This window comes from Cupressus sempervirens, chromosome 4, assembly GCF_028749045.1.
Source record: "Cupressus sempervirens isolate cs-2001-9-10 chromosome 4, ASM2874904v1, whole genome shotgun sequence".
In the NCBI taxonomy this organism is placed as follows: Eukaryota; Viridiplantae; Streptophyta; class Pinopsida; order Cupressales; family Cupressaceae; genus Cupressus; species Cupressus sempervirens.
This window is the reverse complement of record NC_143121.1, coordinates 590,265,228-590,329,002: the sequence shown is the minus strand read 5'-3', so window position 1 is coordinate 590,329,002 and position 63,775 is coordinate 590,265,228. Positions and strand designations below refer to the sequence as shown.

The following is a 63,775-nucleotide window of genomic DNA, read 5'->3' as shown; positions in this document are numbered from 1 at the left end:
AATGTGGATTATAAAAGATTGGTTGATAAAGCGTAAAGAACACACAAAAAAATCACTTGAAATATACTTCGACCAAAATCTCGAAAGAAGAAAAAGGAGAAGGTGAATAATTAAAATGTAGACATGAATAGTTTCATAGAAGACTATAGATTAAGTTGAAGCTAACATACTACAAAAGAAGTCAATCTAATTGGAATAGTTCTTGTACGTGGTTATATTGAACTTCATTCGACTCAAGAAGAGTGCACTTGTTGTAATAATTCTACTGTTAGATGTGTTTTTGGGTTGATTTGGATGGTCTAGTATGCCAAAGAAACTCCAATTAAAATATTGCAATGCTTGAAGATTATTTATGAGATTTTGTAGGTAAATGTTTTCCTCATAAAAGTTGATAGCAATCTGCATGTTGCCAACTTGATCCATTATTTTATAAAATATGTAAGGTTAGGAGATGACAAATAGATGATCTTTTTTGTCATTGTTGTGAAAGTTGTGTTTACATTTGGATTATGACATTGACAAATGAGAATCAAAATCTTTTAATTGATGCAAGGAAATCGTTCTTGGGCTTTTCAATTACTTGTTTTTCCCTATTCAACAAGTTTATGAGTTCTTAGATAAAGTTTTTAGCTCCTCGTGCATGTGTAACGCCCCGCCAAGGGATCCAAAAGAATTAACCTAGAGTTTCACTAAGTTTGCTAAACATTTTTTTTAATTTTTAAAGTAAGAATGTATAACATACACATCAAACACATAGTAGCGGAAGCAATAACATGTAATCATCAACAAACATACATCACAAGTTACATTCCTTAAGGATCCCAAGACGTTGAGTCACATTTAAATTTAATTAATTCTAAGTCTAACAACTACCACATACATATGAAAGAATAATTAGAAATTCCAATGTCCATAATATACATTTTCTCCGAATGCCTCTTAGCAAATTAATTCGGAATGCTCAATCATCCACTGTACATGTCACAGGGTATGAAAGGCTTAAAAGAATATACATATGTAAAGATAAAGATACATCATCCTCAAATCCATGATACAAAGTACAGTAGAATAAATGAAACTAATAACATACCTGATACATCCATACATCCATAATGATAAAACATCTATCATAAAATCTAACCATCCATCCTAATAATCCAAGAACATAGTGAAGGTAAATGTCAATCATGACAACTCCAGCCACGGTGACCACGGAATGGATCTCAATGGTAAGAGTAAAAGCACTACCACCCGACCGCGTGGAACCTAAATGGTCCACTCCCACCGCGCTGAGGAGATAGTCTCAAGTCCCAAACAAGGTATCAAAACACAAAACACAAGTACTCTCTAAGTCTGGGAAATCTTAAAAGTATACTAACTCAAAGGTTCCAACATAGAACGACATCTAGACCCAGAGGCACCACAAAGACACATAGGAAACCTGCTATGCAAGCGGGAAGGTGTCATCGCAAAATTCACGTAGAAGTTACCCGAGCAATCCCTTAGGAATCCCGGGTCCCTAGTGATCCCTGCGGCCACTAGTATCCTCTCGTACTGACGAGGCATACTGCGGAATGCAAGGTCGTAACCAAGCGTTCTCTCTACCCCATCCTAGCCTGTACTAGCACTCAAGGCATGGGAGAGAACGTACAATTATCTTATTAGGTTCATTTAAGTCAGTATTTAGGTGAGATGTTTTCACTTGTTAAAACAACTTACAATGGGTTACTCCAGGCAGCCTCTTAGGGCCCCGATCCCCATTGCAAGCAACTGAAAAACATCATAAAAGATAAGCCACAAAAATTACATTAGTTCTTCATGAGCAACAGATAAGCATCAAATAATAATCATATGATCACAACAGTTCTCTATCAGCAACTGAAGGCATCAATGATAAATCACAAAATCCAATGGTTCTCCAATGAGCAACCAGAAAGTATCCCAATAATAAATCACAATACTGATCAAAGGCTCCAAAATGGTCAAGTCAACACATGAGATCATCAAGAACATAACAAACACTTCAGTCCTCTCAAGCGATCGAAAAGCAATCCAAGTATAACTGATCGATGACTCAAAAATGGTTATCAAATATAACTGATCGATGACTCAAAAATGGTTATCAAATATAACTGATCGAGACTCGAAAATGGTTAAGTCAGGTATCTCATAAACATACACATCAGCTTCACACAAGAAGACTGAAAGCAATAACAACTAGTAAATACAATCATGTCATAGAGCACTCCATCACATTACCATGGTCGGGTTAAGAAAGATCGAGACCAAATCATCATAACATCACATTCACAACCCTGAGCCTCTCGTAACAACCTAAACTGGTCAATACTAGAACAACCCCCAACACCCCCAAACATAAGCAGTACAAAGAACACATAAAAAGGACAATGTACAGTTTGGTTGAATTAGAAAACACATAGTTTGAGTTAAACAAGAGGGTTTCAGTTTCAGTGTAGAGTTCAAGTAAATAATCTCGTATTTCAAATTGGTTGATAATATACTATTGAGCCAATGTAAGGTCTCTATTCCCAGTTTCATATATATTTCAAGTAATAAGTTTTCATAGTTTACTTTACGAGTTAACTCATTCTTGTCTTAGATAAATCTTGACTAAATAATAATCATTTATTAATTATTAAAATAATAATAATTGATTATTAAATAAATAATAAAAATCTCAATTTCATTAATAATCAAATTTTTAAAATAATAACATAATTATGATATTTCTTATTAACTTAGTTAATCCCAAAACCAATTTACCTTACTAAATTAATAATAATTATTTATTTAATAATTAATAAACAATGTCTATTAACAAAATTCTCTAATAAATAATATTCATAATCATTAATTAATTCAATAATAACAACTATGATAAACATTCATTTATTAAATAATATTTAATAAATATTAATAATGCATAAATTTATATATATATATATATAATTAAACTTAATATATAAAACTTTATCATAACCTAACTAATAAATCAAAACAAAATATGAATAAGCGATATTAAATCGCTACTGGCTGTTGTCGCAGCAAGGTACTACTGCGTCAGCAGTACCTGCTGTCGCAGCAGTACTGCTGCCGCAACAGTACCTACTGCGACACACGACAGTGAAAGGACGGGTGGGGGTGTGGGTCAACGACCACCCCCCCCATATAAATATAAATTTTAATTAATTCCTTTTTATTATTATTATTATTATTATTAAATATTTTATCATAATTATTATGTTTGCAAAATAAAATTTTTAAATAAATAAATTTATTTTATAAATTTTATACATATACTACATTTTATAACCAATTCTTTTCAAATATAAATTTATTTATTTTATGAAATTAATAATAATTTATAATTTATTAAACTATATATATATATTTTAATTTGATCACCACATTACTCTAATAGAGGAACTATTGCCAACTATCCAAATTATAAATTTAGAATTTTGTTTTTTTAAAAATTCGAACCCTTCCTAATTCAATCGTGTCTTCTTTAAGTTAGAAGATGAGGGTTCCTAATTAAATTTATTTTTCTTCTAAACATAATTTAACAATACCCTATCGTAGATACAGAACCAAAGAACAAGAGATTCATGCAATGAAACCCAGAGACTTGATTTTAACACTCATGAAGAAGACAGGAATCTCAAATTGCATAATTTAACCAGTGATCAAAGCACAAGACCCTACCTGGTCCTGATGCTAATACGAAGTCCTCGAAACTGTGAGAGGATTTGCTTCTCTTCAATATCTTTCCTATAATTCTCTTTCTAAAATCCCCTTCCAAAAATTGTCTCCCAAAATTCTTGTCTCTAAAATTCTTTTCCCAAATTTCTTGTCCAAATTCGTCTCTCCCAAAAATGAACCCCCCAAAGTTGTGATAAGGAGTCTTCTCCTCAAATCGGGGCACTAATTGTGCGTTCACCCGAGAAGACTCTTTGCTCAACTGAGTTAACTCAAAATTATCTTTTATTAATCTCTGCTTTATCTTTTTAATGCATATTAAATGAATCATTAAATAACTTTATTTAATTTTTCCACTTGACTTCTATTTTTAATCTTTATTACTTTTAATCCCATGCGCACTTTATGAAATTAAAATAACATTATAATTTCCTCTTATTTTATCTTTTTAATTAATTTCTTTATTTACAACACATGCTCGCATCATGCAATCTTACAACTTTTAATAATTAATATATTTTCACTTTTTAATTTATTTTAGAACTTAATTGATAAAATATTTAATTAACTTAAATAACAATAATATTTAGCATTTATTTAAAAATGAACTCTAAATATATTATTATTAAATTAAATAAATATTATAATGTTCTAAATTATCCTTAAACTTTTATCTCCAAATCTAATTCTTTTTATTTAATTAATTTCTCAATTAATTAAATATAATCAAATATTAAAATATCATAATAATCTTCTATTAAATTAAATCATTAATTAATCATTTAAATTAATTTCTTTTATATTTAAACTCATGCTTAGATCATGCGATCTAGAAACCTTTAATAATTTAATATCTTTTCCACTTTTAATTTATTTAAGAAACTTTAATTGATAAAATATTTATTAATTCAATTATTAATAATATTTAGCATTTATTTAAAAATGAACTCTAAATATATATTATTATTAAATTAAATAAATATTATCACATTCTAAAATTATACTTAAAATTTTTATTTCCAAATTTAATTCTTTATATTTAATTAATTTCTCAATTAATTAAATATAATTAAATATTAAAATATCATAATAATTTTCTATTAAATTAAATCATTAATTAATCCTTTTAATTAAACTTAATTAATAGAAAATACATCAAGGACTCATAAAGCAACATACGAAAACCCATCAAAGAAAAATACATACTAAATCAAACAAAAGGGTTATAATCACGAAATAACACCATTTGATGCATTCAGAGAGTACTTAACTCAGATACTTGCCCTAATTATCAATTAGGACAATTGACTAAAGGGTTTAGGAATTGGACTTAAGAGTTTATCTCCCCTCTCTTACCATTGAGATAATGCGATAGGGTACGCTCATCCTGGCAATTCAGGGAAGTCGATACCCGGTACCTGCAACCTGCATAAAATCCACGCATATACAAACACAATATTCTAAGCTAAACAGACAATGGCAAGAAGTGGTGCATCGTGTAGATCGTGACTAGCAGGTGACTACGACTCCCTTCCTTAACCACATCAGAAACACCATACATAGAGAAAACAAACACGAACACCATACACATGCAGTATGGGGTAAGTATCCATAAGAAAGCACATGTGATAATAAACCATATAACTAATCATCATTGATAATTGAAAACATTGAATAATCATCATACATGCATGAAATATAGAGTACCAAGTCATCTCATCATATAATAAATTGAGTGTAAAACAACATCTGATAATCTGAAAGTAATGCTACTAAACATCAAGTATAAAACTGGCCTAAAAGAGTTTGGCAATAAAACAAAATGTGAACTAGGGGTAGGCACTACAGCATGTAGATCAATCGATCAATGAGTTTTGGGGCACATTACCCTACAAAGTCAAGGACATTTGCATTGTAATCACTCTTAAAATAAAAGAATCTTAAAAAAAAACACCCTTACATAAGATGAAGGTGTTTTCTTCCAAGGAATTATATGCAAACATCAAAATGTTCCCCTTGTCTCTCACATGAACCAACACTGCAACCTATGTTCTCTATATCACTCCACATCCTCTAAAAAACTAATGAATACCACCTATAATTAATCTTAGAATAAGTTCAAGTATGTGAAGTTACTTGTAATTTTTTAACTTAGTTACATCATTTAAATTTCTCCAGTTATATACCATTTAAATTTCTCCAGATATATTGTTTAAATTTCCCCCTTCCTTTATTCTACACAATTTTTTGTTCTTTATCAATTATTTATTTTTCTATCCAACATTTCAACCTATGTTCTCTATATCACTCCACATTCTCTAAAAAACTAATGAATACCACCTACAATTGATTTAGAGTAAGTTCAAGTATGCGAAGTTACTTGCAAATTTTTACTTAATTATACCGTTTAAATTTCTCCCTTCCTTTATTCTACACAATTTTTTGTTCTTTATCAATTATTTATTTTTCTATTCTACAAGTTCATACTAACTATCAAGAAGAGGAGACACTTTAATTCACTTCATTTTTCCTTCAAAGATTAAATATTACTTTCAAATCAAAGTCCTATCAACATATCCTTACACCTCTTTTGGTACAAGTGCTAGTTATAACTAAGTAAACTTCTTTAACATAATTCAGAGAACCCACACAACCTAAAATATCATTTAAAAACTAGTATAAATAAACTATATTATCTAATTCATTCTCTAATCTTATAGAACACCATTTATTATAATATATTTTTTATAAAAAATAAATTTACTATATCACATAACTTAATTAATAAAATATAATTATAAAAAATATTTAACTTATACTATTAATCTTAACAATAATAATAAATAAATAATAAATAAACTAGATTTACCTATTAAAAAATAAATTCAAACCCCTAACATTTATTTATAGATTATTTTTATTTTAGCAACTTATACTATAACTCCAACACTTACTCCAACACTTATACTATCCCTAAATTATAAACAAGACCACAAACGGGTACTTATTAACTCTTTTAAGTTTACCCCCAAAATCCCCTTCCTCTAAAAATAACTAAAGCAAACACTCATTTCTATATAGTCACTTATCCATTAGAATAAAAGTATAGATAAATTTACAGCTCTTTAGGTCAGAGGTTCGAACCCACTTAACCTTTGCTAAAGAGGCGAGGGTTTAAAAATTGTTGTAACTAACATTAAAACTGGACCAAACAAAGGCCTTCCCATATGGCAGGAACAAAATGAAATCGCGCGGCCGGGCTTAGGTTTAATGCAGGGATTTTTCACAAATTTTCTGCCACTTAAATTAAAAATAAATAGACAATCATATAAAACGCCTAAATTTTTCTCCATAGATAGCCATGGCATTTCACCTGGCGTGCCCGATCACATGGTATGTAATATGAACCCTTATTTCTCTTCTCTTCCGACTTATTTATAATCGTTCCTTCCCTTTATAAGGCGGGCTTTAGTTTTAATTTGTATTGTCTCGGTGTTCGCTTTGCTTTGTGCAGCCAGAAGATTTGTTACTGCCCGCTGGGGTTTCCCGGTCCTTTGCAGAGCAATGGAGGGAGAATGGCTTTTCTGGAGGATGTTTACCGGTTGGAGAAGCTGCTTGCCAATCCGGGGCTTGTGGCAGCCGGGGGAAGGGAGACAGTGGACGTTATTGTTCCCAAGATTTCTACAGAATTTTATGGGAAGGAGTATGACAATTCGAAGAAGAGGGGTGAGGATTCCGAGGATGTTGACAGGGATGAGCGAGTGTCCAGTCACAGCAAGCAGATTTCAATGCGGAAGAAAGCGACACTTGCCTCCTTGGCTATGGAGGATTATGCCCGCAAATTGGAGCAGGGAGATTTCAGTGGCACGGTACGTTGGATTGTCTGTGGGGTTCAATTTGGGTCAATTTTCAGTTTGAATTGATTTGGTTCATTGGGTCATGGAAAATCATCATTATTTTTCACATTTTGCCTTAGTGCTAGTTGTTCGAACTCTCAAGAATTCACCTATTCTAGTTGATCAAAATGGTAAGAATTCTCCTTTTGATTCAGCACATTCGTCTGAGAAGCGACAACCAATTTGGTTGCCACAAGTAATTCCCCCTAAAATTGCAGCAGCCGGCCTCCTCAATCAGCTTCGTTCGATGTGGTATGACACATCGGAACGAGTTGGATGTGTATCTTTTAATTCTAACACTTTTATCATGTTTCCTGGGGATCTGAACCTGGGATCTGCTTGGAAGCCTAGTACCTCTACCACTTGAGCTTATCTCATTTCGCAAACTTGCAAGAGTTTTTAGTTCTATCTATCTTGGTTTTCTATTTGTCTAGAGTTATTCAGATCTTTGCCTTGGGACAATGCTTGTTGATATTTGTAATAGGGATATTAATTTTTCAGTTTACTTGTTTCAACAACGCTGCGAGGTTTGTAAAATTTCTGGCATTCGGTCAACGCTTGTTGATATAGAATCCAAGCGTCTTTTTTAAGTTGGTTTGGTTTCTTGGTTCTGTTTAGCTTTTCAGTTGCATGCACTCAGTCAATGTTAATTGACAAGATTTGCAAGGATTTTCAGTTTAAATTTTTTTGGCTCATTAGCCTCGTATGTATTTTCAGTTGTTCTACACTAGGTGTATTCTTGCGGGTAAAACTAACAAGGATTGTTTGGGTTTTTGGGCCAGGGGAGATAATACTTGTTTTATTGGGCATTGTGTGGGTATTTTTTATCATTTTATTTTTTCTTGTACTGGACCCAAGTATATCCTCCATTTTGATAGAGATTTAAAGCTCTTCTCTAGTGTTTGGATGCTTGTTAATTGTCCAAGGAATTTATGTTTTTGGGTACCTGGCTGATGCCACATGACCTGGAAGGATTTTTCAGTTATTTGACGAAAATAGTTCGGATTCTCAATTCGAAGTAATTTGTATAGTAATGTAGGATTCGATTTAAACCTTCTAGTAGCTTCAAAAATCCATCCATGAGTTCACTATCATCATTTCTATTTAGGCCCCAAATATGAAGTTGTTGCATGCTTTCATATAGAAATCAATTGCATCTCAAGCTCAATGAAGATGGCTTGCACATTATTGAACATTTTTGGAATGGCTTCCTTATAGTGGTCCACACTCATAAAACATGCTGAGACAAGGGTTCTCACAATTGTAAACATTTTCTGTACTTAAAAATAATAGCCTTTAAGAATGATCCTCTTTATGCTCTTTATATTTAAGGGTTTTTAAGTTATCAAAAGCCTCATGCACCTTGGAATAAATAATTGACCTTAGAACCACTTTCTTTTCGCTACTTTTTTTGGAGGTGAACTCACAAGGCCTCAACAATTTCTGAGATGTATGTTCCTTGTAATTGTGGAATGTGAGTCCATGGCATCTTATGAAATTCACAATTTTTCTTTCTTTGCGAATTGCATTAGACACCAATTGAAAATTAGTCATGTTGTGTAGCAAGAAGTTAAAGTAACAGGCTTCACATTTTCTCCAAATAACCAGCTTACAAGATCTCGTGCAATTTGCAGCACTAAAAGTAACTGCTCGAATCACATTCCCTGCATCACCTCAAGAATGGCTTCCTTTACATAATTGGAAAATACATTCAAAATGTTCTTTTGGTTCATGGTGTCATTGATTTTCAAGAACATTATATCTTAAGGGAAACTCATGAAATCATTGATCAATGGTTGCCTTGTGTATGACGATCCATCACACTATATTATGCAATGTGTCATACTTAAAGGCTTTGGCCATTAATATTTATTTAATCATCCTTTCTTTTGACCATGGTTGAGTTGTGGTTACATGACATGGATGGGACAAATTGAAAGTGTAAATGAAATTCAATTATATGGTCTCAACATGGGAAAAAACATGAAAACTTAACTTGAAGTATGATGTGAAAACTGAAAACAATGTGGCTTATTCAATAACTTGCTTTTAAAATGTTGGATACTGAGTAACTCAATTTTTTTTCATGTTTTTCAAAGATAACTAGGTTTTTTTAGGTTTAACCAGGTCAAAGATGTGCTTTTTTGACCTTGAACCCCTTGACACTGGGGTGCTGTTTAAAATGATTAAATGCGTTTTTTCGCCTTTAATGTTTCTATGCTCTTGACCCTCTTTGAGCATGGTCAGAAAGCCTTCAGATTAGGAGTTGGTTTTGCCTTGAACAACTTTATTGAATTGCCTTTTTCAAGTTTAGATCCTAAGCTGCATTGAATGGAATTGCATATCAGCTATATGCCACATCACATGTTTTCAGTTGGTTTCTTAAGCTTGCTCAATTTTGCACATTTTGATCTACTTGTGGTGGCCCTGGACATGTTTGAAGAGTGAGATAATGTTTTTAAAGTCATATTCTGCATTATGTTAATATCCTGTGCCAACTCAATGGAGATGCCAAGTAAGTGGTATCTTACACTTGCTACTCCCGAATGATCACCCAAGATACTTTTGATACTTTTACCATTGCATGTTACATATTTCCATCGCTCAATTTTTGATTTTTTGGAGTGCCTTTTTCAGTTTTTTGTTATGATTTTGGCCCTGCATGTTTTGGATGAACTATAGTAAACTGGGAAAGCCATAACGATGAGATCCTTTCATCTTAGGAGTTAGAAATCAGCACTAGTGTTGTCGCTGGGGGTTTTTATCTAAGTTGCTGATTTTGGTATGGAAACAGGTGTGAATATGTGATATGACTATGCTGGTATGGTAATTAATTTCACTCGGGCACGAGATATGAGATTTATGCACATATACGAGAATTATATATATACATCATTTTCATAATTTGCAAAAATGAAAGTACTCAAGTCTCAAAATGTCATTACACAATGAAAATTCAAATTAATATATAATACTCATTTTTATTCATCATAAGTTTCAAGGTCAACATCAACATCAACATCAACATTTGGCTGAATTTTATTTGAATTGCAACCAATTAGATTGCCACTCCCACCAGCCATGTCAAGGGTAGAAGCTGGTTGAATTTCATTTTTCAAACATTTGCTAAATTGCCAAATCATTAACAGTACAAGGAAAGTGATTTCAAAAAAACATAAACAAACAGCTGCTACACATGTAGAATGTAAATCAACTGAAATCAATCATATTAATGCTGATATAAGGTTTATTAAACTTGTGTTCACGTGTTCAATTGACAAATGAATCTGAAATGATATTTAAATTCTTTCTTGCTGGGATATTTTGACATAAAATGCTCTCACAAAGTTATGATACAACCAAGAATGGATGGATAAAGGAAATGGCATATCCAAAATGATGAAGTGGGAAACTGAGGCTTTAATGTGTGAAACTATGATTTAAGCATGGCCCTTGGTACTTCCTAGTACTCAGGTTTGTTTTGGATCCTTCCACAAAGTACTCACAGCGAACCTGGGTGCCCAATGTTAGAAACAATAGTCCACCAAGATAACTGAGAGGAGGGGGGTGGATCAATTATCTAATAATTAAAACATTTATCTTCTTTAAACAAACTTAACCATTCAACCAAAGTAAACAACAACTATAATAAAATGCTCATAGACAATTACACCAGATATGTTAACTAGGGAAACCCTTGATCAGAGGGAAAACCTTGGTGGGAATGATGCCCACAAGATGATGTACTAATATAAATATTCCTTGTTAGAGAATTGACCTTGTTGGGAGTTTGTTACAACATTGAGTACAACGAGTCCCTGTTAGGAGACTTTGAATCCCTTTTAGGAGATTTCAACCTTGTTAGGAGTTGTGGTATAATGTATGCAAGAAGAACCCACTGCCCAAACATGCAATTTCAACTACAAGAAGAGCTCACTGCTCAAACAAGTAATTTACTGTTATCCTCTTTCCTTTGATCTTTCCTCTGTCCTGTCAACCGGACCAATCACTGTCAGACCTTGTAGACCAGGTCACGAACCTCGGATTCAAATACCAAACCTTGGATCACTCAACAAAACCTTGGCAATGAAGTTTCCTTCACTTCCGCACTGCTCTATTCAACTTCGCATTCGATACTCTGCTGCTTATCAGCGATCATTAAATCATATATTCACACACTTACACACTCTACATGATAAAGGAAAATGTCCTTTTATACTGAGTCCATAAAACAATTCTTTGAGTCAGCTGTTAGACCTTCTCAATTAATTATTATAGGACCACACTAAGAACACGTTACACTTAGCGATAACCTTAATTTTTCGTCTTGCAACTTGAATAACTTTCCGTAAACGCAATATTATGACAAGTGAGCTTAGCCACGTCATCCTCAATATGTCTTCTCCATGTCCTCAACCTTGATCCTCAAGATATCAACTCTGCTAAGAGATATAACAAGTTTACTAGAACATGCCTCTATAAACTCTATCTCAAAACAAACATCACCGAAACTTACATAACTTCTTTTAGGCTTGACCTTTCTTCTTCTGACGTTAATTGCATATACTAGATACTCAGAAGTATCTCCCATAACCTCGGGTGGTTACAATGCTCAACTAGCCGTCCGTTCCAACTTGATCTTTCTGCTGTTATTCTGTCAGATACCATAGAAAACATCAAACATGCTATGTTGACATCAATGAAAAACTCAGTCATGAATGTAGCATATCATCATATCATCGGCATTCATGCTTCAAACCAATCTTCCAACAATCTCTCCAATCTTCCACTTTACACTTAAGCTGTACCCCTTTTTGAATCATACTCGTATAAGGACATGCAGGCTTTTCCAACATTACTTGGTAAGATAGGCGTTTGCCAATAGATGGATGCCAAAAAATTGTTTATTAGTATCACAATTTTTTTTGCTAGTGATTAAAATGTGAAGAAATAAAGAAACAAACCACTCAAACTAAAAATATCAGTATTCATATTGCCAATACAATTAATATATATGGAGGGTTTTTTTCTCTAATTGGCTAGAGTAAGTGCTTGCTGTGTCTCTTCAAAAATCTTTTATCCACACAACTTTGAACCCCAATCATGCTACTCTCCAAATATTACTTGTAGGTACCGTGAGCGTACAATCGTGACTATATGGAGTTCATTTGGAATTTTTGTTAAGTGGGAGAATTTTGTTGCTTCCATGTTTGGTTTGAGGGTGGAATTTGGTGTTCCCTAAAAGGCTTTAGTGTTCAATTTATTAATGATTGAAAATATATCTTGAAATGTTTTTATCTCATCTAAATTGTGTTTTGTGTTAGCAGTTGGAATCCATTGATCAACCTCTTTTTCCAAACACTCCCTTGTTTTGGATATGGCGATTTACAAAATTTTGATGGTAATAGGATTTTCTTAGAGATGGCCCCTTTGTATAATCTAATCTAGGAAGAAGGGTGGTTGACGATAGGCATAGCTTGTGCGATTTCACCTCGGCTTTCTAGTTTCTACTCTAGATTGTGATTTTGATAATTAATTGAAGCCTTATTTAGGCAGCGGTTGAGTTAGGTTTCATATCCAACTGTCAAGTTTGTTTAATGCATTACCCATATTATTAAGGATTTGTTGGTGGCTAAATGTGAAGCTTATCTATTGGGCCATTAAAATTGTGGCCCAAATTATTTGAGTTAGATGAGTGCATTTAGAGAACTGAATCTAATATTTGGTAGATTAAAATTCCCATTATTCTTCTGGTTGTGCTTGATATGGCATAGGACACTTGGTAGACCTTTTTGTTTGACTTAGTAAAACTTTATAAAAAGTTGGGGAAACTCGGCAAATGAAACATAATTATGAGTGGCCTAATATAAATTTAATGCAATTTACATCATGTAAATGTATAAAATGAGTTTGGTGGCAAGTTGGGGGTAGTGTCCTCAATGCGGTCTTGGAGCAATGCTTCTTGTATGGTGTTAGGGGCAAAGTGCTTGGTGCATTTTGGGGTGGGGTTGAGGGGCAAAAGCTCAATTGAAGGCCTTCAATACCAGATTAACATTCATGATATGTTTTCAATAATTTTCATACATTGTAGAAAAGAAAGAAAACCATTTTTACAGTGTGAAAATTGCTTTTTCCATATCATTTCTACACATTGGGATTTTTTTACCCAATCTTGTTGAATACTGATCATGAACTTGTTTCTTGACTTGCAAATGCTCTGCAAAGACTTGGCTTCATAACTTGTGAATTAATCTTGTAAAACCTGAGTTGTGGAAATATCTTGAGTACTTGTGCAATAAACTTCTTTATCTAAGTTGTGGAAATATTTTGAGTACTTGTGCAAAAAACTTCTAATTGGTGATCCTCAAATGGATCTTTTTCTTTTGGCTTTATTTGGGTGAGACTTATTTGCCTAGCATTGCGGTATTGGGAAGGTTCAGTCCTAATAGTGATTGGGAATGCTCCTGGGAAGTTTATTGGGTTTTCAATAGAGTTCCATGAGTTGGACTCGCCTATGACATGACAAGGTTTACTTGACCTGTGAGTTGCAGAGGGCTTGGCAATGACTCAGCTATGATTTGACAAAATGAAAAAAAAGAGATATTTAACGATTTAAAACTTGTTTAATGCACTCGTTATTGAATAAAGCTTAAAGATACCGTAGCATCATCACCTAGAAGCTAATTTGATCACATACATAAACATACATCCATCACATAAGTACAAACAAGAAAAATATATATATGGCATGTAATAGTTACTAACTATTGCATGTCACACACACACACACATATATATATATATATATATATATATATATATATATATATATATATATATATATATATATATTTCATTTCCTTGCTTGTACATCTGTCTTCAGCAATACAAGATCCCTACTCAGGAGTACAAAATCTTTTGAAATTAGTATACAAAATATCACTAAGACAGTCTTTACTGTATACTGTAGTTGATTGAACTTGTAATGCACTGTTTTTTGGGCTATGCCTTGCATCTGACGCTAACCATAGCTTAGTGATTGATGCAAATTTACTGCATTAATCATATATTGTTGAGGTGGGGGCTCACAAACGAGCATTGCAACTTCTTCGGCATATCAGAGTAAGTATAATACTATAAACTATTGTAGCTTTAAGATAAAGAAGCCTCTTTTTGCAATATGCATGGGTCATGACCGTCGGACCGGACAAGTCATGGCATGCGTGTCATGGTCTATGACCTGTCGATTCATGACAACGGGTCATGAAAACTTGCCAATGACTGCACGGTTCGTGACCTGCCTAAACTCACATGACTTGCCGCAAGTTATGGAACACTAGTTTTATACAAAGGGAGAGAGACCTAAATCCTTAATTTGCAAATCAAAAAATTAGGTATGATAAAATAACTTAAGATCTAATACTTATCAAGTAATAAAAATAAAAATTCAAAATATCAATAATGGATTGTTTTTATATTAGAGAGAGTTTTGTTGGACCTTGATCATGTAATTAGAAAAATATTGATTTGCAAAACATAAAAGGTGAAACAAATAACAATACCATAAATAAACAAAGATAATAGTAACTGTATAACAACTGTAACTAGATACATCAATCATATCCATAAAAAACTAAAGATCCGTAGGTTAAGATGCACATCAAACTACTATAAAAGCCAATAGAAAAATTTGCTACTAGTCTTGTGATAGCTCTTGACCACCTATGCCTTGAAAAGTAACACTGAGCTGCCTAAAATCTTAGAGGCAAAACCGTAACCTTTAGGAGCCTCAGATTTGGACTCAGCTAACTTAGGGCTTCAACAACTACATAGAGCTTCAAACTTGGCCCTAGTAATAATGTCTGAAATGATTGAGACAATCAATTAACCTATGTCATGGAAAGTAACAATGAGCCACCTAAAATCTTAAAGGCCAAACCCCAACCTTTAGGAGCCACAAATTTTGACTCAGCTAACTTAGGACTTCAACAACTACGTAGAGCTTGAAACTTGGTCCTATTAATAATGTTTGAAATGATTGAGATAATCAGTTAATTACATAGGAGAGGAAAACTCCTTAAATAAGGGCCCGTTTGGTTGCTGGAATAGGAATAGAAAATTAGGAATATGTTTTGTATTCTCTGTTTGGTGCGCTAAATTGGAATAGGGAATAGGAATACATATTCCCATTTTACCCCTAAAATGAGCATATGTCTATGCCAAAAAATACTTTTTATTTGGAATAGCCCAAACTTCTGGCAAGGTGCAGTTGAATCTGTTGGTGCTGCACTTTCACCATCTTCTCCGTTCCTGACAATTTTTATTATTATTAGTCTTCGTTATTTCTGATACAAGGACAATTGGAGCTCACCGAGTTGGTGCCCTCTTAGAAGGCAGGGCAAGCCTTCTCTAACTCTTTGGCCATGCATGGAGAGGTCCCACACCTTGACACTACATTTCAATCAGGTTTCAAATGTTGACCTTTCATTGTTCAACATCTGGTCTATGCCCTTGACCGACCCGCCATAATATTACTAATAGGTAAAGTACAGCTTAAAAATAAAAATATAATTGTAAAGCATAATTGTTTTGCCAATCAATAAAATAGAAATTACTGGACTAAATAAAAAATAATAGGTAAAAAAAAACAAACTATGAGTATAAACTAGATATATAAAAGTATATTTAGAAACAGTAAAGGTACAAATCTAAAGTTAAAAGTTCAAATAAGATCTAAGAAAAAAACCCAAAACAATAAAGATATACCAGACATTGGGGCGGGGCCTGTTGACAGCCCTTCCCATTGACCTAAAAAATGCTGTTGCTGAAACTCTATGCTCATAGATCAAATGTCAGAATAAAGGGGCTGCATTTATTTCTTATTATTGGAATATGGAAGATCAATGCTTGTAGAGCCTTAGACAACATTTTCAAATTTATGTTCCTGCCACTATTTGTCACCCCCTAATGCTATCTTGTTTTTATATATGCTGCTCTGAAGGCAGAGTATTATGTAGCGAACAAAGAGATTTAGTAATGTGATGCATAGTTTGCAGCAAACATAGGGCAAATGATGACATTTTTCGTAAACAATTTTTTCTCTACAGAAAAGAAACAAATGAAACCAAACTATGAAAGATTCAACAGGTACTGTAAAAATCCTAGTTGATGGATGTGGTTTTTATGTTAAATATTTATTGTTTGGTCAATATCTTTGACCTCTTTTGTAGAGCAATTTTCATTAATTTTTAGACTCAAAATAAAATAAATTTTATTAACCTCTATGAATTTTATCAGAGTGATTTTGAACAATCTTCTTCATTTATTGTTAAATTGATAAATGTGTGAAATTCTAAACTCTTTCAATTGAATTTGTTGAATAAATGTGTGAAACTCTCCTAGGAGCACCTTTCCATGATGTGGCACAATTTTACATCGAATGCCTATTGCTTCATACTTTTCATTTTCAGATATCCTAAAAAATCTGATGTTTCTGAATGTTTTCCATAAGAATGAAATCAAATTTAGTTGAGTACTTGAAGGTACATTGAGACCTTGCTTAGGACCACCTTTCTGTGTTATTGGGCAGATTTGCATCAATTGTTTGTTATGGTTTTCTGAATTCTTACTTGGTCTACACTAGTGTATGGTTTTTTTTAATGTTGGTGTATGGGAAAATGTGAAATGAATGTATATCTACCAAAAAATGCTAAATATGTGGGAAATGCAATGGGCTTATGTTGATATCTTTCACACTGGTAGAAATTACTTGTTCATCTTGGCTAGTTTCTGTTTGTTTTTTAAATTTAGATTGCATGAAGATTCTCAAGTGCATGCATAAAATGCTATTCTAATTGTTTTTTAATAATTTGCATGGATTTTGCAGCAATCAGAAGCGGAAGCTATTTTGCGTCTGGGAAGACACAAGGGCACAGAGGAAGCAATTAAAAGTGACAGTCTTCTAGAAGAGAAAGGATCAATAGTGCCAAAAATAATGTGTAGGATTTGCTTTTCTGGAGAAGATGAAGGGACCCAAAAAGCTGAAAGAATGCTCTCATGCAGAAGCTGCACTAAGAAATATCACAGGAGCTGTTTAAAACGTTGGGCTGAAAACAGAGGTGGTTAACTAATAAAACATATTTATACCAGAACACATTATTTTTACATGATTTTTTGTAACATTGTGTGCACCTCGTTCTAGTCTACGAGTTTTTGTCAATTGGCAATAAAGATTACATTCTATTCAGCAGCAGCCAATATACTTGTCAATTATATGTATAACATTTTTGTATGTCTCTTGTTTCAGATTTATTCAACTGGGCTTCTTGGGTTTGCCCCTCGTGTATGAGCTGTGAGGTTAGTGCAATTTCAACTCTTGGCTAGCTGTATACACTGAGTTTATTGTTGTTTAAATTAATCCTTTCCTTCTGCTAATTTCTGTTGAGTCTTGATATATGCTCTATGTTATGCTGTTGCCGAAACAAGGAAATACCCTGTTACTAATTATTGATTCCATCAGTTAAATTTTTATCTCTTTTGGTGCCTTCTTGACCTATAACCTATGTAAGATTGCTCTTCCAGGTCAGCTGGCTGTTATTGCTATAAACTTCCATGTTATAAGTTTTTGTCTAAGTTAGCCAAGCTGGGTATGGTACCTAGGTAGGATACGGCAGTAGAGTTGATTTTTTTCGTGAGACTGTACATATTATTTTATATACATATATTAATATGTTATTCTGAATTCATAATAATTATTATATATAGACTATATATTCATTATATTTAATAATATAATATATTGCATTAGACTTTAATTTTACTATTTTAATTTAATCATACAAATAACTATATAATGTTTAAATTTAGTACATGATAAATTAGACAATAAGTTCCAGGAGTTAATCAAATATTATAATATAGTAATATACTATTTGATAAATTATATAAATATTATAGCATACAATTTAATAAATAAATTAAATATTATAGTATACTGTATACTATTTATAGACCTTGTCTTCCACTCCCAGTTTTGCAAAGACTTCCATTTTCAAGTTTTAATAAGGCTCCTAGTTCTTTCATCTAAGGCACTGACATTTTTCCCATCTGTGGTCCCTTTATTTTGCAGTCCATTGCCCCTGCCCCTTTTTGCTTATTAAGTTCAGCACTTGTGGAGTATGCTACATGTCATTCCAGCTTTTAGCTTCTTCCTGGTCTGAAGACAATTTCCTCAGTGGGTTGCGGAATGGGTGCCATGTGGCAGCTTTGTGCACTAGGGATGGGAAAGAAAAGTAGTTCTAACTTTTTGTCCACACATGTTTGGTTGCTTTATGTGTCATTGCCATTTAGTTTTTCTCAAAGCCAAAGGCCCTTATCTGCAATGTGTAGCACCATTGTACCACATTGAGACTTCACGAATCCTCAAAAAGATATTGAAAAGCGTTTTGTTTTATCAAGTGCCAGAGCCCACGAAGACCACGTGTCACTAAAGTGCAAGCCAAGGGAAGTTCAAGATCAGAAGGTCTTTAGTGTTCTGCCTTTGGTCTGATTTTGACTTGGGCCTGCTGCAAGGTAAGGGTAGATGCTGCCAGTGTCAAGACCACATATAAAACTCCAGAAGCATAGGAAGAACAACAATGTGTGGCAGTGTTATAGAGCACCAAAATGAAAATTTCCCCATGTAATGTTCAATGAATTGATAGAAAAGTGATCAAAAAGTTAGTAGAGATTAACTCAATTTATACAACTTTCAACATGTTACAAATGAGTGCAAATTACACATTAAGGCACATAAAAGATCCAGGTTACAGCATAATCTAAACACAACCCTATAGTATACCACAAATAGCATTAACTCAAGGGTACCTGACGAGATGGGTTTTCCTCATTTTTTAGTATTCCTTTGGATATATATAGAATTGTCCTTTACTGAAGGAACTTGTAATTAGTATGCTAAATTCTTTTGAATCTTTTCTAACATTCATTTGCATCCCCATTTAGCCAGCAACTTCTTGTGTGGTATTAGCAAGCATGATATCAGCTACCATAGTTATGATCCAATGATCCATTGATGTAGCTATAAGCAATGTAGTCATGTAGTTAGTGATTTAAGTGTGGGAATTACTTAAATTTACATTTTTGAGTTAAAAATGATCTTCATACTAGCGAATTTCCCATTTAGTTGGCAACTTGATGCATAGCATTCATAATCTTGATACGTGTAGTTTCCAATGTAGATGTGTAATTAGTATTTAATTAGGATGTCAATGTTGTTCTTCTGAAAATCCTTTAATGATTTATCTTTCATATTGAACAATAATTTGAGGTAGCTGTTTTCCAGGTATGTAAGCGAACTGGAGACCCTAGCAAGCTTATGTTTTGTAAAAGGTGTGATGTGGCTTGTCATTCTTATTGCCAACAACCCCCGCATAAGGTAAGCATCTGAACAGACTTGCTTTAGCCTTTGCTTTCTAGATACCCCTAATTCTTAATGTACATGAGCCAAAATGTTTCATTGACTTAACATTATTATATACTTGTTAATAGAATGTAACACCTGGGCCATACCTCTGTTCAAAGCACACTTGGTGTCATAGTTGTGGATCCACTGTCCCTGGCAGTGGTATTAGTACCAGGTAATTCTTTTATCTAGCTATTTTTTTTGTATTCATTCTCGTGAAACTTGATTATTGAGTACTTTTATATTATTTTTGATAATGTTTTTCAAGAAATAGAAGTTATTAAATTTTGAAGAAATCAGGAATATGCTTATATTGTGATATTTATATTTGGCTAATCCCAATACTTAATAACACAATTTCTGAAAAAGAAACTTGTGTACTGGTAAGTTGATGAATACATTTTTTGTTTTCTGGGTAAATTGGGAACAGAATATGCATTTTCATTTTTGTTATTTGCATCTGACATGGGAGAACAGGCCTTCACACCTTTTCTTTCATAGTTCTTTTTGAGAATTTTATTTTATCACTGTAGTCTGAGTTAACAGTCAGCTTCAGTTTGAACAGATTTGGCTGACACCAAGTTTTGGTGTTTGAATCAAGTCCGTGCTGCACTAAAATTGGTAAATTATGTTATCCACTTAAGGTGCCAGCTTTGGCAAATATAATACAAGAAGATTGAAATGTGATGTTCTCTATTCCTCCAAATATTTATTAATCTTGTTCTCCAATTATATTTGTTTTAATTGAATCGGGTAAATGGAAACAATTATTTATTGATAATGTTTGTTGCAGTAATATGCTCTTCTACATTGTCAGTTATCCTTGGTAAAAGATCCTTCCAACTATTATACATTCTCCAGCATGCCTCTTGTTGAGATCAATTTGCAGTATGCTATTCAAATTGTTTGAATTGAGCAATTGACAATCTTTCTAGAGTCTTCGATAATGGGCATTATGCAACAAGACTGGGAGGCTGGGAAAAGGAGTGAAGTCTTAATTCACCCCAAATTTGAAAAATGGAGCGAGGTCTCAGACATTCAAATAGCTAAACTTTCACATCTATTTCTGTTATTCACCTGAATTCATAGTCATTTTTTTGATCGGTACAAGGCCATTTGACCAAGTAATATTATTAATTATTAACATCCTATGTACAATCCCAGCTCACTAGGGGCATAGGTAGGAAAGAGCTAGGTGGAGAAAACCTCCGGCCTTGCTTTCATTTAAATATAACATATGCTTTCAAAATACAGCAATTGTTACAAAGATGGGTTCTTTTTTCCCCATTAATGTTTTGGAGGATATGCATAATGATTATGTCAGAATTAAGTCTGGTTCTTTCCACTTTACTTCTATCCATCTTGATACTATATGCAACCTTGATGCAGGAGCATCCTAGGGCTGTTTGCAATCCTACATGTTGGAGGGATTTTGGTTTGTAGTTGTGGACTCTGTCACCAAAGGAATGGTGCTCGGTCGCTATTGGGCATAGTTTATGCCTGGGAGCTCGGCATATATTATGGAGCTCGACGTACAGTGTGGAGGTCGGCATACACTATGAAGTTTGGCAATGCTTGGGAGCTCGGCAATGTCTGTGGTGCTCAGCATGCTCTGGGAGCTTGGCAGAGCTTGTGAATTTGCTGATGCTTGGCTTTTTTTTCTTTGGTGCTCAGCTTGGTCTTGGTTTCTGTTGGTGCCGAGTTGTTTGTGAGCCGACTTTTGGCATTTAATTTGTGTATGGGTATTTAATTTATGTATGGGTATTTAATTTATGTTGTAGTCGACTTGTGGTTCAACATATATTTAATATGAGGGATTTAATTTAGTTTGTAATGAACTGGTCTGACTTGTGGCTTAGTTGGGGGTATAAGTAGGGGGTCTTGTAGAGTCTTTAGGCATTATTATGATCATCTAGATTGGAGAAGAGGATGAAGGGTAGATGCAAACTTTGAAGAGCTAGTAGCAGCGGCTTGAGAACTAGAGGATTGCTCGGTGGACTTGAGGGTACACATGTGGATTCTTCTTGGTATTCTTATCCAGTTGTGAATCTGGACTAGCTGGGGTTAAGATTGGGATTTTGTAGAGTCTGTAGGCATTATTATGATCATCCAGATTGGAGAAGAGGATGAAGGGTAGATGCAAACTTTGAAGAGCTAGTAGCAGCGGCTTGAGAACTAGAGGATTGCTTGGTGGACTTGAGGGTACACATGTGGATTCTTCTTGGTATTCTTATCCAGTTGTGAATTTGGACTAGTTGGGGTTAAGATTGGGGTCTTGTAGAGTCTTTAGGCATTATTATGATCATCCAGATTGGAGAATAGGATGAAGGGTAGATGCAAACTTTGAAGAGCTAGTAGTAGCGGCTTGAGAACTAGAGGATTGCTTGGTGGACTTGATGGTACACATGTGGATTCTTGTAGATTGAGGGTACACATGAGGGTACTTGGTGGACTTGAGGGGTTAAGATTGGGGTCTTGGGGTTAAGATTGGGGTCTTGTAGAGTCTTTAGGCATTATTATGATCATCTAGATTGGAGAAGAAGATGAAGGGTAGATGCAAACTTTGAAGAGCTAGTAGCAGCGGCTTGAGAACTAGAGGATTGCTTGGTGGACTTGAGGGTACACATGTGGATTCTTCTTGGTATTCTTATCCAGTTGTGAATCTGGACTAGCTGGGGTTAAGATTGGGGTCTTGTAGAATCTGTAGGCATTATTATGATCATCGAGATTGGAGAAGAGGATGAAGGGTAGATGCAAACTTTGAAGAGCTAGTAGCAGCGGCTTGAGAACCAGAGGATTGCTTGATGGACCTGAGGGTACACATGTGGATTCTTCTTGGTATTCTTATCCAGTTGTGAATCTGGACTAGCTGGGGTTAAGATTGTAAGTTGGATCTTGCAGAACTGATATTGTAATTGCTGTTTATATTTGACCCTAATCTGGAGGGCCTTACAACTGGCCATATTGCATGCAATCAGTTATTTTATGAATAAAAAGTTGTGGTTTGGTATCGGATCTTGTATTTGTGTTGCATTGTTGTTGTGTTTCTGCTGTGTGGTTATTTGCTGGGGGTTAGGACATCTCCTTTGGGGATTCTTCTACCTTGCATCATGTCAGGTGGTATCAGAGCGAAGGTTGTTCCTGAGTGTGTAGATAGATCGCCGAAGTTGTGGCAGTTTGCACCAGGATCTTGGGTTGGAAGAGAAGGTTGATCTTGTGGAGTTGATTGATCTTTTGGATTGGTGGATCTATTGCTTAGGGTTTGCACAAAATTTTGGAAGATGCCTCCAAGAAGATTGAACCCTAGGGCAATTGATGATCTTAGTGATGCTGTGGAAGAAAGGATCTCAGAGAAGATTAGAGCAGAATTCAGATCTGAGATTGCATTAATGAAGAGTGATATGATTGCCAAAATTGTGAGTGCTTTAGGTGGTGTACCTAGGCATGTGGGTACTGAAGGTAGCTATGAGGAAGTTGTTGAAGACTTTGAAGTTATTGGATTGAGTGGTGAGGACATAACTGATCATGTGGAGAGATCTATTGGAACTAAGGCTGGTCAGTTTGCTACACCAAGATCTCAATTGAAGCTGAAGCATAAGATGGAGGTTTCTAATTTCTCGGGTACTTTGACTATCGAAGACTTAATTGATTGGATTGGTGAATTGGAAGACTACTTTGAGCTTGAGGATATTGAGAATCTGCGTAGAGTGAGGTTGGCACAAATTGAGTTGAAAGGACATGTTGCTCTCACTAGATGGAGATTGATGGTGACTAAATTGAAGGCTAAGTTCATTCCTATTGATTATGAACTTGAGTTGTTTAAGAGTTTGCAGAATTTGAAACAAAAGGATATGTTTGTTAAGGATTATATTGAAGAGTTCTACAAGTTGACTATTCGGTTTGGTCATAGAGAATTGTGAAAGGAAAAGGTAGCCTGGTATATTAATGTTTTGAGATTCAATATTGAGGATGAGGTTGGTATGCTGAATATTTCTTCAGTTGAGGATGCTTATCAATATGCTCTGAAGGCAGAAGATATGTTGAAGAGGAAAAGTCAAGGTTATGCTAGAGGGAAGGAGAAGCAGGATAGCTTGGCACAAGCTAAACCGAGTGTAGAAGGTGAACCAAAACTTGCTGATCAGAAAAGGAGGACAGGTAGAGGTGAGTTCGGAGGTAATTGTTTAAGATGTGGGCAAGAAGGGCATAGATCTTTTGAGTGTTCGCATGGTATTACAACTGTTGTTGTGATTAAGGTTGCAATCCAAGACAGTCAACCTGAGCAAGGAGAGAATTTGCTAGCTCGACATGCTGGTTGGTCAAAGGACACTGAATTCTTGTCAGAGGACTAGTTTGTTTAGGACTTGTTGCAAGTCTTGTGGTAAAGTCTGCAAGGTGATTGTGGATGGTGGTAGTATTGATAACCTTATTGTTGAGGAGATGGTTCAAAAACTTGGTTTGAAGAGAGTGAGACATCCTTATCCTTATAGGATTGGTTGGTTGCAAGGTGCGCATGCTTTAGAAGTGAGGGAGCAATGCCTTGTTGATTTCTAGATTGGGCAGTATAAGGATCAAGTATTGTGTGATATTGTGGACATGAACAATTGTCATGTGTTGCTTGGTAGACCTTTTGGTAGAATGATTGCACGGCTGTGCATGATTATGTCAAGAATGTGTGTACTGTTGAGAAAGGTAGCAGGAAGTGTTACATCCCAAATTTTGCCCTAATTTCTCTTTAGTTAAAAGATAGCCGTTGTGATCATGTGAAATGAATATAGTTTATAGCCGTTGTGCTCATGTGAAATGAATATAGTTTATAGCCGTTGTGCTCATGAGAAATGAATATAGTTTATAGCCGTTGTGTTCATGTGAAATGAATATAGTTTATAGCTGTTGTGTTCATGTGAAATGAATATAGTTTATAGCCGTTGTGCTCATGAGAAATGAATATAGTTTATAGCCGTTGTGTTCATATGAAATGAATATAGTTTATAGCCGAAACGAATATAATTTTTCTCTAACCATTGTTCAATCAGTTATTATGTATGATGAAATTCCTAACGATATTATTTAATTATGAAATTGATGTTTTGGCGAGAATGATTGTTTTGAAGGTTGCAGGATAAAGACTCGAGAAGGAGGGGAAGCATTACGAAATGAGGTCATACGGAAATGGAATGATCATATGATATAGTTATCAGGAATATCAGGGTTGATCAAAAGTCGCCATGGCAAGATTGTTAAAGCTTGACAACAAATAACAAAGTGGGAAGTTACATGAGCTAAAAAAAAAATATAAGATTTTAAAAACTAAATAAGAAAATTCTTACCTTTATTTAATAGTAATATCATTATTTTGATTAAAATCATAATTAAATATTTGTAAAGTGGCACTATTATATTAGATCTATAATACAATAATGTCACCTTATATATACTAATTATAATTTAACCAAAATAATAATACAACATTAAATTATATTAGTAAAACCTTTATCCACCTCTTGCTCCAACGATTCATATTCCAATCGATGGAAATTCAAACCGCAATGTATTCTTGTAACGGCAGAAGATGTAAAGCCGTGCATATCAATTTATATGTTGTCTTTGTCGTTTTCGGGGAAGTAGAAGAAATCCGCCTATTCACGTCTGGCCATGGTCTGAGATATCATCTTTCTATAACCCGAGCTAGTGCATAAGAAAGTCTCTTTGTTGTGAGTAATCAGTCTTGGGTCTTCCATCCAAATATCCATCGACCTCTCTGTTCAGCTTCCAACATTTGCTTTAAAATCTGGTTCCACTGCGAAAGCATTCAACTGTAATTACCTGAAGCCATCCTTGCATACAGTCGGAGCTACAGACTTCAGTGAAGACTGAAGACTTCTCCAATCAGGACGCACAGTATACTACAGACAAGTAAGTGTGAACCGGAAATGTTTATATCTTCTTTGCATACGTTTCATTTCCATCTCTTTTCCTGCCTTTTTTTTTGAGCCGAGTTGAATCACTGTGAAAAAGATGAATGTATAGATTGAGTAATAATTCCACATTGTGCTTATCACGTCAATATAATATCAATCGAGTTTGCAAACGTTGTTTAGCAATAACAGTAAGTAGTGTCTAAGACAGAGTTGTTAAAGAAATTAATAAGACCTCTGATCTCTTTTATTGTCTGATTTTACCTCAATGTTATTTCTTTCTGGTGTGAAACTATACCAATATCAACCCATGACATAAATCTATGGAGTTATGTTATAAACTGTTCTGTATCAAACCATAAAAACCAGTAATAAGATCAAGTCTGAATACTAAGGGAAATTTGAGTAGGCAGAACCAAAATCTTATGATTAAGATGTAATGGATTCAGGCACCGAGGAATCACCAATCTAAAGATCTGCTGATGGTGAAAAGTGTAGATGAATCTGTCACAAGAAAAATAAGAAAGATTATCAGTAATTGTTAATAAATAAATAATTTGATTAGCTCATGTAAACCCACTTTGAAGAATTAATTGTCAAGCTGAGCGATGGAGATTGGGTTATAAAAACCCACCTCTGAAATCCCTGGCCAGGGCGATAAAAGGGCGAGCATGCCACAACAAAATGATCATGTTGTTGTCTTGATACTTCAACTATTCAATCGAATAGTTGTTGGGACCTCAACCCACCTGAGTACTCCGATGACTGGATCAATGAACATCCCAAGCCTGACCTCAGGGTAGGGAGGGCCGTTCTATTTATTTAGAACTTGTGGGGGATAAGTAAAAAGGTCCGCGGTTGGGAGGTTAAGCCTACGTTAATGCTTCTCCTCTCACCAAAGTCAGAGCTTGGTCAATTAATTGGAAAAGTCTTTCAAGTAAATCAGTACGTATCTATGTTTTATTTAAGTTTCATTATTTCTATATGTATATAACTGATGAATTCTTCCCTGTAATTAGATGTATCATAAATGGATTCTTTAAGTATACTAGATGCAGATTTCTGACAATAATTTTAGAATAGAGTTAAAATTCAATATTCTTAGACATTAGAATAAATTTGATAACCAGTAATAAAAATAGATTTAGAGTTTTTGATTAACTGCAGTATTAGTTTAGATATATCTTATCAGATATTTAGAATATTAAATTCAGCTGATTTGTAATTTGTAGAATAACCTGATGTTATATAAAGATGTAGAATAACCTGATGTTACAGGAAGTTTTATCTAATTCCTTTGCAGAATGAAGAGCTCGGTAGGAGGAACTTGAATATTGGTAGCTGAGTTGAGTTGGCAGATTCTGTGAAGGTTGGAGATCAGTATGGAAAGTAGACCTATGGCACATCGAGGATGGATGTGAAGAAGCAGAAGAAGAACAAGGGAAAGAGTGTACAAGTTAAAGACTTGGAGGATATGTATGTGAAGAACCAATTTGGGACTTATGTGTTGAATCCCAGAAGATGTTCTTCCATCGACTGAGAACATCTTTTCGAACCTGGGGTGACTGATGCAGGAGCATCCTAGGGCTGTTTGCAATCCTGTATGTTGGAGGGATTTTGGTTTGTAGTTGTGGTCTCAGTCACCAAAGGAATGGTGCTCGGTCGCTATTGGGCATAGTTTATGCTTGGGAGGTCAGCGTATGTTGGGAGCTCGACATATACTATGGAGCTCGACATGCACTGTGAAGCTCGACAATGCTTGGGAGCTTAGCAAGGTCTAGGAGGTCAGCAATGTCTATGGTGCTCGACAGTGCTTGTGAATTTGCTGATGCTTGACTTGGTTTTCTTTGGCGCTCAGCTTGGTCTTGGTTTTTGTTGGTGCCGAGTTGTTTGTGAGCTGACTTTTGGCATTTAATTTGTGTATGGGTATTTAATTTATGTTGTAGCCAACTTGTGATTCAACATATATTTAATATGAGGGATTTAATTTAGTTTTTAATGAATTGGGCCGACTTGTGGCTTAGTTGGGTATAAGTAGGGGGTCTTGTAGAGTCTTTAGATCATTATTATGATAATCTAGATTGGAGAAGAGGATGAAGGGTAGATGCGAACTTTGAAGAGCTGGTAGCTGCGGCTTGAGAACCAGAGGATTGCTTGGTGGACCTGAGGGTACAAGTGTGGATTGTTCTTGGTATTCTTATCCAATTGTGGATCTGGACTAGCTGGGATTGAGATTATAAGTTGGACCTTGTTGGATCTTGCAGAACTAATATTGTAATTGCTGTTTGTATTGGGCCCTAACCCAGAAGGCCTTACAATCGGGCATATTGCATGCAATCAATTATTTTATGAATAAAGAGTTGTGATTTGTATCAGATCTTGCATTTGTGTTGCATTGTTGTTGAGTTTCTGCTGTGTGGTTATTTGTTGGGGGTTAGGACATCTCCTTTGGGGATTCTCCTGCCTTGCACTGCGTCAAACCTGCAAAGTCTTATTCTATGTTACTGATAAACAATAAATGATAATATGAATTTAGTATCTGAACTGACCAGCCAAATAATTGTGTACAGATTTGATACTGAAACTCATAACTCATAGCCATTTTGACTTTGAGTTTTATATTTTGTACTGTTTTTTCCTTTACTTTTGATGTGGTTTAGTTTTAAATCAATTTGCAATTTGGGCTCAAATTGGCAAATGGATGCTCATATTCATGAAACCTGGGATAGTCTTAGGATTGATTTGAAGTCCCCGCCATTTAGTATAAACATTCACCACATTTCAAGTATGAAAATGCCATTTAATGGTGACAGAAAGAAAAGAACTAAAATATATCTACATTCTAAACGTCAACTTTCCTCCTTTATAAAATAAATAAACAGTCTTGAATGAAAACTATAAAAAACTCCCCTGTCAAGTTCAACTCATTTATGTACGGGGGTCCTTTCTTCATGTCCTTAGAGGATCTAAGAATTATCAGTGACAGAGATTATTCTTTTCAAGATCCTTCTTCCAATTTTGACTTCAATCTGGTCATTTTCAGAGTGTCCGAACCATCCTTATATATATCTGAAGCTGAAGAGGATAGATACTAAAGAACTTTCTTTATAAATCAAGAGGCTTACCTTTTTAGTTAAAGGACTGAAACTGTGATCTCTTGTGGGCCCTTCCTCTCTTTGTTTTGGGAACTGAAGGTACCGTTTCTACAATTGAAGCTGCGGAAAAATCTAAATTCTCTTCTTGTAGAAGAGGGGGCACAATGGGGGAGACACTCTTTCTGATGAGCTGTTTAAGAGTCATCTACTTTCAATGCATCAGAATCAAATGGTGATAAGATTTAGCAACTTGCCACTAGGTGGGTTACAAGCTTTCAAGGGCACTGCAATGTCCCTTTCCTGATATAGTATTTAATTATAAATAATAATCAAAAAATAATAATAAAATAAAAAGTTAAATAATAATAAAATATAATATTCAATATGATTTCAAGTTAATTAAGCTGGTAGATATTCTTGTGGGTGAAAATGTGTGTTTGGCTGATTGAAATATTGACATACCATAGCATTGATTTAATATTGAATATTTGACAGGAGACTATGGACCTCAAGGTGAAAATTATCAACATAGTAATTAATATTGTGATATTGCTATAAGGTTTCAACTGTGTAGTTTTTTGAGTCAAATTCATTGATCCATGCTTCAGGAGTCAGGTTTGCCAAAAGCTAAATACTACTATGCGTCAGAAGGGTGTTACGATGCTCGAATTGAGGGACATTGGCATACTGATCAAGTGGAAATGGATATTTGCCAGTCATTAATCATCACTATTCTGTGAGATTGATCATACACCAGCATTCATTAATCGATGCTCATGTCTAAACAGACCACATTCTATATGGTCAATTCATTTGGTCAAGTTTAACCACTCAAAGATCTAGCACTTCCGTTTCAGAGATTGAATTGTTGGATATAGTTGCGAAGCCAGTGTATATGCATTCAATGATAAAGTTGTGTTAAGTATTTCATCAACAGCAATAAGCAGTAAATTAGTATGAACTATCACAAGTCATTTCTAGCCTGTTAAGGAAAGAGCATATGATTATCCAAAAGAAGATGCAATTAGACATATACATGCGATTTGCATAAAAGAAAAGATAACCATTAATTATGAAAAGGTGCGAATTGGAACAACTAGTGGATGCAACTAACCAATAACATGGAGATTTATAATGAAAATAGATCCCATTCTCAGAAGTATAAAGTAGATCGCAGAAAGTGGAATACGTATTATCAGTGATCAAGATGGGAATTATCGAAAGGATCAGAAAATTATTATTTGCTCCTGATGGAAGAATTGGAGATCATAAAATATGTTTTGTACTCATCACCAGGATGAGATCATTATATTAAAATTTAATTAACATCGAATTGGTATGCTCATGCTGTAGTTTATCTATGAATCAAATACTGATTTACAGAATATTATATCTGAATCTTATTAGGTGTAAGGAATCCTTATATGGTCTATTATGTAAACATCTATATCTGTTAATTATAGTGAAATCAGAATTATATATCAGTTATGTTGAATTTTATACGTGTGTGTGTATATATATTTGTAATACATGAGATGTTAATATATATACAGAGTCCATTACTTAATTACTCACTATTGTCGTTTAAGAGGATACATTGGTTTTGTAGTGGGAGAGGTGGAGTAAATCCTCACAAGTTAGGTGAATTTCAAGATGGGATATGGATGGGGTCCTGAAGCCTTGAGGGTGCTTAGTTGTAGTTTGGTTTCCAAGCTCTCCATGACAAATTAATCCCCATCCTCCTTATGGTCAATGATTAGGAGAGAAGTAAGGAATTGGGGCTCAAGTATGTTAACCGTAAAATGTATGATGAATCATTACTTGTTGCTCAGTCTAATCTGATTTAAATGTATAGTGATGACAAATTAAGCCGTGGTTGGGAGTGTTTAGGGGAAGAAATTATAGAGAACCTCCTGCATTTGTTGAAGCATGCTCACAATAGACTGCACAATAAAGATGGAAGGGAGCTCTGTTAGGGCACAGAGCAGCCTGCTTGAGTGAATTGTTGGGTAGCATTGTGTGCTTATTTGATTTTGATACATGGTGTGTGTAGTATCATATCAACATGGAATAGATTTTTTTAATTCTCATGTACCCTGATTGTTGTTCATTCAAAATTCTGGGTTGAGGATGCAGGTGGTATTCTGAGGTGAGCTAGAGGATTGCCCCAAAGTTCAGGGGATGGTTCTCGTATAGGAAACAGTGGCCTAGAATTCATAGAAAAAGCACGTATAGTTCTTAACAACTAGAATCAAAATAAGAGAAAAAATGTATTGTTTTCTTTTTCTGTAGAAATGACGTAACATTTGGATTCTCTTAATTGCAGGATTGTGTTGTATAATTTGCATTTGCTGAATTCCACATGAACCTCCTGTCATACCTAGTGAAGCCAAGGGCTGTGCTCTGGCTAGGAGGTTATGGGGATCATCCAATTTTTTTGCCATTGTAGGTGGTTTTTAAAGCGCAGGGTTTTACGTGCATTGTATTGTAATATGCCTTAGTGGTTTCATATGGTGACATGACTACAAATAAATGCGAATGGATTAGGGTTAAGCATACAGGAAATATTTTATATGATTTTTTAAAAAATTAGTGTGCCATTTTTGCTGGGTTTTCCCAAATAGGGTTTTATAGGTTAAGTGTGCCAGTTTTTCTTTCTGCTGCATTTAATATTCTGTTTTTTTTTTTTTCTCCTTGTATAGGTTTCAGTTTTATTTCTTCAGTTTATACTAAGATTGAGCGATGCCTGGAATATTTGACATCTTGAGAGTGTTAGGGGACAATGACCATATTTCTCTTTGTCCTCCCTTTGGGTTTTAAAATGTCTTATGTGGTCCTATTGCAATCTTTGTTTATTGGCCATGACAGCTAGTGGCCTTTCCAAGGCTCGTTCTTGAGTTGCAATTTGATTGCAGCTGGTAGTTTTTGTCTGTGGGCCCAGACCTCTGTATACATTCTCATGGTTTGACTTTAGATTGCTATACTCTGGAGTAATTTTAGAAGAGATTTAGTAGTATATTGGTTTATCTGACATTCTTGAAGCCTTACACATATCAGAGCGAGTATGGGAGTTTAATCCAGAGGGTTGACTAATTTTTTTTTTGATAAATTTCATCCATAGAGCTTTTTATTTTGGCTCAATGCAACAAGGGAAAACAATGTTTGAAGAATTCTGAAATTTCTAATGTTAAATTGTGCTTCAAATATCCATTCATATTAGAAGGTTGTAATGTTTCTTTAACGGTCATTTTTGTTAGTCATTAGTTTATTAAGTAGTTTCTATTTTTATCTTTAGTTCACAATTGATTCTTTAGAAACATCGTCTTTGTAATTCTACAGAGAAGCTTTCATCCCCTTTGTTTAATACAACTATAACAACATCGGTTTACCATAACAGTTCACAATTTAATTTTTTAATCTTGAAATTGTTTTTAACAATGAAAAACATTTAAAAATGAAGAAGAAATCATAACCTGTAGTTTTAAGGTTTTACATTAGTTTTTGGCTGTCTAGTGTTCAGAAGTAGTCACTAAACCTTTTGAAATGGAGCAAAATTGCAACCCCGTGATGGAGTAAACCTTTGGTTGTACACAAATTTTGTTTGGACTACTCTTGCTTTTCTGCATTTTTTTTTTCATTTTTTAAGTTTAAAAGCATTTGCCATTATTTTTTTTCAGACACTACAGACTTTTTGGAAAAGAGTGATTTGCTTACTAGAGGACGGACATACTGCTGCTGCAGGACGCAATTGGTGTATGATAAATTAAAATATTAAATACTTTTGCTAACTTGCCTTTCCCTGTTGCAAAATAATTTTGAAGTGCTTAGTTTTTTCTTTTTTAAAATTCTAGTTTTCAGTATGACATTGTCAATGGTCTTTACACACATTTGATTTAAATCAGTTAAAATAGAAGTGTAGGAATTTGTGATATTCTGGAATTACAAGTAAAATAATTTGAAGTACTTGCTTCCAAAATGAAGTACAAAATTGTTTCAATTTCTGCTTTTCAACTCTGAAATGGTTGCAGAAAATAAACTGACACACTGGTCACCTTATGCCTCCCTCTCGCATCACTGGCCACCGAAACATCTTATGCCTCCTACTTGGCTGGCAATGACCTGAAGAATTCCAACTGACAGCACCACAACCTTATACCTTACATGGCAACCGTCAGTGGAAGTGCTCTGCTCAACTGTTGACCAAGGAACCCGGCATCATATTCATTGCTGGTGTGGGACTCTGAACAGCACCAGCATCAGCACACCATACACCTCCATGCGGGCACACAAATCATCAATCTGACCTTCATTATATATCGGACAGTTGTGGGATTCAAACCCTTACAACATGGTTTGTGGCAGCAATGTCTTTGCCGCTGCACTGCCGGTCAACCCTCTGACACACTGTTATTTACTGTTAATTGCAGCAATTGAAATGTTAATTACCCAAGAAATTGACTTGTAGCATCAAGTAGGAGTTGGTTTCTTGCAAAGAGTGATATAAGAGAAAAGAAGCCTTGAGAACTCTTATATAGCATCAAGTGGGAGAACCTTTATTTTTGGCAAAAGATAACTTAAAACTGTTATAACTTTCTACTGTCCTAAAGGTGCCTGTGCCAGTGGAAGGATGCAAGGATCCATTTGAAATGGCGAATAATTAGGTTTTCTCTTTAATCAACGGAAAAGCAACAGAAAACAATGGGAGAATTTAAGGAATTAATTTAATTGATTATAGTAAGGCTTTCTCTATAATCTAAGTAATAGTTATTTTAAATTCCACCAAAAAAAATCATTAAAGCGATGATTTGGATACTTATGCTACAACTGTATTTTTAATAAGCAATTAGATGAAGTTAAGAGTGTTGTAGTTTGTGGATATCTTTGTAGACAAGTTGCAAGATAGGTGTTAGGGTAAGTATGGGAGGGATTGTATCCACTGAACGGTTGTCAATGCCATCCATTTGTACACATTTTCATCTACAGCTACATTCATAATCAATGGCATATCTGACTAACTTTTTGAAATTTGTGACATTAGAGTCCATTAAAACTTTTCAGGCACTTTGCTTGTTAGTTTTAGTATCATTCACACTTCATACTAACATCATTTCAGTCATGAGCCAAGATTCACAAGTCTCTTATCTTATCATTGTGTAAACTTAGTTATTCCTTGATGATCTCTAAATTGAGATTAACAGTATATGCTCGGGAATGTTATTTTAAAGAACATTAGACAGCTCATTTGGAAACATTTTATTCTTTTCTTGTATAACTTATTAAATGTTTGCTCCCTTATGGAGAATCTATTCCATTTTTCTATATATTGATAAGCAACGATGTGCTCGGGAATGTTATTTTAAAGAACATTAGACAGCTCATTTGGAAACATTTTATTCTTTTCTTTTATAACTTATTAAATGGTTGCTCCCTTATGGAGAATCTATTCCATTTTTCTATATATTGATAAGCAATGATGTTTGCAAGAGGGGTTTCGGATATTGCAATTTCTTGTTACAGTTGGTTGTGTTACTTTTGATAATGCTTTGACTACCTGAATATTTTTTATTTACTACTGTAGCTTTGTTTACTAGACTGAGTTGGTTACCATTTCCAACTTATGTTGCATTTCAAGTATCCTGTTTCTTAATAAAATATTATGCCCTTGATGCAGGTGGTTTATTGGACACACTTCATGTGATGCTTGTGGCAGACTTTTTATTAAAGGAAAATACTGCCCAGTCTGTCTAAAGGTAACCGAGGATGCCACTTTATATTTTTCTTTAATTGCATAAAGATGTTAGCACACAATTTCAGATTGTCTTGCCCTTAATCTTTGAAATGCTTGCCCTTTTCTAAACATTCGAACTGTTAATCAAACTTGTGCTTTTATAGTTACATAGTTATTAAATTTTTCTGTTTATAGTATATTTGTTTTAAATTGAAGTCTCTGGTTATAGCCATGTAGGTGCTGGGTTCCTAAGGAAACCTATGACTTATGGTAACGAATCCAAAAATTATTTTTAGACTAATATTCTGGTTTCATGCGTACGACACTATCTTACAGTAACATGTATGGCTTTCTGTTTTTTTTCTTGACCTAATTTTGTAGATCAGTAGCTTTGCATATTAGATTTTGTGTTTTTGGAAGAACATATAGGATATCAGGAAAGAGGATAATTTTCAACAAATCTGGCTGTGGCAGGTATATAGGGATTCGGAATCAACACCCATGGTGTGCTGTGATGCTTGCCAACGATGGGTTCATTGTGTTTGTGATGGCATCAGGTTTGGTTCAATATTTTTACTTTTAACATGTTGGCTCAATCTGTATGCATTTTCAATGCTGGGACATATTATTTATTCTGTAGCTCTTCAGTTCTTGAAGATTTGTAGACAGTTCATTTGAGTCATTTTCTTACAAGTCCAGAGCTATCATAGGAAAGTTGTATAACCACTCTGGTGTCAAGAACATGGAAATGAATTGATGGTTGTTTTTGAAAATGAAGAGGGAAGGCCAATTACTTCCTAGCCTGAGATAGTGCAGTATATCTATTTGTTTCATTCTAAGTAGCCGAATCGGGTACGAGAATCGGTATGGGTACGTGGGTATGAAACACTGGTGCATCAGAATTTTTTTTAGGGGGTTGGCTATGGGTACAGGTACGTCCATATATATATGTGTGCTGCTAAAAAAATACCAATACCATTTAAATCTATTGTATAAATTAATTTTATTTATCATTTAACAACTTAATATTATATATATTAATACTAATAATTTGAAATAAATGCTTGATAAGCTAATGGTGAATAAACAACATTTACATATTTGATATTCATATTTATATATACATAGAAATAGAAACAAAACAAAGAAATTTTTATCATAATATTTAGGCAAGGGCATATATCAGAATGGTAATTTGTGAGCCTCTTATCAGAGAGGTCTTGGGTTCGAATCTACTCAACACATTATTCTAATTAATCTCAATAAACAACAACAATAATAATAATTAATCTAGGCTTCAGCCCATTACCGATAAAATTAAATAAAATATTATCATCAGATTCATTAATTATTTTAGGTTTATATTTTACAAACATTAGTTAATACTCCCCTAAACTTAGTTTAGAACTTGTGGATTTTTTTATTAAAAAACCTCGATAATTTACTGCTTAACTTCTAAACATTAGTCATATTTATCTGAAGATTACAATAACTGCCAAAGTTCTAAACTTTGCAGATCTTTTGTTAAAAATCCTAACTCTGCTCCGTACACACTCATCCGTTGCAGCAGTATACTGGTAAGTGCCAGAAATAGTTGTTCGTCGCAGTAATACACTTGTCTGTCCTGGAGGTCAATGACTGGTTTATGTTCTGTGCTTGTCCGTCTGTCTGCATTTGGAAGCTGCATATGGAGGTGCAAATGTGAGATAAAACTATACAGAAATCTGATAAACGACCGTGTTGGATTTTAACTTGTAAGTTTTCCTTGTTTTTGTTGTTTTGCTAGTCAGAGTCTATCTGGAATCGACACGGATTCACCATGCCATCATCTGAAACGACTGGTATCGTTTCTCTTTTGTCTGAAATGATTCAACCTTGGAAAACACGTACCCTGTACATTTCCACAGCGATTTGATTTGGATTCCCATTCCGAATCATTTCGTTTCCAGAAACAATAGCTTGAGGAGGATGATTCAGCTATTTAGGTTTCATTTATACCTGCTGTTGCTCAGTGTTGCAGTTGTTTGTATCTGCAGTCTCTGATATAAGAGTCCATATCTGATTTAGTTTCTAAATATAGTACCAACTGAATTATAACTTATAGGTGTTCTAAGAAAAGGTTTTGCAAGAATTTTTTAGAAAGCTGGAGCTTGTTGCTATCTTTTAAATAATTGTCCTTATGTTACTAGGGCTGCTCAGAACCTGGTTCATTCTTTGATTGGTTCGAATTTTTAGTCTAGCACACCATTCTTCACTCTGTTTGAGTTGGCTACCTTGTGTTACCACTTCTGGGTTTCTTTAGAACTCAATCTATTCTCTGATTTTTAGGACTGGGTGTGGCCTGGGTTTGGCCAGGGCTGTGGGTTGACTCTGGGTACACATACCTGAGATGAACCCACAAGCCCTTACTGGACCCTGGGTGAGCAGCAACAGAACCCATTTCCGCAAACATGAATTTTTATGTTTTGCATTGACAGACCCTAACCCACCCTGAAAAATGAGTTCTAATTTACTATATTTTTTGCTTTAATATTTGACATTGACATTGAAATATGATATTAATTATCAGCTGAGATTATGAGCCTAAGGGCAAACCTAATAAGCTTATGAAGAATGCAGTCACATGCTTCTCCACATCACCAAAGATTAAAAAAGGATTTTAAAAGACTATAGCTAAAATTAACTAACCCAAAAAATTGATTCCCAATATGCTTTTTTTTAATTTGATACATTGAACATTTCCTTTTGTATATTTTGTGCAAATTTTGGCTTTACATAACACAGCTGATAATTGATAATTTAAACTGAAGCAATTGGAACTTCTGAAGATCAATCAAAGAAAATTGCAGACCTTGCATTTTTAGTCTGGTCTTAATCCGCAGCAATCATTTTTCTTCTACACCTGCTCTCTTTCATTCTGATGATGGATTGCAGGCTGTGTTCTGAAATGTTGATGCGAAACAAATTTTTCACAGCTCAATTCAGAAATTAAAGACAAATAAACATTTTGGACTGCTGAAATATGATGAGTTTAATTGATACCCTTCATGGGAAGTAATCATGTTTCAAATCTGAGCAATTGGAGCTCCTTAGGATCAACTTGTCACAGATAATTGAAGAACGTGCCTTCTTATATCAAGTTGCGATTCACAAACAATCATTTGTCTCCTACAACTGCGCTTTTTAATTCTGATAATGATTAATGGAGTCTGATCTGAAGCATCGACGCAAACTCTTCTGCACTTTTGATTCCAGATATTACATCGAATAAACATTATGGGATTGGAGATCTTGATGAGTTTAATTCAATTGTCAAATCAAAGATAATGATTGTTAACTTAGGAGCAATTTTTATAACTGTTTAAATTTTATTAGGGTCCTTTTTAAAATCAATTCTACCTATTATGCTATGTATATACATTTTTTTAAATTTTAGTGTATATTTTATTTTGAATTTTTTTTCCAACTCCAGAAGTATCCCTGCAACCCAGCCCAAGCACCCAACCTGCCTTGCCCTGTTCGGTCTTACTACCAAGTTGGTGTCAGCAAGGGGCAAGATGGGGTGAGACTAAACCCACGTGGAGGCATGCAGTTGCTCACAAGTCATGTGAATCAGTCCTCGGAGTCAAATGTGGAACCAATGGAGAGTGAACCCACAGCCCAAGCCAACTCCCCTACCCGTGTGGGCTATGTATATAATTTTTTATTATATTTTTTTTTGTAAATTTTGGTTTTTTATGTAGTGTATGGCAGAACACAGCCGTAAAAAACCTGGGAAAATACTTTGGCCAGGCACTGAACCCAAACCTGATATTCTGTTAATTTGTTCTTCTGCATCGTGTTGAGGCATATGTGGAGTAGTTAGCTTTCTCTGATTCCATTGATGCTGTGAAATTCCTTTGATTCAGTGTTGCGCTATCTTTAGTGCTGTATTGATCCCTTCACCCACTGTGATAGTGGAAATCCAATCATCCGTAACATCAATGTGACAAGGTGCACTGAAATAGTTATACCAAACATTTCCTTCTTCCTGCTGTTACTTGAAACAAATCTAGAAAGAGCTGATCCTCCATGCTTGCCATACTAACAGTAGTAGGTCATGCCTTTAAACAGCTTCAACTTCTGGGAATGCTTTTTAGTCTTCACTTCATTGTTATTAGGATTGTATAGAAATACTATCTTCTTTGGCACTTTGCAGCACAGGTGCTTGATCACTTTAGTTTATCGTAGATCTTTTATACATGATTCATGTTGGAGTTGCATCCTATTAGCCTTATTGAATACAGTGGCTTGTTTCCCAACAATTGTTATGCTCTTGTCCGAACTTTTATGACTTCGGCAGGATCTTTGAATACAAAAAATAATTCTTTGTGGATATCAATTTCATGAGAAGCAACTTCTTAATCTTCAAAGCTTTCCATGTTTTGTAAATGCTCAGCTGTACTGTAATTATGTAGACATTAGAGTTGATTCCTTTAGCATGATAGCTCTTGTCACATTTGTCTGTTATTATAATTAACTTATTAAGAGATTGTTTTGCACACTTCTTTTGAATTTTATATATTTTTTTCTTATCCCAATGTTGGATCCTGAAGTGTGTTCCAAAATGTCGGTGCCAAAAACTTCGACACAGATATTACTAGAAGCACTCTCAAATGAATTGAAGCATGCTCATCTATCCAATGGGGTGAAATAAAATTTGAATCTGTAATTTCGTAAGTAGAGTTTTATAGGTGTGTGCTGTTGACAGTCACGTGGGAGATAAAAGGGTAACATTGAAGGGAAGGCCAAGCACCCAACTTTTTAAAACTCTCAGTGACTGATTTGGAGTTAGGCTGGGACCAAAATTTAGTTTTGATAGTCTTTAAGGCTTCTTATGTTATGCTCCTTTTTTCTGTTGTTTGTTATTTTATGCTTTAGGCCCTATACTATGAGTACACATTTTTTTTAATGATTGTTTTAAGATTTTAGCATAATTGCTGTTGTATTGGACCTTAATGGTGGGATTGTTGTGATAATCATGCAGCGATGAAAAGTATCAACAGTTCCAAGCTGATGGAAATTTATATTACAGATGTGCTGCATGTCGTGGGGACTGTTATCAGGTTTGATTGCTTCTTCCATGGTTTACAAATTATTGACAGGCATTTCTTCACTTTTCTGATTTGAGCATTGAATAACTCTTTTTTCACAGTTATTATTGTGCTTATTTTATGCTTCTTTTTGTGCTGCTGTTGAACAGGTTAAGGACCTTGATGATGCCGTTCAAGAGCTTTGGAGGAGAAGGGATAAACTTGAACTGGAACTGGTGACCACTTTAAAGGCCTCAGCTGGACTCCTTTCACAGAAGGAAATGTTACACCTTTGTCCTTCTTCAGACGATGACATAGATTTTCCTTCTATGGAGCCAGAAAATGACTCAACAAAAAGAAGTAAAGTAATACACAAGGGGGCAGCTGAGAAGGCAAATAAAAATGGAAAAGAACAAGTGTTACGACAAAAGGAGTTTGGAAAAAAATCCTCGAAAATTGCAGTAATAAATAAAAAATATGTCAAGAGGAAAGGATCACAGATTCAATCCAATGGTAATTTGGGAGCATTGAATAACAGTTTTAATTGGTATCAGTCAGAAATGAAAGAAAAAGAGGATTCAATACCAAATAAAGATCAAGATAGTTTGAAATATGAAGACATAGAAGAAGAGGCTTCTCAAATGTCCAACGGGATTAACTTGTTTTCTCATCCTGATAAAACAAGTTCAATCAAATCTGGATTATCGATGGGCCACACTGACAAGAAGATGTTTAAGGACAGCCTTGTTGAAAGTGGGTCACCTAGTGACAAAAAGAAAAGTAAGCGCCATAAAAGCAAAAACAGCATTAAGCTGTCTGACAGTCAAATTTATGATGAAGCAAAAACTGAAACTGACAAACCTGTCAGCAAGCTTGAGACTGGAAGAGGAACAAAAATTGTCATACATCTTCCAAAAGGGAAATCTTATCGCTTTCCAGCATCAGAGACTTCAAGTAGTCATAGGGAAGATGGCTCAGCAGGCTCACAAGGTAGTATCATAACTGGGTACACTACTTTTATAGGACATAATACAAATACAAGCTTTTCAATGTGTGTCCATTCGTTATTATAGAAGCCAAAAAAATATATTAAAGTTTTATGTACATTTTAGGTACTAGGGTGGTAATATGTTTATTCATAAGTTATAACAAGTTTTAGAAGACTGTACAAGTGTTTTTCCTTCATTTGTGTGCTGGCCTATTTATGCAATTATCTATTTTTCCCAGCTGACCTTGGCAAGTTTTATTTTCTTATTTGCAAAATAATGGTATTAAAACATCCATTTCAATTGATTTTGTGAGTATCAATGAAAATTTAAAAAATGTTTTCTGAACTATCTTGCTCACTTCATTGTTTGAGCTGTTACAATGAATACTGTTTGAAAACTCTAAATAAAGCACATTACCTTTATACATTAAGACTAAAAAATGGGAACCCATACTCTCCCAAAAAAAATTCAAAAATGTCCACTACAAAAATATTACTAACCTTTGTCTTTTGATGTGGATAAATGTATTGTACTGAGTTCAGGAACTACACATTTTGGCCAATTGTTATTGCACAACCATCTGTTATATTAATTTTTTGCATTCTCAAATCTATTCAATTCTTTCAACTTTCACCTGAAAAAATATTTTCTTTGTCAATGGTAAGTGAGATCTTGAGCAGCTTTCCTGCTTCTTACAGCTCCCTAAAGTTTGAATCCTGTCAAGATTAACAACTAAAAAATCTTCTACTTTATTGTTATCCCAAACAGTGAAGTGTGTAAACTGTGAAGATTGTAAGATCATCCAAATGTAACTAACAAAGCAGAAATTTCATTTTTGTGCTGAGAGGCATAACCTACAGTAGAATTAAGGGGCGGACTGTAATGGTATGATCATGTTGACAAAAACTATATAGAGTTGACATTTTATGACACCAAAATTTTAAAATAGCGCTCAAGTAAATAAAGTATGCAGTATGAATTAAAAAATTGATGAACGACACCAATTTCCTTTCATATGTAATAAACAGAGCTCTAAAGAAAAATAAAGTAGCTCTAAAGTAAATAAAAAATAGCTCTATATCTTTTTTTCTGTAGTTATATAATTTAACAAAACAAATGTTCAACAAAACCCTCTACTAGTGAGAGACGGTCGGATTTTTATTTGTTTCCTAGTGTTTCAATTTCAAGTATGCAAATATGAGATTGTATTTTTTAAAAAATAAACTGAAGGAAATAATTTAGACTCGTTTCTCAATATAATGAAGTTAATTTTATAATTGAGAATGATAAGGCCTTTCCTTAAAGGTATGTTTCTTAATCCAAGTATTTGAATTATTGTTGCAACAGGATTCCCTCCAATTCGTTCTGGAGGAATTCATCATGGCAGTACAATGCAAGAGAAGTCAAAAAACCTACGTAGTGATCTCAATGGAGAAAAATTGAGAAAGCCAGAGAAAGATAGGAAAACTAGTTTAAAGGAGCCTGTCAGGGTGATGTCATTCAGGACAGGCAGGCCTCCTATAACTGATGAAAATGTATCTGATGATAATCTACAGGAAGCAGAAGTTAATTTACCAAGCACTGCTCCTTCTGTCAGTTCCAAACTTCAGAGGATTGCTGATGGCCATATTGATGACTTGCCAGCTAATGTGAGTCAAGATGAAGATTCATCAGAATTAAGGAGGAAAAGGTTCAAAGTAACAACTTTAGGTATTGAAAATAGAAAGGATGGGACTGAGGTGTCTGCTCTTGACGATTCAATGTCAAAGCGTTCTTTGAAAGTGAAATTTAAGAAACCTTCTTATGAATACACAACTCCTTGGGTACAACGACGAGATGAAGATGAAGGAAGTTTAACTAAAGGGCAGAGATCAAAGAGAAAGAGACCACATATGCCGGAAACAGAAAAGCAGGATAAGGAAGACAGAGAGAGTACTTTCAATCCAAAGGAAGACAGAGAGGGTACTTTCAATCCAAAGGAAGACGCAGTTAATTCATTCTTAGATTACAACTGGATCTTGATGAAGCTTGGTAAGGATGCCATAGGAAAGAGAATAGAAGTCCATGAACCATCAGACAATACTTGGTGAGTCTCAAATTCTATAAACTCTTCTATTGTGGACTTTTTATGTCTGTAATACCCTCTCATGAATGAGTTTATGCTTGAATAGATTGATCTTTAGTTGTTTCAAACATTAGTTGCATACAGGCTGCACATTTAGAATGTGAGATTCTAAATCTTGATTTTCCTTCTGCTTTTAGTTTTCTATGTTGTATGTTTCTTAACTTGTACTTCTTTCTTTTGGATAATAGTGCTGTACCTAAGACACAGGTTTCGTCAAACTTCATTCATTAGATTCTGATTTCAATGAATTTTTACTCTTTCTGAACTTTACTCGAATTTTATTATATTCAATATAATACTATTATTTAATAAAATAGTATTTTATTTTAAACTGATATCAAGTTATTTAGTTCAATTATTTAGCAATGTTTAACTATTTTGCAGATATTTTGCTAATATTTAAAAATACATAAGTATATATAACTAAAATTTAATGTCAATTTTTTTCGCTGAACTTATACCCTTGTCAAATTTAATTTGATTTTTATGATCAACGAACTCAAATTTGAATTCGAACCTCGTGAATTAGTGCTGTACGATGCTGGCTAATCAACATCCAAATGAAAATCTTAGCCCTGCCCTTTATCTCTGTGTACTTTGACATGCATAATTGGGTATTAGTACCAACTAAAAAACCTAAAAAGAAAATTTTCCATATTTGCTTCATAGGACTGCTTAAATTTCTAGGTATGTTTTTCTCTTTTGCTGCCTGTAACCTAAGTCCATTTCAAATCTGACAAGACATGTAGAAGATTTTGCAATTTAATCTTTCTGGATTATTATTTATTGCCAATAGGTGACCTATGCTTTAGGTGCCACAGGCTTGCCTTAAAAGCTTTACCATCTTCTAATGTCATTATAATTTATGCGTTTTGGACTCATCTCCTTGACTGGTATATTCTTGTTTTGTTGAGATAGTTCAAGTTTGAAAGATTCAATGCATTTTGATATGTTATTATTTAATAAGTTTTGGTCCTTAGTGGTCTTCAATGTGTGTTGGATTGAATGTAATTGTTTCTCTCACATTCCCTTTTATGTATGCTTGCACATTTGGATCAAGACACCTGATTTTATCTTTCTTTTCCAGGCATAGGGGATCTGTAACTGGAATGGGAGAACAGCAGTCAACATTCCTTGTAAACTTAGATGATGGTAGAACAGAAATAATTGAACTTGGCAAACAGACTGTTCGGCTTATTTCTCAAAGTAAGAAAAGGCCAAGAACGTAATTTTTTAAACCTGACTGTAATTTTGTATATTAGATGCGTTCCTTAATATGTTATTTAAGATAACTGCTTTTAGAAAATTGCAGCTCCTGTAAAGTCATTTTTTGAGAATCAATAGAATTTTATTGTTGCACTTTGATTGTTACATAGATATGGGGTCTATTCCATAATATAATCTTTTAATCACTGATCTGTTGAGAGTTTTTCCAAGTACATGAATGGATTTGAATGTGGAGATTTGTAGTGCATACCAGATAAGCATGGGGACGAAAGGAGTGACAGAATACAGGCATTTTTTAATGTTTATTGAATTTTACACTAAGGTTTTGACAACATTGGGTACAGATCTTGGCAGAGGTATTGATGGCTAATGTTATTGAAGTATCCACATTGAATGCCTGAGACCACCGATGATGATCTTTCCTGATAAATTTTGTTCCAATGTTTAATGCATCTACTATCTATGCGAGTTGGCAAGCATTCTCTTTTCTTCTGGGTTCTTAAGGCATGATGTATCAGGAGAGATTCTTTAGATGAACGTAATGTAAGCAAAGTTGCAATACTTTATCTGGTCCAGCTCTTTCGCTGGTTATTGTCACATTTTTTTGGCAATCTCGCTAAATGTTAATCTTGGTCTATTAGTTGCCCTCAAGCCTTAATTGTGAAGTATTCAAAATAAACATTGCATGACTGTTCTCCGAAGACATCAAAGGGAAAAGTGATCATTTTATTTGAGGCATAAAAAATAAATGCAATAACTAATAACCCATATTACATGGATAAGCAATGAATTTAGTACCATCATACCTGCCTATTTAATGCTATCTTCCACGTTAAGTTTGATCCTTATAGGGTGCATTTATTTTCTTTTGTTTATTAAGGAATAATACATTTCTTAGACAGTTAAATTTAAAGAGTTCGCTATTAAAATTTTGTATTAATATTTCTTTGACGGTGATTACATGAGGTTGAGAAAGCACAGGTTTTGAATTAAGCTCCATTTCCATATGGCAAAAGAATCTAGGAGTGCATGGTGCAGCAGCTCAACAAAATGTCATACAATGATTTTTTGTACAACATGAAGGTAATGTCCGTGGGATGCTATGTAGGCTTAACAGAAATTTCATAAAGAGGATTATATAGCACCATTTGGAAGATTTTCTTCTAGTTTAAGTCGATGAAGTGGGATTACATAGTAGTGGATCTAATTAGTTTTGTGTGGTGTATGCTCCCTCTCGAGTGCAATTGCAACTAGAGGAAATTTTAGCATCAAGCTTGCCATCTCAAGGACATTTGTGTTTTTATAGTTAATATCTAATGCAGTGTAGAGCTTTTGACACTCTCTCTTTATCTATAGTACTATGCTGTACAGTCATGATTCTTATGAGTGAGGACAAGTTTATAGGTACGTGATCCGAATTAGGTCACCTTATTTTTAAGGATGCTGGTCGCACCCTAAGGTTTCTTGTTAAATGCATTAAAAAATTCATTACAAGACCACATAGTTGGTCTTATCCGAACATTTTATTTACTGATTCTGTGTTAGCACATTGATGGTGTCGATAGCTTGGGAGGGACAGTTTATAGAGACTTTGGTCAGGATTTTGAAACCTGAAAAACAAATTGTGAAATAAAAGCCATTGTTAGCAGAAGCGCCGTCTAATATCTATTACAAGACCACAAAGTTACGATACTGGGAACGAAATTCTATTACCATGACGATTAATTGTGTTAGGGTTGTACAATTTGAATTGTTCATAATTTCTATATACTGGACTCAAGCTCACAGTATCTGTAAACTGATTGGAAATTACCAATATGCATCTTGATATAAGTACTGTGGTTTTAACAGCCATAAAGCAATAGCAGGAGTAATAAGCTAGATGTGACACTAAATGGCAGCTATGGTGAGTGGCACACCTAAACTATTTAGCCTGGCTTCATAAAAAGAAAAAAACTTTAAATATCTGGCCTACATGTATGGATTATGTGTGGAAAAATGCAAGTTATGCTAAAGAGTTGCAAAATGTTAAGGCTTGTTTACATTTGTTAGAGTTCTCTCAACCATAAGACTGTATTTGGAACCTTGGCTGATAAGTAAATTCGCATCAAAAAGGTTATGTAAACAAAGGTTTTTTTATATATGACATTGAGTTTTGACTTTTCTCCACACAAAATGGTAAGAATAAAAAACACAAATCAGCATATTACAATGTGTTTTTACAGGTAGTTCACATTTTTATGGCATTGTGGAGGCAGCTTATGAAGACCAGACCAGTGAAAATCGCATGAAAATCCATTGTAGCGTATAAATTTTTGTTTGCATACTGATGTGTGAATGCTATTGTGTGGGAAATAGCCATGTCCATCCTCGACATTATCCATCTTAAACTATTATTGGGAAAATTACCAGTTTGGGATATGGAACCTTCTAATTTTAAATAACCAAAAATTTGGTGTTAAAACATGTCTTTTAATTAGTGTCAGCTTAGGTAAGACTATTATTGCATTTAGTAAATATTACTTTTTAATTACGTCAATCAATAATTGTGTTTGAACAAGATTTTTATAGTTGCATTTAATTTTTTACATTAAATAATTTTAAAAATATTGTTTATTTGTCTCTTCTATTGATCTATATTAAAATAGTGAGACAAAAATGATATTTGTCTTTTCTATTGATTTGTAGCTGCTAACTTAGCTGCAACTAATATTTTCAACCAATGGGCAGTTGATGCCAATGACCAACTAGATCAGCTTTGCAAATGTTTTTTTAACGCAAGCCAAACTTCACCTCTGAATTAACAGACAACTACATCAGAGTCTTTGTGCAGATAACAATCGCAAGACAACTACTCCATAGTTTTTGTGAAAAATAAACTATCGTAGTCACTGATTATTAATCTCCTATCATAAACGATTATTAAACTGCTGAAAACAAATTCCTAGCTAATATTGAAAAATAACACAACTGCAACTTCACTTATAAAATACGGAAAGAAATGCGCAACACAATGAACACAATATTTTCGGACAAATTGTCTCTGGAAAAATTCCTAAGGGAAAACCAATTCTACAGATGAGGAATTATATTAAACTTCAGAAAATCAAGAGATACAAAATTTTTTGTCTCTCACTGACAGAATTTCGACAACCTCCTAATTTCTCCCGCTGATATTCTCCACTGCTATTCTCATGCTAATACTGCGCCCTTGCTAACATTGCAAGACTGTTTGCTAACACTGCAAACGTTTCTCCCAAACTTTTTATCCAAATGACCCAATGACCCCTTTTTATACTACTCTTGTTGGTAAACCAACGACCGAGATTAAATCAAACCAACGGTTGAGATTAAGACAACTCGACAGCCAATAATAGAATTGGTTGCAAGTTGTCCAAAAGGGAATCTCTAAAATTAGTAAATAATAACCATTTACTAATTCTTGGCAAGTGGACAAACAGCTGTCCAAACCACCCATAAATACAACTGCTATTCATAGATAAGAACAAACAGCTGTCCAAGCTACTCATAAATACTACTGCTATTTTCGAGTCAGAAAAATAGCTGTCCAACTAACAATAATTAACGCTCCCTCTTAGCGAGGAAGCTGTTCTGCATGACACCCATCTTATCTCTGAAGAAGTTAAATTTGGCCTTTCCCAAAGCCTTCGTCAGAATGTCTGCTACCTGCTCATCTATAGGTATGTATTGTAGTCGAACAACTCCCCTTTGTACACAATCTCTGATGAAGTGATATCTGATATCTATATGTTTAGACCTATCATGAAACACTGGATTCTCAGACAACTTGATGCAACTCTGATTGTCACAATGTATCACAGTAGTCTCAACCTTCTGACCAAACAAGGCTACTAACAACTTCCGAAGCCATATAGCTTCACATGTCGCCATGCTAGCTGCTATGTATTCTGCTTCTGCTGAACTTAGAGCCACAGACTTCTGCTTCCTGCTGAACCAAGATACAACTCTTGATCCCAAGTTGAAACAACACCCTGAAGTGCTCCTTTTGTCTGTTGTACTTCCTGCCCAATCTGCATCAGTATAGCCTATCAACCTGATACTTTCACCTCGAATATATCTGATCTCATACTCGACTGTACCATGCAAGTAACGTAGCACATGCTTAGCCGCTATCCAATGCATTCTCTTTGGTTCAACCATGAACTGACTAAGAGAGTTTATTGCAAATGCTATATCTGGCCTAGTGTTAACCAAATACATAAGTGAACCAATCAACTGTCTATATAAAGTGGGATTTACATCTTTCTCCTTAGATGTATCTACCTTCCTCCAATTCGTAATCATGGGTGTAGACATGGCTTTGCAATCCTCCATCCCAAATTCCTTAAAGATTTCAATGCAATATTTCCCTTGACCAAGGAAAATCTCCCCATCTGTCTGCCACACTTCCATGCCTAGAAAGTAGTGCATAATTCCTAAATCCTTCATCTTGAACTCTTCTGCAAGGTTCCTCTTGCAATCCACTATGAGCCCTAGTGAACCTGTAAGAAATAGATCGTCCACATAAAGAACAAGAATGAGAATCTCACCCCCAACCATCACGTAGTAGAGGTTAGCATCTGCTTCACTCTTCACAAAGCCCATTTTCTGCAAGTATGTATCAATGCGCTCATACCACGCTCTAGGAGCCTGCTTGAGTCTGTATAATGCTTTTTTCAATCTGCACACGTGGGTCTCTTTGCTGTGCGCTACAAAGCCTTTTGGTTGTTCTATGTATACCTCCTCCTTCAACTCACCATTGAGGAATGCTGTCTTGACATCCATTTGATGGATTTGCCATCCCATATGTGGTGCAAGTGAGATTACAGCTCGTATAGAAGTATACCTGGCAACTGGAGCAAATGTCTCCTCATAGTCTATTCCCTCCTTCTGAGAGAACCCCTTTGCCATGAACTTAGCCTTGTATTTCTCGATGCTACCATCTGCACCGTGCTTTATCTTATAGATCCAGCGTGATCCAACTACAGCCCTATCTGTTGGTCTAGGTACTACCTCGCACACATCATTCTGCATTATTGAAGAATTTTCCTCAACCATAGCATCTCGCCATACCCGATGTTCTGCAGCTTCTTGATAGCTAGAAGGCTCACTATCTACCAACTGACTACCTAATGCCACATAGTCATTGAACTTGGCTGGTTGTCTTCGCTGTCTAGTACTCTTCCTAGGAGCTCCCACAAACTCTTGAGTATCCCTTTGTGTATCTGGAACCACATGATTCCTGCTGCCAACTGTAGAGGATGAAATGTCAACCTCTAAGTCTTCTAGATGCATTTCCTGTTGAACCTGTTGCTCCATACTCTATGAATCTTCATTAACTGAGTCTACACTCGTACTAGTAACTGTACTTGAGCTTTGCTGCCCTTGACTTGGTCTTGGAGCTTCTGTTGGCTGCTCACTCTGATCATCTGCTGGCAAATCTCTGGATCTCCTAAATGCCTTGTCCTCCATGAACTTGACATCCCGTCTGACAATAATTCTTTTAGTCCCCGGAATGAAAATCCTATATGCCTTTGAGGTCTCACTGTACCCAACAAAGTACCCCCTCTCTGCAGTCTGATCTAACTTTGTACGTGTATCTCCAGGAATATGACAATATGCCAAACTCCTGAATATCCTGAAGTGACTAACATCTGGCTTCTTCCCTGTGAAAGCCTCCTCTGGTGTCATCTTCCCTAGCACTTTGTGTGGAACTCTATTTTGAATGTAGACTGCTGTATTACACGCTTCTGCCCATAAGTAACGGGGCATGTCCTGGTCATGTAGCATAGCTCTTGCTGCCTCCGATATAGAATGGTTCTTCCTCTCAACAACTCCATTCTGCTGTGGATTGTAAGGAACAGTCCATTCTCTCTTGATTCCTTCTCTGGTGCAGAACTCCTAGAAGACATTTCCTTTGTACTTGCCTCCATTGTCTAACCGAAGAACCTTTATCTTCTTTCCTGTCGAGTTCTCCACAAGAGCCTTGAACTCTTGGAATCGACTGAAAACCTCATCCTTAGTCTTCAAGAAGTATATCCAGGTCTTTCTAGAGAAATCATCAATAAAAGTAACATAGTACTCATATCCTCTGAGAGATTTCATCGACATTGGTCCACAAACATCTGAATGTACTAGATCAAGAACACCCTTAGATCTGGTGTCACTCCTTGAAAAAGATGCTTTCGCAAACTTCCCCAACACACATCCCTTACATACATCGTCATGCTTTGTGCTCACCTCTGAAACACTTGTCACGGTCTCACGAAGCAATCTAAGTGCTCCATGATGAATATGACCCATCCTCCTATGCCATAGCTCTCTAAGATCTCTAGGATTACTGTTGCTCATAAGTGCCTTAGGAGTATCAAACTGCAATCTATAAAGGCGATCACTCCTAACTCCAATAGTTATGGGTGATTTCCAATCCTTGTGCTTAATCAACACGTGTCCCTCTAAAGAGTACATTATACCCCCTATCCTGAAGAACAGATACAGAAATCAAATTCATACCTAAGCTTGGCACATGTAACACATCATGAAGTGAAATTATCTTTCCATTCTCCCTCTGAAATTGAACAGTCCCTTTCCCAACAGGGTTGAGTTTGGACAAGTTTCTCATAAAAATCTGGATGTTGGTGTCCTCCTCCTTGTAACTGGAGAAGTACTCTCTAACTCCTGTCATATGAAATGATGCCCCACTATCTATATACCAAACACACTGTGAGGTTGAGCTAACCATACAAGCTATGAGTGCAAACTCATCTTCCATTCTACTGGAGAGTTCTTCTGCACTTGCTGAAGCTGCCACCTGCTTCTTACCCTTCTTTCTCTCTGGGCAATCACTGACATAGTGGCCAAACTCGTGACATCCAAAGCACTTGACCTTAGAAAGGTCCTTCTTCTTTTCACTTTGTGAATTTGATCCTTTGCTAGATCCCTTCTTTGCTTTCCCTTTACTCGCTAGGGCAACGTTCTCATGTTCCACCTCATTTTTCTGACTCTTGTTGGCCCCATTGACAAGACTTAGTCTAGACTCCTCTTGAGTGAAATCAGTCCATAGTCGATCCCAACTCGGTAAAGTATCTCGTCCACTGACAATTTGAACAAAGACACTCCATTGTTTAGTAAACCCATTTAGGGCTATTTTCACTAGCTCATCATCACTAGGGCTATCTCCAACAGCTGTTAACTCATCCTTGACAAGTCTGAGCCTGGTGAGGTAACTTGTGACGTCTTCTCCTTGATTCATCTGGGTATTCTTTAGCTTCTCTCTGAGAATCAACTTCCTGTTGGTGGTAGCATTCTGGTACAGATTTAGAATGGCGTCCCACATCTTCTTCGCTGTATCTAGCTCTGAGATATGTGGAACAATATGATCCTTGACACCATCAAGGATAATCCTCCTCGCTTTGGCATCGTCCTTCCTATATGTTGCAAGCTGTGTTGCATCCGTTGGTACAGGTACACCACTGGTAGCATAATCCTTGATACCATTCTCTTCCAACAATAAAGAAATTCTGGCCTTCCAGACACCAAAATTTGAGGCACCATCCAATCTATCCTGATCTCTCAAACCAGCTGAAGCCATCTCAAGGGTTTAAAGCAATAATAAATCTAAAGAGATCAAAATTTCTTTCCTAGGGCAAAACTCTTCTACCCTTAACAATGCTCCGATACCATGTGAAAAATCAACTATTGCAGTCATTGATTATTAATCTCCTATCATAAATGATTATTAAACTGCTGAAAACAAATTCCCAGCTAATATCAAAAAATAACACAACTGCAACTTCACTTATAAAATATGGAAAGAAATGCGCAACACAATGAACACAATATTTTCGGACAAATTGTTCCTGGAAAAACCCCTAAGAGAAAACCAGTTCTACAGATGAGGAATTATATTAAACTTCAGCAAATCAAGAGATACAAAATTCCTTGCCTCTCACTAGCAGAACTCCGACAACCTCCTAATTTCTCCCGCTGATATTCCTCGCTGCTATTCTCGCGCTAACATTGCACCCTTGCTAACACTGCAAGACTGTTTGCTAACACTGCAAACGTTTCTCCCAAACTTCTTATCCAAATGACCCAATGACCCCTTTTTATACTACTCCTGTTGGTAAACCAACGACCGAGATTAAATCAAACCAACGACTGAGATTAAGACAACTCGACAGCCAATAATAGAATTGGTTGCAAGGTGTCCAAAAGGGAATCTCTAAAATTAGTAAATAATAACCATTTACTAATTCTTGGCAAGTGGACAAACAGCTGTCCAAACCACCCATAAATACAACTGCTATTCATAGATAAGGACGAACAGCTGTCCAAGCTACCCATAAATACTACTGCTATTTTCGAGTCAGAAATAACAGCTGTCCAACTAACAATAATTAACAGTTTCATGGTGGGATGACGATGACCATAGTGAATAGCTAGGTTTTCACGACCTTTCAATTAAACAGTTCAAACAAGAGGGACCTGGTAGAGTGCTTGTATTCGAGTTAGTACAGAGGAGGGACCTAGGGAAAACGATGTATTTGAAACACACAATATTATGTACAACAGACATAGATGACAACATTGAAGATAATCACATCATTAATTTTTTTGGTCTGATTTCAACACCATTGTTGTGGTTTTTTGAGTTCTACATGGAGGAGCTCATGGACAAAAAAAAGAAGAAGGATTGGAGATGATGGAAACAAGGAATTGGGAAGAGTGCTACAAAGTAAATATAGAGTATATAAGCACAATAGAAAGAAAACAAATTGCTTAAAAGAGAAAATCTGGAACATGTAGATCAAAATGGAAACATAATAGCAACAAGAGCTCTGAAAGAGCTAGTGTCCCTGCCTTTTGCAAAGAAGAGAAGGCTGATTTTTTATTTTTCTGGACATAGTGTAGTATTAAACTATGACTTTCGATGATAGTGGATGAGGAATTTTTAAAATATTGTTAAGTAGAACTATGGGCAGTGAGTTGCTAATTTTATTTCTTAACAAATGAAACAAGTAATTACTTATAAAGCTTAAACCTAAAGTCTAATTGTTGTTTGTAGGAAGAAAAGATAAAGTTAATATAAAAAATGAAAATGTAAGGAAGTGAAAGAGGTAAATAAAATATTGATATTTTAGGATCACTTGTGTAAAATTGAGGTATGATATTTCAAAATTTAACTATATGAGGAATTTATATTTGATCATTTTTACAATAATTGAAAGTAAAAATATTTTTAAAGATGAATTCTATACCATCATTAACAACATTGATCATTAATATAAAATTCTAAATACAATTATGATTTTTTTTGAATTATCTTTAAAAAATATAATACTTTATTTTTGTACAATATAAAAATGGAGTCAAATTGTATATGAATTATATATGTTCATCCTATAGGTGAAACATTGTAGGTGTTTTGAACATTAATATTTTAGGTAATATTTAATTTAAATTAATTTTTGATATTTCTCTACTAAAAACTAGATAACAAACTTATGATTTTTGAATTATAATTATAAACATAAAAAATATATCTTTCTAATTCTAGACTTAGATATCTAATTAAATTTATGAGTAATATAATAAATTAGATATTCATTTTAATTGTACTACTACTCATATTATTACTTATCAAATTATTGTTATATTATTTTCTAATCTAAATGTTCAAACGAACAAATTCTACGTTTTTAAAGATGAATATAGAACTTTACTCATCAGAAATAACAAATTTCCGGTGTGTAATGGGAGACATCTACTTGGTGTCAGATTTGCCATCTATTTAGTGTCATTTTTGTCCTAAATGCAATGCATTTAGTTCGCGTCTTTCATCCCAATCCGTTATTTCTTCTCTGAAGATGAATGATCAAATTCAATAGGTTTTGCCACCTAATGCGGGTTTGTAGATTATACAAATTCTATTATTAAATAGAGGATTATGAAGTTTCTAAACTTGTCATATTCCTCTCTCCTCTGCCTTTTGGATGAGCACAGTGCAAGATGAAAATTGTTGGTGGAAGGAGATAAAGGCGAAAAGGTTGAAAAGCCATGAGAATGGGGATTCCAAAAACCAATTGGATCTGGCAATGTAGTAATAGTCATCGTCATCCTCAATCTTGGTGGATATGCATATGGATTGAGGCTTTCATCATTGAAAGCAGTATCTTGCAAAAACATGTGGCTAGGGTTTTAAGAAGAAGATGACAGAGGATTCCGGAACAATTGCTCATCATCCATGGCCAAACTACTTGTTCTGTGGCTTTTTAAAGTAACCTTACTTTCCTAGACTCTCTTAAAGGAAGTGTTCGAATTTCAGCAAACAAACCCGTCGGTGGGCAATGAAGAGCTCAGATGCAAACATAAATCCAACTTATGTAAATTGTGGAAAGAAAATCAAGTCCACTCTGACTTATGTAAACTTTCAATTGGGTCTTTTTAGCGGGTTCGAATTTTGATAGCTCTACAATGATTTATGTGTTTCAAACTTTATTATGGTGAGGGCGAAGAACTTGGGAGCGAGTAGATTGGTTCTTGTTCAGTGGGGTTAGGACCATTTTGTTGCCGAGCCAGCCTAAGAAGAGTCGCCCAGCTAGGGTTCATAGGGCATGTAACATTTTTTTCATTTTGTGCAACAAATTGTGTTGCTCAAATGTGAGGATTACTATGTTCTAGGCCACAATTGATGGTGTTTTAACCCAGTGATTTTTTGGTCTCAAGGGCTACACATACTATTTTTGCACAGATTTTCTTTTCAACCTAGATAAGCATGGGCTGATTTCATGATATGAAGGAAGTCGGGAAGAGAAGATGAAGAAACAACAAACCAAGATCAGGATCAAGGTCTTCTTCTGACAAAGTGTACTGTTTGTTGTTATTCTTCACATATTTTTGATTTCTCTGCTGGGGTTTGTAAGCAGTGCTGCTGGAGATTGCAATTGCCAGGGCAAGTAGCCAGGTAGGACTGTTGAACATTGTCCTCAGTTGTTTGTTGATCCCCCAGTTGCATGTGTGAAAAAAATCTAGAAGAAGTTTCCAGAACTATTTTTCTCAATTTTTTGTGTCCAAATTTTATTTTTACCCCTAGCAAAATTAGCAGCAACCAATCAGAAAAAAAGAATTATGATTAAAAATGAATTAAAAAATAAATTGATTTTTTAACTTTAGACAATGACTATTTTTGTGGTAAAAACTAATTGTGACCACTATTGAAAACATTAGTTCCTTGCCTATGTATAGGCAGGGACTAATAATTGAACGTCGTAAAACAAGAGTTAGAACAATAAAGACTAACTAGGGATAAGGGTTCTAAGTTGGTAAAAGGAGAAAACATAACACAAATAAAGGAAATTCAATTTGCCCTAGTTGACATGGAACCTTAAGTCTGAACTAAGGGAACATATAGAAGAGGCCAAATCTTTGTCATAGGTTGTAAATGGATCAACAAAAGAACAAAAGGGAATCACTGAACAACAAATTAAAATATAAATTAAGAAAACACAAGGTGAGTGTGACAAAGATTGCAAATATCATTATCAAATGTGTAAAAGACTTAAAAAAAAAGGAGAACCAACATTTTAACAAGGGACAACCTTAGAGATAAGATGGAGTGGCCAAGAAGTATTTAGCAAGCAAATAGGATTGGAAAGAGGATAGATGGAGTGAGAAATTTATGTGAGTTATCCTGACAAACGTAGATGATAAGTATTTAGGAAGCAAATAGGATTGGAAAGAGGATAGATGGAGTGAGACAAATATATAAGAGTGTTATCCTGACAAACATAGAGGATAAGAATACGATCTTTACAAATAGAAGGTTACTTAGAGGTACACAATTCTACCCAATCGAAAATATAATTACTTCTTAGCAGGAGAAACAAAAAGTGAGAAAAATTTAAGATACCAATAAATGAGAAGTGGGCATTGTTGAAAAATAAAAAGCTCAAACCAATGAGCGTTCTTGAATAAGAAATAGAAAATAGGGCCCCATAGGATTGCTCAAGTGTACTAGGTTATCCATAGAGATGATGTCATGTGATGGGGCCCATAGCAGTGGGGGAAAAGATATTATCATTTTTGTTGATACACATTAGCATGACGGTTGCAAGGTTTCAGACTTTGAAGGTTACAAGAAAAATTCATTGTGGAACAAAGGGAATGAAATACATAAAGGACTTGGTGAAGTCACAATATTATAAATGATAAGTGGTATGGTATCATAAAATTTGAAAAATAAGATCCAAATTGTTGATGTTTGTAGCTCTAGTCAAATAAAATGAGATGAAACCTGTTGAAAAACACATATACTTATACTTAGAATATACAAGATTAATATTTATGAACAAACAAATATAATATATGACTAAATTGAACAAATCCAAATATTAATTGTTTGTTTGTGTGTGTGTGTGTGTGTGTGTGTGTGTTGATATCACATTATTCAATAACCAAATATATGTTTGAATGTTGATAGGGTGACTTTGTTATTGGCAAGGGTTATTAACAATAGTTGTGGGAAGTCATGATCCACAATGGATCACGACTCCTCCATGGAGTCGTGACCCACCGTGGGTCATAACACCACAGTGATATATTTATATTTGTACCATTTGCAAACTACGAACCACTAAACACATAAATAATCTTCAAAGGAAATTGTCTACACCAGATCTAATATAATATAGTCTATCACCATGTATGTTATTGTGTGACACACACACACACACACACACACACACACACACACACACACACACACACACACCAAATCTAGTGCAGTATATAGTTTATCACCATGTATCTTATTATAGTTTGAATTATATAGTTTACCACAATTTATTCGTTCTTCTTGTGCATAATCTTTGCACACCAATCTTGGTACTAATGACCATGTGCTATTTTTCTCAATCTCATCAATTTCCTCATTCATAACATTTATCTAGTATTCATTATCTAATGTAACCTTTACTATTCCTCATTCAAAAGAAACAATTAAACAAGTATTGTCTCTTTACTTACTTCTTGTTTGTACTCCAACACTTCTATCTCCAATTATTTATTCAAGTGAATGGTTCTTTCTCACATATTTGGCCAAAATAGATTTGTTTCTTTGATTTTCAATATTTCCTTCACTTGTAAGGGTTTCAACTTCTTCCTTAGATTGAACTGTTTGGTGCTCGCGTAAAGCATTTTGTAACTTAGGTGTCATTGATTGATGCTCCATGGATATTTGTTATAACTCAGACAGGTATCATGTGCCTCTTCATAGACATATACAATTTTAAAAAAATCTCCAAGTTCCTTCTTACTTTCCACATCGTCCCTCTTTGCAAAAATATTAAATCTTACATTTTCACTTTCAATCATCTTGTTTGTAGATTTTTTCAAACATTTATAAGCTTTTCTCTTCGATGAATAACCATTTCCTTTAACATCAAATTTACCATCCCTTGTATATTTGTGAATATAACACCTACTTCTAAAGATTTTAAAATAACTTACATAGGTGTGTGACCATACCAAAGTTCATAGGGATTCTTGTTTGTTCCTTTCTTCAATTAAACTCACTTGGAGTGTAAAAAAGAGTGCTAATTACTTCTCTCTAGAATATCTGAGAAAACTCCTTCTCAATCATCAATGTCCTTGCAGAATCCACGATTGATCTATTTCACCTTTTAGAAATCCTATTTTGTTATGATGTCCTTGGTACAAATAACCATCTTTTAATACTATTCCCAGCACAAAAGTTAGTGAATTCATAAGACATAAACCCACCACCTCTATCAGATCTTAAATGGTTCAAATATTTACTAGTTTCCTTTTCAAATCTATCTTTGTACAAATTAAACATATCAAAGCACATGATTTCACCTTCATAATCATAACAATCATCATTCTTGAATAATCATCAACAAATAATATGAAGTACATTTGTCACCGTAATAACTATCAACACCAATTGGACTGCATAGATCAGTATGAATCAATTCTAGGATATCATTTGAAGTGTGTGACTTGCTTGAAAAATTATACTTTTCATCTTACTGAGCTAACATTCTTTACACATAGAATTCTTTGGCTTTTGCAGATTTGGTAAACCTCTTACCCTTTTCTTTCTACTAACTTTCTCCATGTTATCAAAGTTTACATGACACAACCTTTTGTGCCATAATCATACATCCTCAATTCTAGCAAATAAACATGTCTCAAAAGTAGGATTAAGATAAAATAAGTTACCTTTTGTTTGCATTCCCGTTCTAATTAGATTTCCTTCATCATCAAAGATCTTGACTTTCCTATTTTGAAATTATAGCTCGTGACCTGAGTTATTCAGCTATGCAACACTCAAAAGTTTATATTTAAGTCCTTGAAACCAATGTGTATCATCACATATGATCCTATCACTCAACATTATTGATACTCTACCTTTCATCAGGCATGGAACATCATTACCTAACTTAATAGTTCCACCATCATCAATTTCTTCAAATCTATCAAACTTACTTAGATCACTAGTCATGTGATGTGAGCATCCACTATCTATAATTCACAAGTCTTTCTTACTGATATATGAAATTAGATAAGTTTCAATCTCACACCTTTATCCATTTGGATATTCTTTGATTGCAACATAAACCATCTCAAGTATTTCCTTATCATCATTAAAACTAGACTCAATATTCTCTTCTTCAACAATGTAGCAAGACTTCTTGCCTTTGTCTTTGCAATCTCTGTTCTTCTTGTACTTGAAATATTTATTGTCACGTTTCTCCTTCTTTCTTCTATTAGGACATTTAGCAAAAAAGTGGCCAAGCTCATTACATTTGAAATAAATCAGGGGTAATTTACCTTTGTATCTACTTCTTCCTCTTGACAACCTTCTTGCAAGAAATGCTTCAAGTTCATCTAGATCATCCTTAGATTTTAATTTACTTTCTTCTTTACTTTTCTTCTCTTTCTTTGATTTTTCAATGGTTAGTGAATATTTAAATGCATTTCCAACTATAACCATACTATTTTCATAATTTCTTAACTCAAATGTACTAAATTGACCAACTAAACTATCAAGTATCAATACATTATGAAGCATGGCTCTCACTCATTGAACAGTAGAAACTTTCATAACATAAACAGGTAAAGAGTCTTGAGAACTTTACTTGTAATTTTAGAGTCACTGATAACTACTCCAACAACTTTGATTATACTCACAACCTTTTATATTTGGTGTACATACTGAGCAACATTTTCTCCTTCTTTCATTTTAATGTCATCATACTCCCCATTGAGACTTTCAACTTTAGCTCTCCTCACATTATTATCTCCTCCATGTACAAGTGTTAACTTATCCCACATTTGTTTAGCAATAGTGTAGTTCTTGATATCATCAAACTTGACATCATTGAGTACAAATGCAGTCTTAATCATCAGACTATTATGATTCCTCCCTTCATTCACTTGTTCCATAGTCAGGGGACCAATAGGTGTAGCATATTAATTCTCCAATCATTGTGTGATATTATCCCCAATTCTCGATAGATGTAGCTTCATTTTGTCTTTCCATGAGAAAAAGTTCTCCTTCTATAAATGTGGTACCTATCTCTTATACATATTTGATATTTGGCTTAAGTTCCTTTAAGCTTCTTTTTTCAAACATTTAGCTCTAATACTAATTGTTAGATAATTATGAGGGAGTGGGATCAATTATGTTTAGTTATCATACAGTCCCTTAAAAAAATTTCAACTTCATAAACCTCAATAGAAGTCACTCGATGTACATATTCAACTTAGTTGCTACTGACCATAAAGCTAGTGATTACCGAGTTGTAGTAAAAAGGAAAACATGTAAAACAACTTGCAACACAAATAACATTCACACATGTGACACCAATATTTTAATGTGGAAACCATGTTAAGGGAAAAACCACTTGGGCTCGGCCACCCAAAATTTTCACTCTTCAAAAGTGAGCTCTATTAGGATCCAACCTTGTTACAAGTTTAGATACACATTGTTAATGTGATCTTGTTAGAAGATTTCACCAAAAGATCATCTAGACCTTATTACTCCTTGATCTTGTCGAAATAGTGGCTTGCTCTAAAGGACTTATAAACATCACTAATCAATGTTACCATATAGTATTTCATAGACTTCTTAGGTCCACTTGGTTCTTCTAAGATTTTCTACTACAATGATTAGAAAGTAACTATATAAATGATCTATTAAGAATAGAAACTATCTTTTCTTGTTCAGATATATGTTCCTTTCTCTTTCTCTTTCTAATATCTTACTTAGTTGATTGACTTTTCTTCTTTCTCCAATTATTCTTTTATCTTCCTCTTCTCTTCTCAATTTACCTTGCTCTATTTTGCATCTCAATACTTCAAATTCATAAAAACATCAACATCAACATCATTATCAACATAGCCAACAATAATGATCAACATAATCAATAAAGTAAAATTGTCTTGATCTCCCCCTGATATTATTCTTCAAGCTTCTAAATCTTTCCATCTATTACCTCTTAATCACAATCGTCAATCTTAGATTGAATGTATTTCATGATATATAAAATATAACTTTGCATAAAACTTCATGGTCATCTGTGTCCTTCTTTAATCTCCATCATCATATCCTTATTGAATTTTCTAGCCGTTGATCTAGAAATAAACTTTGACTCGTGCCTTTGACGATCTCAAAATTTCTATATTTTCATCAAAAGATGGCCTCAGATTCTCTCTTTTTCACGTTTGTTCTTCTAGTTGTTACTTGATAAACATAAAATTCACTTGGCAAATATAGAACTCAATTAATACTAGATTTTCTCAGGCAATATTGAATTTATTCTTTTGCATTTCCAATTGCTTAGGCAACACAATAGTCACTTGCTGAATACAATCTTCCTTCGTTAACCTTATCAATCAGTTAAGCTTGTGTTCTTCAATACTTCTCAATGTCTCATGATTGTAAAAAAATCATACCATCATTACACTATCACTGTCCCACTCATTCAAGTACATTCATTGAATACCACACTTATCTATCCTCTCTTCAAATCCTCTTCATCAATCAAATCCTCTTCTTCAATCTACTGATATAACACTATATCGAGTTAACATAATGCCTATCCAACTAAGAATTGAAATCAATGGATACATTACAAAAAAAAAGACTCATTTACATACATTTATAACATTACAAATTTCAGCCCAAGGAGAAGAAGAAATTGGTGAAGAAAAAAGGTATTGCCTACTTTCAACCCAAGTCTCTAAAGAAATTCAAGAGGTTTATTCATAGGGCTATTATTTCCTACATTACCCTTGATGGCAAGCTCTTTAGGGTTTATATGTATCATTTTGTTTTGCTAAATCACTTTAGGCATAATGTTAAGATTTCTATTCCTTTTTATTTGTAATCCTCACTAAATAGTAGCATCAATGGGGTTAGAGATTAGAGTATAACCAATCCCCCTCTTCATGATGGCCTCACACTTCTCATTTATGAGGACATTAAAGCTAACAATATAGGGAAGTTCATCAAAACCAAGACTATAAGGGTGAAGGTGATGATTCTGATGAGTATGGAGATTCTTTAGATGAGGAGAATAGTGATGGCCTTGACTCTGAGCTAAAAAGTGTAAGAAGAAAAATGCCAAAAGGAAAAACTCCAGGGATCAACTACAAAAAAGGGTTGACATGTACAACCTTGCTGATTCTAAAGATGATCTTAGCCATAGTGAGGTGACACAAACATAGATATTGAATTTCTATACATGCTGATGAATATTAACATGACTAAGAGATAGAGGAAGGACAAAAAGCCCAAGAAACCCCAGAAGAAAGGAAGGGAGTTATCTTCTATGAATGATGAGGAGGAAGGTGAGGATATAGAAATGGAAGGGGAGGAAGAGGCTATGAAAAAGACCCCAAAGGAAAAGAAGAATCAGCCACATCAAGAGGAGACCATGAGATATGTAAAGGACACAAAGAAAAGCCCTATCAACAATATGGACATGGGACACTAGTAGGGGTTGGAGACTCCCACCAAACCTATGGAAGAATAGATGAAAGATAAATATGTGATAGTTACTGCTTCTACTAAAGGGAGGGTGACAACTTGGAAAAAAAATAAACATGGACAACATTCACTTGGGGATAACCATAGAAATTGTCAACCTAAAAATTCATGAGGACTTGAAAGGGAAGGTGGAACTCCAAAAGCTCATCAAATTTGTGATGTTGATAATGAGTGACTTTAGCAAGGAAGATAACTTCAATTTTCTCAACAATGCTAAGAACAACACGATGGACAACTTCAGGTCCATTAAATGGCCATTCCACCATATTGTTGAGATTAAGGAAATACTGAGTTTGGTGGAAGGAAATAAGATCATTGTGGAAGGGGAAAAAGATGAGGGTAACCAATATGTTGACCTTGCTTCCTTTTATAGCCTAAAAGCTAAAGTGTTGGATCTTACCAAAAAAGTGGATGCCACTCAAGCTACTTTGTGAAGCATGGATAACCAAAGCTACCATATCTTGAAAGCCTCCAATGAAAATCTCAAGGATCTAATCAACAGACTAGAGGGAAAGAGAATGGAAAAGGTGATGATCATCATAGATAATGGGGGTGCTAGAGCTGAGATGGAAGGCCCAAGGAGTAGGACTAGTTCTAGCAAGAAGAAGAAAGTCTTTGAGTACAACAATGAGCTCACTAAGATCAAAGAGGTTGTTGGAAAGATGGAAACTCTAGAGAAGGAGGCTACAAACCTCCTTATGAATATGGAATCCCCATTTTTGTTGTCTCTTTTGTGTTGTTTTAGGATGCCCTTGTGTTGAGGGCCTTTCTAGCTGGACTTCTTGGTCACTGTCCTTTTTAGAGCTATTTTTGGTTAGCTTGGTCTTTTAATGCTTTATTCTCTAGCACTCTAAAGGGTTTTACAAGCCTTTCAAAATCTATTTTCTTTATCAAAAACATTACTAATTACATTAGCTATTGGGGCTAACAACTTGAAGGAGTTGGACAGTAATAATGTGATGATGGTTTTATTATTTTATAATCATGTAATATTATAATGTATTGAGCTACACAAGCTTAGCCAAGTGAAAAGGTTAAAGAAGGAAGACTGTATTCACTGCGTGACAATAATATTCACTAAGAAGTTGGAAAAGCAAGTGGAAAGTTCAGTATTGCCCAAGAAAGTCTACTATTAATCAAGTACTATATTACCTAAGTGAAATGTAATGTTCACTGAGTAACAACTGGAATAATAAGATTGTAAAGATGAAATTGAAGGCTGACTTTTAATGGAAATATGGAATCTTTGAGATGGTCAAAGGCATGAGTCAAAGTTTGTTGCAAGATCAATGACTGAAAAAATTCAATAAGGATTTGATGATGGAGATTAAAGAATGATAAGAGAGAGCACAAAGTAAAATGAAAAGTTCTATTTTCTATGTGGTTAAGTACATTGAATCTAAGATAGATGATTATGATTAAGAGACAATAAATGGAAGAATATGGAA

General features: G+C 34.6%; 1 protein-coding gene across 1 annotated transcript; it reads left to right on the top strand.

The window, feature by feature from the left end:
- Positions 1 to 6,825: 6,825 nt before the first annotated feature.
- LOC149562585 (PHD finger family protein) lies at positions 6,826 to 44,359 on the top strand. The gene is made up of 12 exons (XM_089826065.1): positions 6,826 to 7,113; positions 7,235 to 7,589; positions 17,503 to 17,734; positions 17,923 to 17,972; positions 19,957 to 20,049; positions 20,163 to 20,251; positions 34,758 to 34,836; positions 35,289 to 35,371; positions 39,841 to 39,919; positions 40,057 to 40,876; positions 42,223 to 42,961; positions 44,088 to 44,359. Exons 1-12 carry the CDS (start codon positions 7,082 to 7,084, stop codon positions 44,227 to 44,229), a joined length of 2,793 nt encoding a protein of 930 aa, XP_089682191.1. The 5' UTR covers positions 6,826 to 7,081; the 3' UTR covers positions 44,230 to 44,359.
- The last annotated feature ends 19,416 nt before the right edge of the window (positions 44,360 to 63,775 follow it).

Excerpts from the sequence above, each read along its gene's own strand:
- LOC149562585 (XM_089826065.1), top strand. The coding sequence starts at position 7,082 with ATGGCATTTCACCTGGCGTGCCCGATCACATG. Across the intron at positions 17,973-19,956 it reads CCTCGTGTATGAGCTGTGAG|GTATGTAAGCGAACTGGAGA; the intron begins GTTAGTGCAATT and ends GCTGTTTTCCAG. Across the intron at positions 42,962-44,087 it reads GAACCATCAGACAATACTTG|GCATAGGGGATCTGTAACTG; the intron begins GTGAGTCTCAAA and ends TTTCTTTTCCAG.